At 36.4% G+C, this 72,089-nt stretch overlaps 1 long non-coding RNA gene across 1 annotated transcript; it reads left to right on the top strand.

The window, feature by feature from the left end:
* The first annotated feature begins 59,989 nt into the window (after positions 1–59,989).
* Positions 59,990–65,018, top strand: LOC113751240. Its single transcript, XR_003464803.1, has 3 exons — positions 59,990–60,070; positions 63,950–64,045; positions 64,949–65,018. It is a non-coding gene; the product is annotated as an uncharacterized LOC113751240 (long non-coding RNA).
* Positions 65,019–72,089: the final 7,071 nt, after the last annotated feature.

The raw sequence follows: 72,089 nt of genomic DNA, 5'->3' as shown, positions 1-72,089 counted from the left end.
ATTTCCTCATTCCAATCCCAAAGGTACACACACACAACAAGTTCATCCAATAGCCATTCAGCAAGCTCCACGTAGTACTAGTACAAGTCAAGCTAGGGAAAAGTCCGGAAATGAAAGTTAAGCTCAAAACCAGAAAAACTGTTTTGACGTCATTTTGCGGTAATGGTACCAAAGGCACTACGATGGTCGGATGAAGGTGCAAGACCCACCGTTTCGAAACTAAGAGATAGGGCTACAATATTACAGAAGGTCACTCAACCCAGTTTCGAGTGTAACCAGGTCAAAAATGCAAGATACTACACCAGAATCACAAAAATAGGTTCACAAAATGCATTCTAGCGGAAAACATCATAAATCAGGCTCTCCAAGTCCAAATCCAGAAATTCCAAAACCAGCTGAAAGCTAAGAAACAGGGATAAATTTCATCAGAAGGCCTTAACAACCAATTAGGAATCAATTCCAGCCAAAACAACCAATTACAGGCGCAAGTCTTACATTCGGGTAAAACCAGAACAGCAATAGTAATTTCGACTTTTCTCATTCTACACTACTCCGATTGACCTGAAATTTTGTAGGAACCTCTAAAATGTCATTCCCTACAACTTTAATGTTTTAAGCCAAGGCCAATTCGGCCTCTATCTATGAGATATAAATTCGGGCAGAATGTAATCATCATGAACCCTAACTTGTCAATTTTTCTTCCAAACAGAAATTGGTTGCAATTACTCACTTTTTCCACCTCATGGAGTCCTCAAGCATCATTTCCAATCATCATACATGACCACATAATCATACTCATATTAAAACAGAAAAATCTCCAAAAATTATAAAACTTCACCAATTCAACCAAAACCAAGAAATAATACATAAAGTTGCACATTATACCACCACTAATCATCAATTAAGCATCACTAGAGGGAGGAGAGTGGTTCTTCACAACTCACCTTAGCCATACAAGTGATAGAGCAACAAATCACCTTAGCTTTCCAAACAACTCCACAAAACACCTCAAGACCACTTAGCAAAGAGATTTTATGGAATGATTTGGAGTTTTATTGGTTGGATTTGAAGATTGAGCAAGAAATAGAAGGAAGAAATTGAGAGCTTTTCTTTCTTTCTTGAGCAAGAACATTCGGCCAAGAAGCTTGCAAAATGAAGTGATTTTTGGGCCAATTTGAATTAAATGGTAAAGTTATGAATAGTAGTCAAACTCAAGACTTAATCTTATGGTGACACTTGTCACCTTTTGGTTCAAAACTTATCTTTTTGTCTCTCCAATACAAATATCTTAACACCTTGTAAAATAATATCACTTAATACAAAATTCAAACAAGTTGTCAAAAATATAATGCATTTACCGCACTAGCGGGTCCCACGTCCAAAATACGCTTTTAATTTCTCAAAAACTAACCGATACTAGAAAAATCATTTTAAAACTATATTTACTCATAAACTTTATCTGGGGAATTTTTCTAATAAAGAAAATGTAGAAAAGGCGGGCGATTAAATAAAATAAACCCTAGAAAATTAGAAAATTTTCGGGTTCTCACACTCATACTTTTCGGGGCGTCACAAACTCCCATCCTTAAAAGAATGTCGTCCTCGACATTCCATCTTGTACCAATCAAGTCGAGATATCCCGCAAGAATCACTAATATTGCAAACCAAACCCACAGTCCGGCATCCTAAACTTCAAGCCTAGGATACACTACAGAGATCTGAAGCCTAAGCTCTGATACCAACTGTGACGACCCCACCTCCCCCTAAGGCGAACCAGAGGGTTCGGCGGGCCGCCTGCCCAGCTCTCGCCGGGACTCAGTCGTTCACTAAAGTCCTCAAATAAATTACAATATAAATCTCAAATATTACATCCAAGTCTCCAATAATTACGTGTCACAAATGCAGCGGAAACAATTCCCAAGCGGAAATAATTCCAAATCCAAACTGTACAGAATATAACAATTCCAACTAAGCCATCCAGTCACGTGAATAAGCACTACAAGCCTTCCTTCGCCACGAGCCCTGTGGAGGGGAATAAAATATTTTTGGGGTGAGTTAGAAGCTCAGCGAGTAACCAGTAAAATCAGTAATCAAATCGGTTTAACAATAGTTCATTTCAATGATGTCATAAATCAAATATGTCATAAATCAAATGATAAATCCAGAAAAAATTACGACATTTACAAAACATTAAATATGGAGTATCAAGAATTCAAGAAACATTTACAATGGAAAGCGATAGTAACATTCATTAAAAGGATACGGGTGGCTCCCAAGCCAATTCTTTTGTCGAGTTTATCACTGGTTGACCCTTAAGATCCTGAGCTACACAGCTCACTTCTCTTGCCCAAGTCACGAGCAATAAATGCTCTAAAATATTTTTCAAGCAATAAATGCTCTGGTTCAAGCAATAAATGCTCTCAAGCAATAAATGCTCTGCAAATATTCACAAGCCATGAATGCTCTATAACAAATCATAAAAATCATATTTCACAGGTATTAATAGCAACTAATGGGGTTTAGATCGAGTGCGATAAAGTACACCCTCGCCTAAGTGCCCAATCATAGTAAACTCATTTTTGTATTGAGTTACACAGAAATCCTGATCAGTCACATACAAGCACGCATGATATGTAAGAAAACGGTTCAAAAGTAACTTTGGAAACAGGTCAAAAGTAAATAAGACAAGAAAACAGTTCAAAAGTAACTTTGGAAACAGTTCAAAAGTAAATAATGCAGGAAACGGTTCATAATTAACTTTAGAAATAGTTTGAAGTCACTCACTTCCATGGCTCAGAAATCATCCATCATATATCATTGCCTTGCTCAAATCCAAGTCTTAGATCACAAACCCTATGCAAACAGGTGCCTTCAAAGTTCGGACAGCACTTCCCTTGAATTTACTAACTTTTCCAGCCATCATGGCTTCATTATTTCCTCATTCCAATCCCAAAGGTACACACACAACAACAAGTTCATCCAATATCCATTCAGCAAGCTCCACGTAGTACTAGTACAAGTCAAGCTAGGGAAAAGTCCGGAAATGAAAGTTAAGCTCAAAACCAGAAAAACTGTTTTGACGTCATTTTACGGTAATGGTACCAAAGGCACTACGATGGTCGGATGAAGGTGCAAGACCCACCGTTTCGAAACTGAGAGATAGGGGTACAATATTACAGAAGGTCACTCAACCCAGTTTCGAGTGTAACCAGGTCAAAAATGCAAGATACTACACCAGAATCACAAAAATAGGTTCACAAAACGCATTCTAGAGGAAACATCATAAATCAGGCTCTCCAAGTCCAAATCCAGAAATTCCAAAACCAGAAGAAAGATAAGAAACAGGGCTAAATTTCATCAGAAAGCCTCAACAACCAATTCGGAATCAATTCCAGCCAAAACAACCAATTACAGGCGCAAGTCTTACATTCGGGTAAAACCAGAACAGCAATAGTAATTTTGACTTTTCTCATTCTACACTACTCCGATTGACCTGAAATTTTGTAGGCACCTCTAAAATGTCATTCCCTACAACTTTAATGTTTTAAGCCAAGGCCAATTCGGCCTCTATCTATGAGATATAAATTCGGGCAGAATGTAATCATCATGAACCCTAACTTGTCAATTTTTCTTCCAAACAGAAATTGGTTGCAATTACTCACTTTTTCCACCTCATAGAGTTCTCAAGCATCATTTCCAATCATCATACATGACCACATAATCATACTCATATTAAAACAGAAAAATCTCCAAAAATTATAAAACTTCACCAATTCAACCAAAACCAAGAAATAATCCATAAAGTTGCACCTTATACCACCACTAATCATCAATTAAGCATCACTAGAGGGAGGAGAGTGGTTCTTCACAACTCACCTTAGCCATACAAGAGATAGAGCAACAAATCACCTTAGCTTTCCTAACAACTCCACAAAACACCTCAAGACCACTTAGCAAAGAGATTTTATGGAATGATTTGGAGTTTTATTGGTTGGATTTGAAGATTGAGCAAGAAATAGAAGGAAGAAATTGAGAGCTTTTCTTTCTTTCTTGAGCAAGAACATTCGGCCAAGAAGCTTGCAAAATGAAGTGATTTTTGGGCCAATTTGAATTAAATGGTAAAGTTATGAATAGTAGTCAAACTCAAGACTTAATCTTATGGTGACACTTGTCACCTTTTGGTTCAAAACTTATCTTTTTGTCTCTCCAATACAAATATCTTAACACCTTGTAAAATAATATCACTTAATACAAAATTCCAACAAGTTGTCAAAAATATAATGCGTTTACCGCACTAGCGGGTCCCACGTCCAAAATACGCTTTTAATTTCTCAAAAACTAACCGATACTAGAAAAATCATTTTTAAAACTATATTTACTCATAAACTTTATCTGGGGAATTTTTCTAATAAAGAAAATGTAGAAAAGGCGGGCGATTAAATAAAATAAACCCTAGAAAATTAGAAAATTTTCGGGTCCTCACACTCATACTTTTCGGGGCGTCACAAACTCCCATCCTTAAAAGAATGTCGTCCTCGACATTCCATCTTGTACCAATCAAGTCGAGATATCCCGCAAGAATCACTAATATTGCAAACCAAACCCACAGTCCGGCATCCTAAACTTCAAGCCTAGGATACACTACAGAGATCTGAAGCCTAAGCTCTGATACCAACTGTGACGACCCCACCTCCCCCTAAGGCGAACCAGAGGGTTCGGCGGGCCGCCTGCCCAGCTCTCGCGGGAATCAGTCGTTCACTAAAGTCCTCAAATAAATTACAATATAAATCTCAAATATTACATCCAAGTCTCCAATAATTACATGTCACAAATGCAGCGGAAACAATTCCCAAGCGAAAATAATTCCAAATCCAAACTGTACAGAATATAACAATTCCAACTAAGCCATCCAGTCACGTGAATAAGCACTACAAGCCTTCCTTCGCCACGAGCCCTGTGGAGGGGAATAAAATATTTTTGGGGTGAATTAGAAGCTCAGCGAGTAACCAGTAAAATCAGTAATCAAATCGGTTTAACAATAGTTCATTTCAATGATGTCATAAATCAAATATGTCATAAATCAAATGATAAATCCAGAAAAAATTACGACATTTACAAAACATTAAATATGGAGTATCAAGAATTCAAGAAACATTTACAATGGAAAGCGATAGTAACATTCATTAAAAGGATACGGGTGGCTCCCAAGCCAATTCTTTTGTCGAGTTTATCACTGGTTGACCCTTAAGATCCTGAGCTACACAGCTCACTTCTCTTGCCCAAGTCACGAGCAATAAATGCTCTAAAACATTTTTCAAGCAATAAATGCTCATGCAATAAATGCTCTCAAGCAATAAATGCTCTGCAAATATTCACAAGCCATGAATGCTCTATTACAAATCATAAAAATCATATTTCACAGGTATTAATAGCAACTAATGGGGTTTAGATCGAGTGCGATAAAGTACACCCTCGCCTAAGTGCCCATTCATAGTAAACTCATTTTTGTATTGAGTTACACAGAAATCCTGATCAGTCACATACAAGCACGCATGATATGCAAGAAAACGGTTCAAAAGTAACTTTGGAAACAGGTCAAAAGTAAATAAGACAAGAAAACAGTTCAAAAGTAACTTTGGAAACAGTTCAAAAGTAAATAATGCAGGAAACGGTTCATAATTAACTTTAGAAATAGTTTGAAGTCACTCACTTCCATGGCTCAGAAATCATCCATCATATATCATTGCCTTGCTCAAATCCAAGTCTTAGATCACAAACCCTATGCAAACAGGTCCCTTCAAAGTTCGGACAGCACTTCCCTTGAATTTACTAACTTTTCCAGCCATCATGGCTTCATTATTTCCTCATTCCAATCCCAAAGGTACACACACAACAACAAGTTCATCCAATAGCCATTCAGCAAGCTCCACGTAGTACTAGTACAAGTCAAGCTAGGGAAAAGTCCGGAAATGAAAGTTAAGCTCAAAACCAGAAAAACTGTTTTGACGTCATTTTGTGGTAATGGTACCAAACGCACTACGATGGTCGGATGAAGGTGAAAGACCCACCGTTTCGAAACTAAGAGATAGGGCTACAATATTACAGAAGGTCACTCAACCCAGTTTCGAGTGTAACCAGGTCAAAAATGCAAGATACTACACCAGAATCACAAAAATAGGTTCACAAAACGCATTCTAGCGGAAACATCATAAATCAGGGTCTCCAAGTCCAAATCCAGAAATTCCAAAACCAGCTGAAAGCTAAGAAACAGGGCTAAATTTCATCAGAAGGCCTCAACAACCAATTCGGAATCAATTCCAGCCAAAACAACCAATTACAGGCGCAAGTCTTACATTCGGATAAAACCAGAACAGCAATAGTAATTTCGACTTTTCTCATTCTACATTACTCCGATTGACCTGAAATTTTGTAGGCACCTCTAAAATATCATTCCCTACAACTTTAATGTTTTAAGACAAGGCCAATTCGGCCTCTATATATGAGATATAAATTCGGGCAGAATGTAATCATCATGAACCCTAACTTGTCAATTTTTCTTCCAAACAGAAATTGGTTGCAATTACTCACTTTTTCCACCTCATAGAGTCCTCAAGCATCATTTCCAATCATCATACATGACCACATAATCATACTCATATTAAAACAGAAAAATCTCCAAAAATTATAAAACTTCACCAATTCAACCAAAACCAAGAAATAATCCATAAAGTTGCACCTTATACCACCACTAATCATCAATTAAGCATCACTAGAGGGAGGAGAGTGGTTCTTCACAACTCACCTTAGCCATACAAGAGATAGAGCAACAAATCACCTTAGCTTTCCAAACAACTCCACAAAACACCTCAAGACCACTTAGCAAAGAGATTTTATGGAATGATTTGGAGTTTTATTGGTTGGATTTGAAGATTGAGCAAGAAATAGAAGGAAGAAATTGAGAGCTTTTCTTTCTTTCTTGAGCAAGAACATTCGGCCAAGAAGCTTGCAAAATGAAGTGATTTTTGGGCCAATTTGAATTAAATGGTAAAGTTATGAATAGTAGTCAAACTCAAGACTTAATCTTATGGTGACACTTGTCACCTTTTGGTTCAAAACTTATCTTTTTGTCTCTCCAATACAAATATCTTAACACCTTGTAAAATAATATCACTTAATACAAAATTCCAACAAGTTGTCAAAAATATAATGCATTTACCGCACTAGCGGGTCCCACGTCCAAAATACGCTTTTAATTTCTCAAAAACTAACCGATACTAGAAAAATCATTTTAAAACTATATTTACTCATAAACTTTATCTGGGGAATTTTTCTAATAAAGAAAATGTAGAAAAGGCGGGCGATTAAATAAAATAAACCCTAGAAAATTAGAAAATTTTCGGGTTCTCACACTCATACTTTTCGGGGCGTCACAAACTCCCATCCTTAAAAGAATGTCGTCCTCGACATTCCATCTTGTACCAATCAAGTCGAGATATCCCGCAAGAATCACTAATATTGCAAACCAAACCCACAGTCCGGCATCCTAAACTTCAAGCCTAGGATACACTACAGAGATCTGAAGCCTAAGCTCTGATACCAACTGTGTCGACCCCACCTCCCCCTAAGGCGAACCAGAGGGTTCGGCGGGCCGCCTGCCCAGCTCTCGCCGGGACTCAGTCGTTCACTAAAGTCCTCAAATAAATTACAATATAAATCTCAAATATTACATCCAAGTCTCCAATAATTACATGACACAAATGCAGCGGAAATAATTCCAAATCCAAACTGTACAGAATATAACAATTCCAACTAAGCCATCCAGTCACGTGAATAAGCACTACAAGCCTTCCTTCGCCACGAGCCCTGTGGAGGGGAATAAAATATTTTTGGGGTGAGCTAGAAGCTCAGCGAGTAACCAGTAAAATCAGTAATCAAATCGGTTTAACAATAGTTCATTTCAATGATGTCATAAATCAAATATGTCATAAATCAAATGATAAATCCAAAAAAAATTACGACATTTACAAAACATTAAATATGGAGTATCAAGAATTCAAGAAACATTTACAATGGAAAGCGATAGTAACATTCATTAAAAGGATACGGGTGGCTCCCAAGCCAATTCTTTTGTCGAGTTTGATCACTGGTTGACCCTTAAGATCCTGAGCTACACAGCTCACTTCTCTTGCCCAAGTCACGAGCAATAAATGCTCTAAAATATTTTTCAAGCAATAAATGCTCTGGTTCAAGCAATAAATGCTCTCAAGCAATAAATGCTCTGGTTCAAGCAATAAATGCTCTCAAGCACTAAATGCTCTGCAAATATTCACAAGCCATGAATGCTCTATAACAAATCATAAAAATCATATTTCACAGGTATTAATAGCAACTAATGGGGTTTAGATCCAGTGCGATAAAATACACCCTCGCCTAAGTGCCCATTCATAGTAAACTCATTTTTGTATTGAGTTACACAGAAATCCTGATCAGTCACATACAAGCACGCATGATATGCAAGAAAACGGTTCAAAAGTAACTTTGGAAACAGGTCAAAAGTAAATAAGACAAGAAAACAGTTCAAAAGTAACTTTGGAAACAGTTCAAAAGTAAATAATGCAGGAAACGGTTCATAATTAACTTTAGAAATAGTTTGAAGTCACTCACTTCCATGGCTCAGAAATCATCCATCATATATCATTGCCTTGCTCAAATCCAAGTCTTAGATCACAAACCCTATGCAAACAGGTCCCTTAAAAGTTCGGACAGCACTTCCCTTGAATTTACTAACTTTTCCAGCCATCATGGCTTCATTATTTTCTCATTCCAATCCCAAAGGTACACACACAACAACAAGTTCATCCAATAGCCATTCAGCAAGCTCCACGTAGTACTAGTACAAGTCAAGCTAGGGAAAAGTCCGGAAATGAAAGTTAAGCTCAAAACCAGAAAAACTGTTTTGACGTCATTTTGTGGTAATGGTACCAAACGCACTACGATGGTCGGATGAAGGTGAAAGACCCACCGTTTCGAAACTAAGAGATAGGGCTACAATATTACAGAAGGTCACTCAACCCAGTTTCGAGTGTAACCAGGTCAAAAATGCAAGATACTACACCAGAATCACAAAAATAGGTTCACAAAACGTATTCTAGCGGAAACATCATAAATCAGGGTCTCCAAGTCCAAATCCATAAATTCCAAAACCAGCTGAAAGCTAAGAAACAGGGCTAAATTTCATCAGAAGGTCTCAACAACCAATTCAGAATCAATTCCAGCCAAAACAACCAATTACAGGCGCAAGTCTTACATTCGGATAAAACCAGAACAGCAATAGTAATTTCGACTTTTCTCATTCTACATTACTCCGATTGACCTGAAATTTTGTAGGCACCTCTAAACTATCATTCCCTACAACTTTAATGTTTTAAGCCAAGGCCAATTCGGCCTCTATATATGAGATATAAATTCAGGCAGAATGTAATCATCATGAACCCTAACTTGTCAATTTTTCTTCCAAACAGAAATTGGTTGCAATTACTCACTTTTTCCACCTCATAGAGTTCTCAAGCATCATTTCCAATCATCATACATGACCACATAATCATACTCATATTAAAACAGAAAAATCTCCAAAAATTATAAAACTTCACCAATTCAACCAAAACCAAGAAATAATCCATAAAGTTGCACCTTATACCACCACTAATCATCAATTAAGCATCACTAGAGGGAGGAGAGTGGTTCTTCACAACTCACCTTAGCCATACAAGAGATAGAGCAACAAATCACCTTAGCTTTCCTAACAACTCCACAAAACACCTCAAGACCACTTAGCAAAGAGATTTTATGGAATGATTTGGAGTTTTATTGGTTGGATTTGAAGATTGAGCAAGAAATAGAAGGAAGAAATTGAGAGCTTTTCTTTCTTTATTGAGCAAGAACATTCGGCCAAGAAGCTTGCAAAATGAAGTGATTTTTGGGCCAATTTGAATTAAATGGTAAAGTTATGAATAGTAGTCAAACTCAAGACTTAATCTTATGGTGACACTTGTCACCTTTTGGTTCAAAACTTATCTTTTTGTCTCTCCAATACAAATATCTTAACACCTTGTAAAATAATATCACTTAATACAAAATTCAAACAAGTTGTCAAAAATATAATGCATTTACCGCACTAGCGGGTCCCACGTCCAAAATACGCTTTTAATTTCTCAAAAACTAACCGATACTAGAAAAATCATTTTAAAACTATATTTACTCATAAACTTTATCTGGGGAATTTTTCTAATAAAGAAAATGTAGAAAAGGTGGGCGATTAAATAAAATAAACCCTAGAAAATTAGAAAATTTTCGGGTTCTCACACTCATACTTTTCGGGGCGTCACAACTCATCCATATTCAAGTCTCCCCTCATGATTTGGTCTTCTAAGAGTTCATAGACATTATTTTCATCCATCGGTACAATTTAATAAGATGGGAATTTAGAACTCAATTCGGTAGTAGTAGTAGTGGATTATTGATGAATCTTGAAAAGTTAACAAGAAGGAATCAGAAATAGAAGTTAGGAAGGAAAAAAGGATCAAAGATAGAGTAGAGAGAGAAAAGAAGAAAAAATAGTGAGAAAGAGGAAGGAAAGAAAGAAACAAAGCTTGCAATTGAAATTAATGGCAGTCCAAGGAAGGGCTGCTCTGATACCAACTGTCAGGAACCCAGCTTCAAGAAGAAGATACAAGGAAGACTAGTTGAAGAAGAAGAAGAAGGAAAAAGGAGGAATCGAGGAAGAACAGAGAGAGAAACATAGAAACTAGAAATGAGAGAGAAGTTAACTTGAAAATTCTGATATTACCTAATGGGTTTCAACCATTTACAACTATATATACATGCTTATCTTTACTAATCAATCCAAAGTCCTCCACTAAACTACAATATTAACAACTAAGGATTTGGATTATCTAATACATTTGGGGTCATGACATAAACACACAATAGGTGTGAGAAGGTGTCGGTCAGAGTAATTTGTTGGAACTTGTTCCAAAGAGAGACGAATTTTGAATTTTAAACTGAGAGAGAATGTGAAGAGTTGCGTTCGAGATGAATGGTAAGAATGAACTGAATGACGTTGAGAATTTCTTTATAAGACTCAATTTTTGAGTGTCGGACGGCCGAACGAAGTGAAGCGTCCGACACACTCGTCCGAACCAAAATTTTTCTGGAAAAGGAATGAAGAAAATTGCCGAACGTCCGTTCTAACTCATTAGACCTCCGATAGAGAGAGACCAGAAAAAATACTTAGAAACTTTTTTCTAAAACGCCCAGTTTTGTTCTCAGATACACAAATTGATCCAGTGGGGGGGCTTTTGTGAGGATATCAGCAATTTGATCTTTAGAACAAACATATTGAACACAAATTGTACCCTTGTGGACAAGATCACGAATGAAATGATGCTTTATGTCTATGTGCTTAGTTCTAGAATGTTGAATGAAATTTTTTGTCAAATTGATGGCACTAGTGTTATCACAATACATAGGCATACAATCATACACCAAACCAAAGTCATTCAATGTGTTTTTCATCCACAACAGTTGAGCACAACAAGCATCAACAGCAACATATTCAGCCTCAGTTGTAGACAATGAAATAGCATTCTGTTTTTTTACTAAACCAAAACACTAAGTAATTTCCAAGAAAGTTACATATACTGGTTGTACTTTTTCTATCTACCCTACAGCCACCAAAGTCAGCATCAGAGAATCCACATAGAGGAAGTTCATGACACTTAGGATACCACAGGCCTAAATTCAAGGTTCCTTTTAGATATCTAAGAATCATTTTTACCGCATTCAAATGTGATTCCTTTGGATAAGACTGAAAGCGAGCACACAGGCACACAGCAAACATAATATCAGGTCTACTAGCAGTTAAGTAAAGCAAACTACCAATCATACCTCTATATTTCTTTTCATCAACTTTCGTACCTTCTTCATCCTTGTCAAGTTTGGTAGATGTGCACATAGGTGTTCCAACTTGTTTTGAATCCCCCATACCAAATCTTTTAGCAGCCCCTTGGTGTATTTGGTTTGATTGATGAATGTTCCATCTCGGGTTTAAACTACTTGGAGTCCAAGGAAGAAATTTAATTCTCCCATCATGCTCATTTCAAACTCTTTTTACATGATATTGAAAAAATCCTTGCATAAACTCTCATTAGTAGCACTAAATATGATATCGTCCACATATATTTGCACAATTAAAAGATCACGTGAATTTTGTTTAGTGAAAAGGGTAGTATCCACAATGCCTCTTTTAAAGCCATTTTCAATCAAGAAACCATTCAAACATTCATACCATGCTCTTGGAGTTTGTTTCAATCCATACAAAACTTTTGAAAGTTTAAAAACATGATTTGGGTAAAATTTATTTTCAAAACCAGGAGGTTGATCAACATAGACTTCTTGATCTACAAATCCATTTAAGAAAGCACTTTTAACATCCATTTGAAATAATTTAAAGTTCTCGAAGCATGCGAAGGCCAAAAACATTCTAATTGATTCTAACCTAGCTACGGGTACAAATGATTCATCAAAATCTATTCCTTCTTCTTGAGTGTATCCCTTAACTACCAGTCTGGCCTTATTTCTTATTACCTCACCTTTGTCATTCATTTTGTTTCTAAAAACCCACTTGGTGCCAATGATGGGATGATCTTGTGGTCTAACAACTAATGTCCAAACCTTATTTCTTTCAAATTGATTTAACTCCTCTTCCATAGATAAAATCCAGTTCTCATCTTTCAATGCATCAACAACATTTTTGGGCTCAAAATGTGAGACCAATGCAAAATTATCTATTAGTTGTCTGGAGGAGAAACGTGTTCTGACCTTTTCGGATGGATTACCAATGATGAGTTCCTTGGGATGGTTTTGGACAAATTTCCAAACTCTTGGAAAATCATCAGGGGTGGTAGAGTCTCTGTCGTTGTTTTCTCTAGTTGGACTGTCTTGAGTTTCATCATCCTTTGAATCATTTTCTGGTGAAGCAATGCCTTGGTCACTAATTGTTAGCCTCTTTAATTCTTCTTGAACACCTGCATCATCATCTTCACCACAACTCATGGAAATGTCACCATTAGATTCATCAAAAGTAATGTGTATAACTTCCTCTATAACCAGAGTCCTACGATTATAGACTCTAAAACCTCTTTTATTCTCACAATATCCCAAAAAGATTCCCTCATCAGATTTTTTATCAAACTTTCCAAGGTGTTTCTTGATATTTAGAATGAAGCATCTACAACCAAAGACTTTAAAATATCCAACAATAGGTTTTTTATCAAACATCAGCTCATAGGAAGTTTTGTTCAAAATTGGTTTTAAAAGAACTCTGTTCATGGTGTAGCAGGCTGTGTTAACAGCTTCAGCCCAAAAATACTTTGATAAATTATATTCACTAAGCATGGTTCTAGCAGCCTCTTAGAGAGTTCTATTTTTTCTTTCAATAACCCCATTTTGTTGGGGGACTCTTGTAATAGAAAATTCACGTGTAATACCATTGTTATCACAAAATTCTGGAAAACCACAAAAATGAAATTCTGAGCCATTGTCACTCCTTATTTTGATGATTTTCAAACCAATCAGATTCTGAACTTTTACAAATAGTGAAATAAAGTTTTTGAAATCATCATCTTTGTGTGCAGGGAACATCACCCAAGTGTATCTAGAATAATCATCAACAACAACAAGACAAAATCTTTTGCCACCTAAGCTTGTGGTTTGAGTAGGACTAAATAGATCAAGACGTAAAAGTTCTAAAGGCTTTGAAGTAGAAACACATTTCTTGGGTTTAAAAGATATCTTGACTTGTTTTCCAAATTGGCAAGCACCAGAGATACAGTCTTTTTCAAATTTGATTTTTGGAAGCCCTCTAACAAGTTTCTTTTTAAAAATTTCTTTTAGCAATTTTATATTGAAATGACAGAGCCTTCTATGCCACAGTCAGGGGTCCTCATTTGCTGCTTTGAGACAACTAAGGCTAGAGGAATCAACTTTTTCAAGGATAACTACATAGATGTCATTTACCCTTTTTCCTTTGAAAACGGTATTGAATTTTGAGTCAAGAATAAGGCATTCATACTTTTTAAATAACACAAACAGATTCCTATCACACAATTAACTAACACTTAGCAAGTTGTAGCTCAAATTTTCAACTAGAAGAACATTGTGAACAAAGGTTTGACCATTGTTACCCACATCACCAATACTAACAGTTTTAGCTTTGTTGTCATCTCCAAAAGTCACTTTTCCGCTTGCTTTTGGCTTAAACTTGATGAGCTGTGATCTATCACCAGTCATATGTCTTGAGCATCCACTATCTATGAACCACTTTGATTCCTTAACAGTGTTCACCAGGTTCACCTACACAGAGATCCATAAGATAATTTTTGGTACCTTTTACTTTTTGGATCCTTGAGAGTTAGCATTATGTCTGACCATCCACATGCATCTCATGTCATTTCTCATATTTTTCTTTACATAGCAATTGCTTTTTATATGGCCAAATTGACAACAAAAACTACATTCAGTTAAAGAGTTATTCACATGAACGGGTTTAATAAATCTGACTTGCCTTTTTCTATGGATGGCAAACTCATTTGCATTTTGATTCAGTCTTATCTGATGAGTGCCAAAATGAGGTTTTGCGTCATTCCTTTGAAACCAGTTTTGTTTCTTATGTTGAAGCATATGACTAAGATCATCTATTCTTCTTTTCAAGTTGCTTTGTTCATTTCTGAGCATGTTGCAGAGGTTTGTTTTTCTATCAAGTTCAACATGCAAATCATTTTCAATCCTTTTCAGGCTCTCATTTTCATTTCTCAGACATTTGTTTTGTCGAAAAAGACTTGCATTGTCTTGTATCAGAAAGTTAACTTTCTGTTTTAATTCCCTGTTCCTAACATAGGATTCTTTCAAACTGTTGTGCATTTTTTCCAAAAATGAATTAACATCATAATCGGATTCACTATCACTATCAGTTTGAGAGTTACATGTGGTTACCTCTTTATCACCAATGGCCATGAAAGCTACTTGGGCATATTCCTCTTCTTCTTCGACTTCACCTTCTGAATTGCAGTCATTCCAGGTGATCTGAAAATTGTTGAACTTTGGTTTTCGTTCAACCTTGCTCTTCTTCTTTTTCTTCATTGGACACTCATTTGCATAGTGTCCAGGTTGGCCGCATTCAAAGCACTTATCAGTTTGCTTTTTGTTGAACTCTGACTTTCCTTTGTTTCTTAAGTTGTTGAACTGATTCGGAAAGGAATTGCTAGGTCCACCTTTTCTGAATCTTCTCTTATTGAGTATTCTTTTGAAGCCTCGTATGATGAGTGCAATATCACTGTCATCACCTTCCATGTCATCTCCATCCAGGGAGGCTGTATCATCCTCATCTTGTGAGGCCTTCAGAGCAATACTCTTTCTCATCTTTGTGTTTTCTTCTTCCTGTACCTTGGACTTGAGTTTTAGCTAATAAGAAATCAGTGAATTAATAAGAGATTCAATAGATAATGTATTTAGATCTTTGGCCTCCTCAATGACAGTCACTTTACTCTCCCAATCCTTCGATAAGACATTCAGAATTTTTCTATTTTTCTCACCTAGGGAGTAATCCTTCTCAAGAACTTCTAAATCCTTAATAAGATCATTGAATCTGCAATACATCTTGTCAATGTTTTCATGAGGTTCCATCTTAAACGATTCATACTTAGTGACCAGAATGGACTTCTTCTGTTCTCTCACGTTCTCACTTCCTTCATGGATTTCTCTAAATTTATCCCAAATCTCTTTTGCAGATTTGCAGCCCTTGATTCTAATAGATTCATTTGAATCAAAAGCATTATATAGTACATTCATCGCCTTGGCATTTAGGGTGAGATGAGTTCTATCTTCAACAGTCAGCTCACTTCTTGTTTTTGGTCTCGGCCTGTTTGTATCTTCTTCAGTACTCCAAAACACTTCATATTTACAATTAGTCAGCTCTCAAGCTGAATACAACGCAAAAGAATATGTACTATAGCCATCTGATGTAATATAACTTAAAGTTTTCCCCAAAAGAAAATAATCTAGCACTATTCACGAGCACTTTTGGTCTCGAACCCGATTAAGGAAAACAAAAATGTGGAATGAGCTACACAGCCCAGTGAGGTTCCAAGACACTCTAACAGTTCTAATAAATCAAGTAATTTGAGCATACCCAATGTATGATTTAAGGTTGCACATTAGCATATTAACATGAGACAGTTATCATTGTGCGAGTAATTTGAGCATATCACAAGTATGGCTCGGGATCGCACGTTGGCACATTAGTATGAAACAGTTATCATTATGTAAAATAAATACATATTGAAGGATACGGTGTTCCAGTGGAACTATTTCGGTCAACTACACCTTATAACTTCAGAATCCCCTCGGTTTGCCTGGCCATCATCACCTTATCCCTCCAGTGGTAGTACTCGAGTATACCAAAACGGTATTCCAGGGTTTCAACCTACCCGACCGAGTCCAGTCCTGACTCGAGTAGGTCAGTAACCAAGGGCAGGGCCCAGTTCAGTTTAGATCTTACAACATGCACAAGTAATCAAGTAAATCGGTAAACGGTAAAAATTTATCAATTTTGTAGGTCGAGTGAGATGAAGTACACACCCACCGTAAAACTGTGAAAAAGTTCATGTGAACACGTAATTTACGGTAATCACATAATCAAGTAGTCAAGTAATCAAGTAAGCAGGTAATCATCTAAATTGGTAAATAGTGAACGGCAAACAATAAACGGTAGACGATAAATAATCTCAGTTAATGGTAAGATTTATCATTTTAGTAGGTCGAGTGAGATAAAGTACACACTCGCCTTAAAACAGTGGAAAAGTTCATAGGAGCCATTATCGGTAACACTTAACAGTTAAACACATAATGACCATGGAGTAAACATGTCGTAAAACTATTCGAGTAACGTACTCCTATATGGAACACTCACCAATTCGAAACAAGTGAGTAAGTGCTCAAACAAGTCTTTAGGCGTCCACTTCGAGTTCCCCTTGAAGGTCCCCATGAGCGCCTGAGAAAATAACAATCAACTATTACACACTATCGCTTAAAACCCTTACTTATCGAGAAAGATTGCACCCGCCCGTGTACAATCTAAGAAAATATCACAAGAATGAGCCTCAATTACTTGTAAATCGAGGTTCAAAGGTGGGGTTTAAATCTGATTTTTATTTTAAAATCATTGGATGAAAACAAGTAGGTATGAAACCAAGTAAATAAATTTCCAGACGAACGATCGAAGTCGGACGTGAAGATGCCACGTCACAATCCGGCTAAGAACTGGCCGGATATCCGGCCGGATTTCTGGCCAGATTCGAGGCAGTGAAGAAACCCAATTTTTTTTTCAAATCTCACCATCAATTCGGCCAACTATCCGGCCAAGAACTGGCTGGATATACGGCCGGATTCTATGAAATTATTCCCGCGCGGATTCTTTTCAAAATGGCCAAAATTTATCAAATTTAGGGTATTCTTTGGAAAATTATAACTCACTCTCTGAAAGTCCAAAATTGGAAAATTTGGTACCATTGGAAACTACTTCCAAAGTACTAAAAGTTCCAAGAAAACACTTTTCCATGATTCCAATTGGAAGACATTGAAATTTTGGGTCCAAGATGTTGTCTTGGAATACCAAAACAGATTTGGGTTGATTTTCGAAAAAGTTTGGAAATTTGGCAAAATTCACACAATGTGAACTAGTCTCTAAAATTTAGAACTCAATTAGAGTTACAATCAAAGTTTAAAACACAACAAGTGGAACAAGATTCGGAGTTTTGAGCACCAAGATATAGCGGCTCAAAGTTGCTGAAAAAGTGAGACTGTTAGGCTAATTTCCAGATTTAAATCACGAACTTTGGGACTTCGGTTGGGCATCGAAATGGACTCGGAATGACACCAAATTTGGTTGTATTACATTACCATATAAGGCTATTCCTCTGTCAATTTTCATAGAAAAATCTGTTCGGGAAAGGGGTTTACAAAGTCACTAAAGTTTCAATTTTCCAAGGCAAAGCTGCCTTGTACTTCCATTTCCCTTTTTTAAAACATTTGGCCAACGAATCTTTTCAAACATGGTCCATTTATGAAGACAAATGTCTAAGAAATATCCAAGATACATTTGGTAGGTGATTAACACCAAGAATTTCAAGATCACAAGTCCCAATTCAAAAAGAGTCATTCAACTAGCCAAAAAGAGGGTTTTTCATCACTGAGTCAGTTTCGAAATTCAGCCACAACTCACTCAATTTAGCTTGGAATTGAGCGTGGTTGCTGGCGTTGAAAACTACATTCATAAGCTACAATTTCTCAGAAGGAATTCTTTTAAAATTCTGTCCACAACTAGCTCATAATTGAGCATCAAGTCGCAGCTCAAAATAGGGCTTCCAGTACAGATGAGAAACAGAATAGGCAACTTTACAAGGTTGGTACCGCTCACTCAAGTGGAATCAGGGCATGTATTTTATACCATTGGAAAACTGGAAGTGTCTAGTTTCTAATGCCCCAAACAGCACTCAATTTTGAAGTCGGAGGGAAGAGTTATGGCCGAAACAAAATCACTGCCAGAGAGGCTCTGGTTACGTTTCCAGTTTTTCTACATTTTTGAAATCTCAACATTTACCCATCCAAATCACGTAATTTTTTGATGACACTTTCTACACACCCTATATTACACATATATATTACAATCAAGTCAATTAAACCACAAAAAAGTGCACTAAGGGTCACGGAAAAATAGGGGCAGAATCGTCAGTTTTGCTTATCTGACTTCCTTTTTAGTTTTCTTTCACAACATAACTCATTTTCACTAAATTAAGCACTAATCCAACATAAATAACATCACATTTCATCAAATCAGTTCATCAAGCCATTGTGGGATTTCATAGAACCCACTCACAAGATTTCCAACCATATAAAGCTACCCATATGAATCTATGAGCTCACAAGTGCAATACAACTTCCATAAACTAAGATTCAAGAGGTTGATCGTTGATTACCTTCTTAGATGACTAAAGCAGAAAATTTCGGTCACCTTAAGCCCAAGAAAACCATGAGAAACAAGCTTCTTGCCTAGCTTAAGTTGATCTCTAAGTGGTTTGCAAGGTGTGTGTAAATTTTGGAGTGATTTGGGTGAGAAATGGTGCAAGAAATGGAAGAGCTTTGGTCTTTCTTCTTCCCCTTGTTGGTCGGATGTCTTGAGGAGAGAAAGAGAGAGTGTTTGCTGATGAGAAAGCTTTTTGAGGAAGCTTAAGTGTGTGTAAGGATCAAAGACAACCTAAGAGGGGGGGTGAATTAGGTGGTTTAAAAATTAACCAAGATGTGAGTTACTTTTACTCGAACTTGCCCTCTTTTTCTAAAGGACCTCACAAAGAAACAATTATTGAATAAGCAGAAGTGATTGTGAGTAGAAGAAATAAGCAGTTTATATTGCAAGACAGTAAGTAAAGAGATGGAATAGCAAACCAAGTTTCAAACTCGACTTGAGTTTGAATATCACTTTATATAGCAAGTTTGTTCAAGTTGATCAACTTACAACCAATCTCTTGTGTACAAAGGAAGGATCACTTCCTCCTTGCCTCAAGTCTCACTTGATCAAGCAAGGAAGTTTTATAATCACTCGGATAACCCTCACAAAGCTACACTATTGAAGAAATTGAAACACTTGAAAAACTTATAGAAAATTACACAACTAAGAGTACAAATCTTCTTTTTGGAGTATTCTCACACTTGAATACTCAAGATCTGATGTAGTCTTAATGTGCAAAAGCTAATTCTGAAGTGGTTGACTTCTTCTATTTATAAGAGACCAAAAAGTACTCCAATAAATGCTGTCAACGGATAGAAGGCAGCTGAAGAGTCAACTAGCCGTTGGTGATGTCGGATGTCCGGAAGGCAGGTTTTCCGCATCCGATCGCAGGTAGTGAGTTCAAGAAGTTTTTCTTGAAATGTTTAGGACGTCCGGTGCTTCAATACTTTGCGTCCGAAGTGTCGCACCGTTTGTCGGACGTCTGGTACTCAGGTATTGTTCGTCCGAACGAAGTCAGTGAGTTTAGAGAGCTAGGTTCATTGTCTTCGGACATCCGAGAGTGAGTTCCTAATGCGTCCAAAATTGCTCGAAGGTTGTTGGACGGCCGATGCAGACTTTTTGTGCGTCCGACACATGCATCAACATTTGTTAGCCAGTTTTGCTCCAAATCTGAAAATGTCTATTTTGAGGAATATTAGTATCATCCATTTGTTTTGATATCATCAAAAGATACGGACTGAGATGAACAGTGTGTGGCCAAAAGGTGCTCCAAAAGTCAACCCTTCAATAGTGCCCGTTTCGTGTTCGATTCCTCTCGAGTTTGTTTCACTTGTGCACTAAACCTCTAATGCACTTCCATTCATACTATTATTATTCACTCTTAATAGCTCCAAAATAAAGGTCTTAATTCCTCAATTAATCGCGCGCGCGAAAACGCGTACTTCCGATTTGTGCGCGATAAAGTGGAAATTTCAAGAAATTATTATAACGATAGTATCACTAACTAATACTTGAATACTTAAACATAAAAATAACTATTTCAAGATTAATGTACAAGTATCCAATTTTCTAAGTTTATTGTATTCTCGAATCGATTATTGACTCCAAACGCGAATTCACTATTCTTACTAAACGAGCTTTCCAAAAATTAATTTTTGTAACAAGTCATTTTAAAAACACATGTAAGCCATAGTTCCATGTAAATAAGTTTAAAATGATTGAAATAAATTATTCAGAAAAAATGGGTGAGTAAATAATTAATTAACCCAGTAAAATAAAATAAAATAAGAAAAATTCGGGTCCTCACAAGTCAAGTCACAACTCCTCGTCTGACCTGTGGATATTGTGGAAGGAAGAATCATATCGAAGAAAACTGCTGGGTGAAGGGGCGAAAGTGTATGGGATATGGGAGCACCAACCATAAAGTTCACGATTGCCCAAAGAAGTATCCACGAGAAACTACTATTCAACATGGAAATAAAACTATCCCTTGACAAGTCAATGAAGGAGGAAACCGACCAATGGTACCTGCAAGAACATATGCAATGATCACACAACAAGGTCCAGAGTTATCTGAGGTTATGGAAGGTATGAATTTCGAGGACGAAATTTTTTTAATGGGGAGAGAGTGTGAGAACCCTAATATTTATTCATGCATGAATTGTCAATTATTTCATTTAAGTGGATATAATTTCCTTTAATGTATTGGAGTCATGATTTTTACATTAGTAGACTTAATATCGCTTGGTTAGATAAACTCCGGCAAGTTTTAGTTCAAGAGATTAGTAAAGTACTTTTGCATGGTTTAATATGTTAATATTGTGGAGTTGGATGATAATTATATGAGATTAACCAACTAGAAGGACTTAAGAGTGCAATATGATAGGTTTTTGGAACACTTGGACTTTGTAAAAAATTCACAACCCATGGCTGAAATTCACATTTTCCTCTTCTTCTTCAACCTTCATGGCTGAAATTAGGACAAGAAAAGAGAAGAAAAACAAGCTAACTTCAAGCTCTTGAATCCTTCTTAGCTTTGTAAGAAATTCACAACCCATCCATAAGAAGTGATATTTTGGTGATCCTCAAGCTTGTGGTGGAAGGAATTAGAAGGAAAAGCTCTTGTTCGTGCACAATCCTTCTACGGTTTTGAGGTAACTTTGGTCAAGAAACCCTCTTTCTTTTATCTTGCTATTGGGAGGATTTAAGGCATGTTTATGCAACTCACTTGGAATACTATCTATTTGTTGTGCTTGATTGTGAAAATTTCAGCTTTATAGTGTTAATTTGCAAGACTTGACTTGAGAGTTATGGCCATGATTAACCTTGATATGTTGTGTTTAAGCTGTGGTATGAAGTTGATAATGATTATTGAGGCTTTAGTAGGTGATTTCTTGTTGTTTTGCATGAAGTTGTGTAATGTGATCAAAGCTGGTACGAAACAGGATAGCTAGAGTACTGTTGGGAAATCGGTTGTATCTTGGTGTAGGAAGGTCAAAATTGAGTTCTGTTTAATGTGTTTGAAATTAGATTCATAGGGCTATAAACGGTGAAATTTTCAGACCCTCATTATGTCTGTGTGATTTATGGTGATTTTGTAAAGTTTGATAAATTTTGAGACTGTTCTGCCTTAGTTTTGTAGTTGCTGTATTGTATAATTAAAATCTGACTGGTTTGTGGTCCGAATCTTGTAAAGTGGCCTTCTATATATATATGTATCTCTTCAAATCTACTTCCTTGTGTCAAAATTTGGTGATTTTTGGACTTACAAAATCCCTGTTTTGATTTTTCCAAAGTTGGTTGCTGGAGTTGAAAACTTTCTGTTCAGAGAAGTTTTAAGAGCCAATTGAGCAGCGAATTTTTCCATCGTTTAAGCCAAAACAGCTCTTGCTCAAAACATGAAAGTTGTAGAGTATTGAGCCAGGTTTCTACCTGTAAAAATTCAAATCAATCAGATCATCGTAGCCTCTGAAATGACCAGGACACCTTGCCTGCAGTGAAAACCCTGATTTGTTGTAATCGTTTTCCTTATACTTCTGAAATTTTCATTTTTGACCCTGAAGACGTCTGATTTTGAACCCAATGTCTTCATAAGACATGTAGCCCTATGTCTTAGCTTCGAAATGATATAGAAATGATCTCAATCTGATTTGTATAGCCTCAGTTATGATCAGAATACCAACACATGACAAAGCTATCACCTATACATTTTCTCTTTAGTATTTCCTTTCTTCACTTTTCTTGATTCCATTCATTTTTCTTAGTTCAAATTAACATTTGTACTCCATATTACACTCAAACCCTTGTACTTGATGTTTCAAGTGCAACCCTTGTACTTTATGCTTAATTATTGACCCAGAACTTGATTTCTCATGGTTCCATTCTTACTTTTGAACTTTGAATCTGAAAAGGCTTGATTCAAGGCTATAACGATTCGCTTTATTCTTTAGTATACATTTCAAAATTATATACCAACCTCTTGTTTCTTCACTTCTTAAGTGCGAAAATCCTAAGGTTTTGTTTTTCACTTTTATATAAACTTGTTGGTTCTTACCTCAGGACTCGAGGGTAATCAAGGGTGTTATCCAGGAACCGAGACATATCGCACGTAACAGTGAGTGCTCCTTGCATGTGTATGTGACTTGAATAGTTTTCCCACATGTTTACTTCATATTTCTTGTGTGTTTAAGTGTTAAGTGCTCCCTATAATTGCTCCTATGAAATTTTCCACTGTTTTAAGGCGAGTGTGTACTTTATCACACTCGACCTACTAAAATAACAAATTTCTACCGTTTAACCGTGAATTTTGACCATTTACCGGTTTATTTGATTATTTGCGCATGTTGTAAGTTCTTAGCTGAACTGGGTCCTGCCCTTGGTTACTAACCTGCTCGAACTAGGACTGGGTTGGGTCGGGTAGGTTGGAACCTAGGTCACCGTTTCGGTATACTCGAGTATTACCACTGGAGGAAAAAAGTGATGGCCAGACAAACCGAGGGAATTATTGGAGTTATAAGGTGAAGTTGACCGAAATAGTTTCACGTGAACACCGTATCCTTTTAATGTGTGTTTATTTCGGTAAAATGATAAATGTATCATTTTAATGTGCCAATGTTAAATCTTGAACCATATGTGCGTTATGCTTAATTTACTTGATTTATTAGAACTGCTTGTGTGTTTTAGAACATCATTGGGCTGTTTAGCTCATTCCACTCCTTTGTTTTCCTCAACAGGGTTCAAGACCGAGAGTGCTCACGAATAGTAGTAAATCGTTTTCTTTTGGAAACTTTAAGTTGTATTATAACAAATGACTGTAGTACATATTCTTTTGGGTTGTATTTAAGCTTGAAGGTTAACTAATTTTAAGTATTAATGTTTTGGAGCACTTTAAATGTATATTGAAAATATTTGAAGTATTTCTAGCTTTTGAATTATGGATTGTAGTGAGCCCCGATGAGAGTTTGGTAGGCAGTTCGCTGACCCCTCTGGTTCGCCTTTGGGGAAAGTGAGGCTGTCACAAAGGAAGTCACCAATACACGTTAGGTTTATGATTCAAGCAAGGTTTGGCGTGAAAAGAATGTTTCTCGGATAAAAAACTAAGAACAACAATAAATACATGAAAAGGGTACAAATACTGAAAATTTTCCAGTTTTATGGCAGTGAAAAATAGCTAATTTTCGCTCCCTTTGAGTAATCGGTTTACGACGAAATCGACGCACAACTCTAGTATTATGTGTTGGAAAATAGTACAAGCGATTTCAAGTCCAAACTATTACGAATCGAAGGCGAAACAAGGCCAAAACAGCAGCCCTGTTCCATACCCAGAAATCAGGAAATTCAACTCAAAATCAAATCAAAACTCAAGTTTCTTCAAATTAAATGCGTGGTTTTTGCTGCAAATCATTCCATAAGAGTTCTATTAAGTTTATAGCACAAGATTGAGCCAAACTTTCATCAAAACAAACCAAAAAGTGAAGAGAAATAAACTCAAGAAAACCGGTCAGCATGCATACATTTGGAAACAAAATTTTCTCCAGTTTTACGCGACATTATTTGAAAAATCGTATCGCAAGCTTCTAAAGTCCAAAATTTATAAACTTTATACTGTTGGAAAATTGATTCAAAGGGCTACAATTTCTCAGAAGACACCTTTGTAAGATTCTGTCCACAAGTCAGTCAAAATTCAATCTCAAGCGGCTACTTTATCCAGTAAAAAGACAGAACAGGAATGGAAATTCAGTCAAATTTGGAAAATCACAAATATTCATAGGAATTAAGAAAAATTTTGAAATTTTCACGGTAGAATGTACTCTGAATCTAGTTTAAAACACAACAACCAAAACTCAATTTGGATTTTTTTACACCAAGATATAATAGATTTACCAAGACTACTTAGATTAACAACACTTCCTCTTATTTTTTTAGCTTTACTCCAACAAAACTATTACTTAAACACACATACATAACATCCACTTCTAGGGTAAGGTTAAACCAAGTTCCTTGAGTACAAATCTCACCAAAACAACACAAAAATTCTCACAAAATTGAAGCAAAAAATTCGGCCAACCCAAGCATAAATTCCAACTTGTGGATGTTTAATTTTTACTTCATGTGCACCAAGTTAACTAAGTTTACTTTAACCATGATTATCATGCTAACACAACCAAGAAAACCTAAAGAAATCCTCACCTAATACACCTAACCATACATCAAACACATAGAAGGCATAAACATAAACACATGATCAAAGCTTCAAAACAAGGACCCAAGCCAAGCCATCAACAACCCAAGTATCTAGGTTATCTAAGCACCTTAATTAAATGCATACCCTACTAATTTAAAGCATTAAAGTTATGATTTAAGATTTACCTCAAGCTCCTCAAGCTTTGCAAGTTGCACCAAGAACTCCAAGAATCACCTCTCAAGTAGTAAGCCAAGGTTGGTTAGAATCTAGTTCAACTTCTTCTTGAATCTTGCACTAATTTTCCAAGAACTAGACTTAGGGTTTATGTGACGACCCCACTTCTCCCAAGGGCGAACCCAAGGGTATCGGCGGGCCGCCTGCCTAACTCGCGCCAGGACTCAAAACCTAAAGTAATAAAACTAGGTAAATCGAAAGAGCACTATATACAATATATACAATCCCCAAAAGTGTTCTAATTACATTCTTCAAAAGTACCTGCTCATACTATTACATCCTTATAATTACAACCAAAACCAAAGAGTAGACCCTAAGGAGGGTCCTTATACAAACCATCACAACAAAAACAAACATCCTAATTGCCCAACTATTACAAGCAAACTTAACTATACTAGTGTATGTGCCAAAAGTCCCCGCGTCGGCCCCTGCTAAGGAAAACAAAAGGAAAGGGGTAAGCTACATGCTTAGTAAGTAAACAGGGGCAAAAGCGTAAATTTCACGTAACAACAGTTACACAGTAAGAGTAAAGCAAAAGCAGAAAAATAACATCACATAATAAGGATACGGGTGGCTCCAAAGCCAATTCATGTGCCATGTATGATCTCCTGCCGACACTCCGTCGACCACAAATAATGGTCCGTAGAACTCCACTTGTTCTCCCACCGTACACCTTATCACCCTCTCTGGCCAGACACCTCACAAACTTGCTCGAGCGAACGAAATTGAGCTTGGTTCACAAGCTCGGGTCACAAACTTGGTCCACATAATCGGTGAACCGGATTCACAAACTTGGTGACCTCAAACCAGGTTGGACTGACTTCGACCAAGCCCTAACCGGCTCGAATAGTCCATCTAGGTCATGAGATCGGGCCCCAAACTCACAAACTTCACAAAATTTACTCAAAAGTCACCCCGAGCCACAAGCTCAAGGGGTTTAGTTCCAAAATGATTCATATACATATGCCATGTACAAATATGTGCGTAAATTAGGGTTTAGGTCGAGTGCGATAAAGTACACCCTCGCCTAGGCACCCTTTTCATACATATCGAAACACATAAGCAACTAACACATAAGAGCGGCCTGAGTACTTACTCAACGAACAAAAGAGCAAAAGTTCGAAATTTGTGCCGCAAGGAGTAGCTAGTAGGCCCCACCGGCTTCACCTAGCTCACCAACGTCTGAAAGAGAAGATTGCGTCACATAATATCATAAACGGCTACTAATATGCCTAAAACAAGCAAAACGGCAAAATCGGCACATACGAGTGCGGAAACGGCATACGGAAACGGGAATGGCGGCCTAGCCATTTTGCCGTCAAAACTGTTTTGAGCCTAAGCGAAGCTACGAGTGTCGGATCAAGGTACATGTTACGAAGCTAAGAGGAAGGGTTACAGTTTTCATGAAGACACCTCAATCCGGATCTAAACGGAAATAGGTCGAAAGTACAGAAAACCGTTCCAGGAATTCGCACTCTAGAGTAACGAACAGGGTATGTTTGCTGGACCATAACTCCCAGCTCACAAATCTAAATCAGGAAATTCAAAAGGAATTAGAAAGCTGAGACATAAGGTTAAAACTTTGATGTTTTGGCCAAGACCTGAATCCACTCAGAACAGAACGAAAATTGAGTGCCAAAGTACCCGTCAGAACTGTCCAGATTCAAGGCAGTTCTGACGATCAATCTTGTTTTGATCATAACGGAAGCTACGGAACTCGGATTTCGACGAACTTTATACCGTTTCGAAGCTAAAACCAAGATCTACATTTATTATGAAGGAGTTGACACCCAGATCGTACGGGATCAAAACGGAAAAAAGCACGGTCAGAGGCTGACTTCAAAACGCAGCACAAACTAATGTCTAAGACAGGCCTGAGTGTTCTGTCTATAACTCAGGATACACTAATCCGTTTGACCTGAAATTTTACAGGAATATTCAGGACTTAAGGGGTTACAATATTGAAGAAGGCCACTCAGTCTAGTTTCGAGTGTAACTAGGTCCAAAATGCAAGATACTACACCAGAATCGTAAAAACAGGTTCACAAACCGTATTCTGGGTCAAACATCATAAGTCAGGCTACCTAAGTCCAAACCAAGTGATTCCAAAGCCATAAGAAAGCTAAGATATAGGGATACATTTCATCAGAAGACCTCAACAACCAATTCCGAAGCATTCCAAACCAAAATAACCAATTACAATCGCAGTTCTCAGGTTCTGGTAGAAACAGGACAGCAAGGGTAATTACATCTTTTCACGAGCTACGCTACTCCGATTGACCTGAAATTTTGTAGGCACCTCTAAAATGTCATTCCCTACAACTTTTATGTTTTAAACCAAGGCCAATTCGGCCTCTAACTATGAGCTATAAATTCGGGCAGAATGTATTCATCATAACCCTAACTTTCCAAAATTTCTTCCAAAACAGAAATTGGTTGCAATTAACCACTTTTCCCACCTCCTAGAGTCATTATATACCATTTCCAATCATCATAGATGGCCACACAATCATGCTCATATTAAAACGGAAAAATCCCCAAAATAATAAAACTTCATCACTTCAACCACAAATCAAGAAATAATCCATAAACTTGCATCTCATACTACCACTAATCATGATTTAAGCATCAATTAAGGGAGGAGGGTGGTTCTTCACAACTTACCTTAGAAACAAGAGAGAGGGAGCAACAAGTCCTCTTAGCTTTCCAAACAAATCCACCAAACAACTCACAAACACTAATTGAAGAGGTTTTATGGAGTAATTGCAAGATTAAATGGTTGGATTGTTGAACTTGAGCAAGATGAGAGCAAGAATCTTGGAGAGTTTTTCTTCCTTTCCTCCTTAGAGAGAGTCGGCCACTCAAGCTTGGAGATGAAGTGTTTTTGGTGAATTTTTTTGTTTATTTAGTAACATGGTAAAAGAATGACTAGTAGTCAAAAAATAAAATCAATCCTATGGTGACACTTGTCACCTCATTTAATTCATGCCTAACTTTCTTTTGTCTTTCTCACACCTAAGCACTTGGTACCTCTAAATATCTCATAACACCCGGTAAATTGAACCCAGTATCCAAAATTTAACCTAACTGGCCGAATTTTTCCGAACTTTCCGCACTAGCGGGTCCCACGTCCGATATTTATTCTTAATTTTTCAAAAACTAACTAATACTAGAAAAATCATCTAAAAACTATATTTACTCATAAAAATTATCTGCGGAAATTTCTAATAAAGAAAATGTGGAAAAGGCGGACGATTAATAAAAATAAACCCTAGAAACGTAGAAAATTCGCGGATTCTCGCACTCCTTCTTTCGGGGCGTCACAACCTCCCCCACTTAGAACAATTTCGTCCTCGAAATTGATTCTTTTTTTCAATGCGTACCTTCAAAGTCCACCGAAGGATTAGTCACCTCAGGTTGACCCATTGCATAGACCCTTGCTGGCTCTTTGGGTCGATTTTCCCCTGCATTTGACGGCTTCGTTGTGGTCCCTTCTGTTGGTGGTTTGCGTCCTTCCTTCTGCATCTTAGGGCACCAGGCAATCAAATGTTCGGTGCTGCAACATTTGAAGCATTTCCGTACCGAACTATTTTTCCAGCAATTTTCATCGGTGTGATTGCCCCCACAGAAACCACAGGTTAGCTTAGTGGCCGTGCTTGACCCTCCACGCTGGGCACTCCTTTGGGGCTCTTGTCCTACCGGACCTCGCCCAAAGTTATTCAGGGTTCTTGTAGGTCGTGGACCTTCTTCGCCTTTACTCGCCTTAGCGGGTGGCTCGTTTCGCGAGCTCTGTCCAACCGGGGAATCGTTCGAGCTGGGTTGCCTCCTTTTCCGGTCATGAAAGGCTTGAACCTGTCCCCTGGCAGTCTCAATCCGCTGTGCTTTTTCTAGCGCCTGACTAAACGTGTCCAGCTGTGCGGCCGCCAGTGCTTCCTGAATTTCCACATTTAAGCCTTGGGTAAAGCGGCGAATTCGCTTTTGCTCCGTCAGCACCAGCTCTGGGGCAAAGCGACAGAGTTTAGTGAACTGAGTTTCATACTCCGCCACACTAGATGCCCCTTGACGCAGGCGGATAAAATCATCTTCTCGTTTCTCTTGCATAATGGGCGGCAAGTATTTCTCATTAAATTCTCGAGTAAAATTGACCCATGTCCAGGGGGTCTGTTCTCGCTCCCACTTGGCTTTGATCACGTTCCACCAGGCTCGCGCGGCCCCTTCGAACTGGAAGACCGCAAAGGATATCTGCCGCTCCTCCGAATTCCTAAGCGCGGAAAATATATCTAACATACGATCCATCCAGCCCTCGGCTAGGTCAGGATTAGGTTCACCTATAAATTTGGGAGGTGTAAATTTTTGGAACCGTTCTAAAGCACGGTCATCTCCTTCGTGATTGCCTGGATTATTTCCAGGATTTCCAGCAGCATTCCCATGGCCCTGACCCTGTTGGTCAATCATGCGTTCTAACAAGTCTACTTGATCTGGCTCTTGTCCTTGTTCCCTTTCAGGGCTTCGTGCTCGCCCTCTACCTCCACCTCGAGTACCGGAGGCCATTTAAGTTCAAAAGTCTATAGATCGGAACATTACATATACTTATTATCCAGACTATAAGCAAAAGTACGAACGTAAAGCGTATGCACAGAAGACACACAAAAGATAAGTTCAAAATGCTATTCACATATATACATATTTTTACAAAGTCACACCAAAAGATTTACAGATTACCTACCTCCAGTCGGTACAAAACCCAGTATACACACTGTAGACACCAAATTTTTGGTGTAATTTCTTTTACTTTTTATTCTCATTTGTCGTGGTTGCTTTTAGTTTTTTTAGTTTCTAGTTTCTATTTTAATTTTTAAGTTTTAACGTAGAAAAATCATGGAAAAAGAGAAAAAAAGGAAAATTGTTCACAAAAATACGTTCAAATTTAATTTTTTGGCATTTTGGTTTATTTTTGTTAATTTATTTTGAAAAAAAAAAAAAAAAAAAAAAAAAAAAAAAAAAAAAAAAAAAAGAATCAAAAAATCACAATTCCATTTCTGCCGGATGATCTTCTCCTCTTAAAGACTCCACCTCTCTCAACTGCGAACCATTCCCTATCCACTATCACACCTAAAAAAAAAACAACAACAACACTTCACTTCCATTTTCCTGCCTTGGTATCATCGACGAGAGTGAGAAAGAGGGAGCCGGAGCTTCTTGATTCTTTTCTTTCGGTCCGTAAACTAGAGAGGGAAGAGAGAGACTTGCGATTTAGCCTGTCTTCCATCCGTAAGCTGGAGAAGAGCTTGAGACCAGATTTCCCTCATCCAGCCGCAAGCCAGAGCAAGGGAGAGAGGGAGAGAGCTAGCGGTCTGCATTTTTCTGGACTGCCGAGGGGAGGAAAATAATTTCTGCTGCTAATCGTGTGTGTGTACTCCAAGCTGAGGTAATTTCTGGAATTAAATTGACTAGTTAAGGGTAGGAGGTGTTGACTATGGGCTTGCATGTGGTGGTTGTGTGGTTAGATGTTAGATTAAGTCACAGAAAAATCTGATGTTGAAGGAACGGTGGTTGCCGAGAGCTTAAGCTGGAAATTTGCAACTTTATTTGACCAACTCATGATAATCTGAGTTAGTTATGTGCTTAGCTAGCTGGAAACTAAATGATTATGCTATACGCGAGGGTAATCAGTTCGGATTAAACAAGAAAAGAAAATGAAACAGAAAACTGGTTGCATGCATGTCAACCGAGAGAATTGGATGAAATTCTGGTTAGATGTTTTTTTTTTATGACATCCGAAATTGGTTTTGGATTAAATCTGATGGGTAGCTGTTTGTTTGATCATGCATGTAGCTGAATACGGGTTGCATGTTGGTTTTAAGCCGTGACTAATAATTTGTGGCTGAAGGGAATTTTGATATATAAAAAATGTGAGTTGGACCTAAAGTGAGGAACCGAGAGCTTGCATGTTGTTTTGCAGCTTGTGATTCTAGTATAACAGAAATTTATGTTGGTAAGGCATAAAAATCGTTAGCTTTATGTGTCAAGTGAAGGTTAGTTGCAGCAATTATTTCTACGTTTTGAGTTCCTTCCTATGTCTTTGCTTGTTCGATTGTCAAAATTTTGTTTGTTTAGTTCTAAGTTCGGATGTTATATCAAGAAAACTTGGTTAAGGTATGTGATTGGGTCTGAATTTGGTGTTGGAAGTTGGAACAAAATTGCAGCAACAAGATTGGAGCTGTTTGTTTTATTGCCGCAATGATCATTTGATTGGTTACTAAGGTTCCTGTTATGTGCAAGTTTCAGTTTTGTTTGTTAATTGGTGTATCCTGAGCATGTTTGCCACGGGCCTTTTCTCTTGCATCTTTGCTGCAGTTTTTCATAACTAGTTGTCCTTTTGAATGTGCTAAAAATGTTACGGTTCCTCCTTGTTTCACGGTTTGAACTTTGATGAATCTGGTTTCATCATTGTCTCATGGCCAAATAGGAGGAAAGTTGCAGGTGCATGCCTTTTGGTTTGTGTTTTAAATTCAGTATTCAACCTCATTAGAATGATTAGATTTGGCGTTTAAATTACTTGGCTTCTAACGAAGTGGATAACGCTGATTTTTCTGTGCTTGGTCAAGAAACCAAGGAAATTGCAGCAGTTTTATATCCAGTGCTGCACGCTTTCTCTACCTGAATTTTGTGCTTCAAATCCTAAAGTTTTGTGTTGCAAAGTGAGATGATTAGGTGGTTGTCTTGTTGCTTTAGTTCATATTGAATTTGAGTGTGTTTAGGAGCTGTGGAAAGCTTTGCGGATAAGAATTGCCGAAAAACTTTGCTGCACTTTCCTTTTCTCTGTCGATCAAAAATCAGATTTGTCGTCTTAATCCTGCAAACAAAATTTCATGTTTTGATTTGGGTCAATAATTTCTGGTTTGGTGAACTTGTTTGTATGATGAAATGGATGTATTTGCTGCTAAAAATTGCTGAAGTTTTGGAAACAAAAGGGCAGCAGCATGCGTTGGTTCTTGATTTGCAGAAGAGCTTCTACGTTGTTTGCATGAGTCTGCATGAATATGACTTCCAAAAATTGCCTCTAAACCCCCTCAAGTTTTACCTTATGCTTTTATGACCCACAAATTTGAGAAAACTAATCAATTGGGTCCCTGTGATTTTTGCAGCAATGCATTATGGCCCGAGTACATTCCATGTTCTTGAAATCGAGTCCTAAAGTATTTGCAACTTGAACTATTATTAGCCTTTCTCTTTGCCCTTGGACCCTTGAAGTTCTTAAAAGTGTTTGATTAAGCTTGAATGCTTGGTTAGTGTTTACAATTGAGTCTTTGGCAGCACTAATATTTCAATTCAATTGCTTGTTTGCCTTCATTGGTTATCATGTTTTGCTAAGGTGATGCTTAATGCATGGATTGTGAAACTTGGTGTCTAAATGAGCTTGTGTTCGCCTATCTTCTTGAATTTTCTGAAATAAATTGGCTTTGGCCTTTTTTCTTACTCTTGGACTTTCAAATTTTCTAAAATGTTTTAATTGGCTTTGAATGCTTGATTAATGCTTGCATTTGGGTCCTTGGTGGATTCCTTTATTGAAGACTATGTATTGTTTGATTTCATTTAAATTGCAATTAGGAGAGATTTGGTGACTTTGTGTTACTTTACTATTTGAGGTACCTTGACCTTTTTATTGTTTTGAAGCCATTTTTCTTTCATTTGGTCATCACTCGAAGGGGGCGGTATATTTTCTTTATCCCTGTTTGTGTCTCTCCTATGTGAACCAACATGCTACGTGAGAAATGCATGTCTACTTTGCTTTCTTAGCCTTTCCTTAATTTCTTTTATTTATGTCATTTACTCTTGCTTTTCATTAAGTTATTCTTTTAATGGGGTATGTGTACACCTCTTGGCTTGTAATAGATAGGGCTTGGAGGAGCATTCAATGAAGACCTATCGAAGTCATGTGCCTAGCTAGCAAATGTAATAGTTAAGGCTTTAATTGTCTTATGTGTCTTGCATGCTTAGTTACTACGCGTTAATTTGCTTTGTTAGGGCCTTGCATCTAGTCGAGCATGCTAAATGTTATGTGCTATGTGTTTATAAGTGTTTGGCATGTCTACTCGCTTTCCATAGCCTGAATGAATGTGATGAATGAATGTACGTTTCCACTAGTCCAACGCTAGTCGGAATTCATAGAATGGGCTAGTCCAACGCTAGACCCTTAGGGATTTCCCCTCGTTAGTACATGTTTGCATGTTCACTACATTTCATGCATTTTTTTAGTTTTTATGGCATTTGGCATGTCCCTCTAACCTTTTCCCTTTCATTTTAGGCCTTTGCATTTCATGCTAGTTATAGGGTCCATTTGCCTGAGAAACCCCCTTGGGTAAGGGAAACGAGCGAGTGTGGCTTCAAAATAGCCTTAGCACGCTAGTTTTTCCTTCTAATCAAAGGGAAAATTAAAATCACAAAAACTAGAGGTCATTCCCGTACCCGACCTGATGCATTCCTCTAAGTTCATGCATTTTCATATCATTTTCTCACTATTTTCCTCACTAATTATATATTTTAAATCCACATGTCATATTCACACACTTATTCACTTTCTTTACTTTTCACTTCACACATTGCACCTATTTTACTTATATATTTACTATTTTCATTCACTTGCACACGAGCATTTATATTTTTATTCATTTGCACACAAACACTTTCAAATTGCACACATGCACTTTTTTCTACACTTTGCACACTTACACTCTCATTTGAGCCCTCATTTGCATCATTCATGATTTTCTATGAGGACTTTCCTTATTGGCCGTCACGACTCGTGTGAATGGGACCAAAAGCCTCATAAGAAACATTTCTTAGATTTAGGATTGCATTTCTCATTCATTAGTCAAATCCAATTTGCAATACATACTTTGGGTAGAAAATATAGGAAAATAAGGGTTAAATCACGCAACTAGCCTTGGTTAGGTCGAAGGGGTGCCTTGGATTTTTATCCTTGCCTTCCCCTTCGTCAAATGTGACTCCCGAACCTTTTTCTTTGTTTTACGTGGACTAGGAGTCGTTTAAAAAGGGTTTTCTTACTTTTTTCTTTAAAAATTTCATTTTTTGGGTGACTTGGTACACCCTAACTCTATACCAAGTGGCGACTCCATTTTTCATATAAAAACCCTTTTTGAACTATTTTTCTTGGGTCAAATCGTCGCATTTTCAAAAGTCCCATTTAGACTCATTTTTGTTTTTATCAACAAAATTCATTTTTCCCAAATCAATAAAATTCAACAAAAAACAATTATTTTTTACAAAAAAGTGGGGCGCGACAGTTGGCGACTCCACTGGGGACTTCCTAAGTGGGTCCAAGCATTTGACTTAGCCATTCGTTTCCTTTTTCTACCCTTTTTATGCATTGCATTTGGATATTAGGCTTGCATTTTCCATTTTTAGGGCCTTTTTGCCTCGCGCGCGTATCCAACTATTCCCTCACTCACGTATGTGTGATTGGTTGATTGGATGTGTGTTTACTTGTTATCTCGCGCTTGCATTGCATTTTGGGAGGTATGGGTCACCCTAGAGCCTCGCGCTGGTTCTTGACCCTTCCCCTCCAAACGAGCACTAGCATACAAGCATACGCTTTACTTCTTTTATCCCTTTTATTTTTCTTTAGTGGCTTGTCACGCCACTCCACCCTATTAGGATTAGGTGACTCACTTGGGCATGTGATCACGACACGATGTGTGTGTAGCATGTTCCAATGGGTCACTCAATCTTCCGCTTAAAGCTATTGGTTGATAGCCTTTAGCTTTTGGTCGAAGATTGAGGTTTTGATAGATTCACTCAAACACGTAGCCGTGACACGATGTGTGCGTAGCGGTGTTTGGGGAATCGCTCGAGCCACCGACAAAGAACCTTGGGATTGGTGACCCTTGGTTTCTAAGTCTGAAGGCTCGGGGACCTGAGCTCATCGAGTCTAGATGCATTAGTGAACCCCAACCTCATGCATCCATGATAGCTTGCCTAGGGTAGAGTCGGCCTTATCCTAAGCTAGGGACACTATTCACGAGGGGAGGGGTCCAACCCTTTTTTTCCTTTTTATTGCTTTGATTGCTTTATCTTGTTGTTACAATGTGTTATGTGTACTATCAACTGCACTAACCATTTTTTTGTTTTCTTGGCCTGCATTCATGTGCCATAGCAATAAGGGGCCTCTTTGGCACTCTTTTAGTGACTCATCCACTAGATAGCTCACATGTCTAAATTTCAGTCTTTGCACTTACCTTTCAGTAAATACATTTCATGTTTAGACCTTTTCCCCCGTTGCATTATTTATATCCTTTAGGCCATATTTGTCACATATTTATATCGCTTTAATAAACTGGCATCACGCATAAACCCTAGGAAGGGAATGCCATTTAGGGGATCCCGTGTTAGGAATAAACCACCCCATGTCTCGGATATATAATCCAAATGAGACTTGCACGTTTACCTTTCTCGTACCATCCGAAGGGGTAGTACCATCCGAAGGGGTAGTGCACATGGTAAGGTAAAGATCCGATCATTTTCATGAAGCAATTTTTGGAATATGAGCATCTAATAATCACTTTTTGGCCATTTTCTCAAAATTGGTAAAATTCCCTTGCGTAAAAGGACATTAATTCGAAGAAAATTCACAAATGATTCCTCATTGTTGAGACGATAAATATAGAGGCCAAATTTTGATTTTAGAGGCTCATAGACCAAGGCATTGTAATGATTTCTTGAAACCACCCAGTGGGCGAATAATTCAATCGATTTTTGAACAAATCATCCATCTTATCCAATCCATTTTTTTCAATTCATTCAATTTTAGTACAATCTAATCATTTTTGAATAAATTCATTTCATCCAATTCATTTGACCAATTTACCCTTTTTAGGGTCTTTTGACCAATTTACCCTTTTTTAGGGTCATTCGGTCGATTTTGAATAAATCGTCAATTCATTTGACCAAATTACCCTTTTTAGGGTCTTTTGACCAATTTACCCTTTTTAGGGTCATTCGGTCGATTTTGAATAAATCGTCAATTCATTTGACCAATTTACCCTTTTTAGGGTCCTTTGACCAATTTACCCTTTTTAGGGTCATTCGGTCGCTTTTGAATAAATTATCAATTCATTTGACCAATTTACCCTTTTTAGGGTCTTTTGGCCAATTTACCCATTTTTAGGGCAACCGAGCCGATTTTTGAATAGATCAAGTTTCGTTCAATCTATTTGATCGATTTACCCTTGTTAGGGTGATTTGATTAATTTTGGATAAATTAAATTTCATTTAATTCATTTGACCTGTTTCCCTTTTAGGGTAATCCAGTCAATTTTTAATAAATTGTCAATTGACCAATTAGGGTTTCGATATCAAATTCCAAATTGGGAAATCTAGTCAATTTTTGAGAAAACCATCCATTATATCCAACTATTTAATCAGTTGGGTTTTTGACTCATGCTTCACTGAGGAAATTTGTCGACAAATTCCAATCTCTTCGATAGGAGTTCGTCAAGGTCAAACCCATGCGTTTTGCAAATCAAAGGTGATCAATCTATTCGGACTTGTCCTCATTTTGACAAATCCCTCGTCACTCCAATGGTCAAATTTTTCAAATTATTTTTCACTCAATGAATTGATCAGATCCGTCAGGTATGGTATAGTGCTTACCCTAGAGGATTGCATTTTCATGCTAGGCCTACCCTTGGCATAAAAAGGGCTCCCCAATAGGACATGCATCCGAATTTTTTGGATAGTTACTAACTCTTGCCTTTTTCTTTTCCTTTTCTTTATTTTTATTGGAATAACTAAGCAAGGGTTGAATCTAAAGACAATTCCTTTCAAAATTCTCAGGTAATATTTAAATATAGCTTCTCGTCGAAGCCCCATCATAACGCGATCCCGTAGTCAAGCCCAGAGGAGTCGTGTAAACATGAGTTCACAACCGGAACAGTCAGATAGGTCTGCTACTACCGCTCAACCCGAGACTGCAAGTTCGGGGATTCAGTTGACTGAGATGCTTACCAAGTTTGGAGAGATGGCGTATGAGATGGCCGCCCAAAGGAAGTTGAATGATGAGCTAATTAGCAGCAGAGTTCAACCCGAACCTGTACCCGCCAGACAGCCAGAGCAAGAGCCATTTGACCTGCCTTCGGCCCATGCCACTGTTACTCCATCATTTCCTATTGCACCCGAAGAAACTTTCACCTATCCCACCACAAATTTGCCATACACTTACCCTCCTCATCCTTCATTTTTTCTTACTCACATGCGAGGTCCACAACCCCAAATCACTTCAAATATACCACCTGAGCCACATACCTTTTATTACCCTGCTGCTGAGCCATTCCTGCCGGACCATACTTTTCAAACCAAGCCAGAAATGGGGGAATCTTCCGCTCCCGTTGATATGAAGTTACTTAAGCGCCTTGATCGTTTTGATGAATTTATAAGGAAGAGTCAGGGGCTGAACAAACAAGGAGTGCTGGACTATGATGAGCTTTGCCTTTTCCCGAATGTGCAATTGCCTGAGGGGTTCAAAACTCCGAAGTTTAACAAGTATGATGGGACGGGTAATCCCAAGACACATCTCCGACTGTTTGCCAACAAGTTGGGAAGGCCCGTAGATGATGAGAACCTGCCTCTAAGGTTGTTCCCGGAAAGTCTGGAGGGGGATGCCCTCGACTGGTACTCAAATTTGAAGCCCGAAGAAGTAAAAACCTGGATTGACTTGTCCAATGCTTTTGTAAAGCAATACGAGTATAACTGCGAGCTGGCTCCGACACGAACCACGTTGGAAGGAACAAAAAGAAAACCCTCCGAGGATCACAAGACTTATGCCAAGAGGTGGAGGAAAATAGCTGCAAAAGTCGAGCCACCGATGACTGAGGACGAAATCATACGCACTTTCATTAAAGCACATGATCCCCCGTATTTTGAAGAAATTTTCCGCATGACTGGATGCTCGTTCGCCGCCATTGTCAATAAACTTGAGGAGTACGATGACTTCGTGAAAGCTGGGAAGATTGTTAATGTCTCTGCCCTCAAATCCCAGTTGGATGCTTTGCAAGGACAGGGGACTAGTGAGAAGAACCCGCAATTTAAAAAGAAAGAGGGGGAAACTGCCTTCACCTGGAATCAAAACCCTGTCCCAAGACCCAGACCTCGACAATACCCTACCTACTCAAACCCTTACCCCTACTACTCAAATCCTCGTCCTGTTTACCACACCAATATCACTCATCCTCGACCTCGCCCAAATTATGCCAACCCGCCTACAACCCCTTTCCAAATATCTCAACCAAGCTTTCAACAAGCTCGTCCTCGGCCTCCTTACCACCAAAGATTTTCCCCACCAAATAGACCCACCTACAACTATCCCCGACCCACTGAAACCTACAATCAAAGCCGTACCCGAACCTTCACCAACCTAGGCAGGCCTTTGGACCAATTGTATGAGCAATTGAAGGTTGCCAACAAAATAGGCGTGATTCCCCCTCCAACTTACCTTCATGGCATGCCTGCTGGGTACAATCCACATGCTATTTGTGCCTATCATTCGGGAGTACCTGGCCACTCAACCGCCGATTGCAGGGCACTTAAGCACAAAGTCCAAGACATGATCGAGGCAGGAGAAATAGTGCTAAGGAAAAGAGGTGAACAAGGGCCGATCATAAGTACAAATCCTTTTCCTGAACACCAGGACACCTTCGAGGCATCCACCTCCAACGACGAAATTTGAAAATCCTGAAGGAGCTTTGCACAATTTGGATGGCCGAGTATCTTCCCTCTCGAAGGGAATTTCGGTAAATCTAGGGGTTGTTATTTACTAAAGTTCACAAAAACCATTTCTTGCATATGTGAATAGCTTCATGAAAACATCTTTCGCAATTAAGTTTTTGTCTTGTTTCCGCTTTGATTAGTTTTTCCATTAAATGCACAATTTGTTTATTTGATTATTGTCCTGAATTTTAATTCTTTTAAATGGCCAAAGATGAAATTATTTGACCCTTTGAATATCACTGTTCTGGATTCCGATAATACCATTCATCTAAAAATCCCTTCATTAAGAAATCCCTTCATTGAAAAATCCCTTCTTTGAGAAGGTCAGAAATCCCTTCGTTGAAAAATCCCTTCTTTGAGAAGGTCAGAAATCCCTTCGTTGAAAAATCCCTTCTTTGAGAAGGCCAGAAATCCCTTCGTTGAAAAATCCCTTCTTTGAGAAGGCCAAAAATCCCTTCATTAAAAATCCTTCATTGAAAAATCCCTTCATTAAGAAAGCTCTTCATTGAAAATCTTTTCGTTAAGAAAGCCTTTCATCAAGAAATCCCTCCTCTGCCAAGTTCTAAGCTGATTGGTTAAAGCAGCGTCACCGACGATTGATTTTGATGGATGAAAAGCAGTTGAATGTCGTATGGCCTGTGTTCATAACAAAAAGGTCCGCCACCGGTCCTTTAGAGAAGAAGGACAAAGAGTTAAAGCGAGATTTGCCAATGCAAGATGAAATCAAAGACGAATTTGGCCTAAACTGGTAAGGCCATTTGTCATTCAAAAAGGTGCTACCGAGTGGAGCACTTATCCTTGAAGAGATGGACGGACAAACAGTCTCTCAACCTATCAACTCAGACATGTGTAAGAAGTTTTATTTTTGATTATGCAAATTTCTTTTGGAAATCATGCAAGGAGCGAAACAAAAGTCAGGCCATCTTCTTTTCCAATCAAAACATTTCATCCCTAGTCATCCCTTTTGAGCTATCAGAACAATAGTTTTTTCGTTTGGCAGCCCCTGAGGATTGCAAGCCCCACACTGGGGCAAATTCATTGTGAACAGAGACGATCCGAAAGAAAAGGTAAAACCCCACACTGGGGCAAATCTATCTTTGAAAGAAAGATGGAAGACAATAAACCCCACACCGGGGCAAATTTAGCTTTGAAGAAAAATGCAAAAAGTGAGGAAAATGCAATGAAAATGCAAGGAGAGAGGATTCAATCGAACTGGGGCAAATTTCCCTCAGTTTCGTTCGAAATTGAAGATGATTTCAAATGATGCAATCTCAGGTTATTTCATCTCTCATAAGAGCAAATTGTTTTCAAGCCTTAACTTTTCTTGACATACCCCACCTGACCCCATTACAAAAGCCCAAAGTCCTGGCTTTCGTCACTTGCAGTATTTCTATTGGAAAGTTTGCTAATCAACTGACAAGTGATGTCCATGATACCTTCGCTTAATCTTACAAGGGAAGTGCATTTTACTGATGTCAGAAATCTTTAACTCATACTCCTGAGGCGATTATGGTTGAGCTCTTCCATTGCTTCCTTACGTAAAAACCCGAAAGGGCATCCTAAGCTAGGGACACTATTCACGAGGGGAGGGGTCCAACCTTTTTTTCCTTTTTATTGCTTTGATTGCTTTATCTTGTTGTTACAATGTGTTATGTGTACTATCAACTGCACTAACCATTTTTTTTGTTTTCTTGGCCTGCAATCATGTGCCATAGCAATAAGGGGCCTCTTTGGCACTCTTTTAGTGACTCATCCACTAGATAGCTCACATGTCTAAATTTCAGTCTTTGCACTTACCTTTCAGTAAATACATTTCATGTTTAGACCTTTTCCCCCGTTGCATTATTTATATCCTTTAGGCCATATTTGTCACATATTTATATCGCTTTAATAAACTGGCATCACGCATAAACCCTAGGAAGGGAATGCCATTTAGGGGATCCCGTGTTAGGAATAAACCACCCCATGTCTCGGATATATAATCCAAATGAGACTTGCACGTTTACCTTTCTCGTACCATCCGAAGGGGTAGTGCACATGGTAAGGTAAAGATCCGATCATTTTCATGAAGCAATTTTTGGAATATGAGCATCTAATAATCACTTTTTGGCCATTTTCTCAAAATTGGTAAAATTCCCTTGCGTAAAAGGACATTAATTCGAAGAAAATTCACAAATGATTCCTCATTGTTGAGACGATAAATATAGAGGCCAAATTTTGATTTTAGAGGCTCATAGACCAAGGCATTGTAATGATTTCTTGAAACCACCCAGTGGGCGAATAATTCAATCGATTTTTGAACAAATCATCCATCTTATCCAATCCATTTTTTTCAATTCATTCAATTTTAGTACAATCTAATCATTTTTGAATAAATTCATTTCATCCAATTCATTTGACCAATTTACCCTTTTTAGGGTCTTTTGACCAATTTACCCTTTTTTAGGGTCATTCGGTCGATTTTGAATAAATCGTCAATTCATTTGACCAAATTACCCTTTTTAGGGTCTTTTGACCAATTTACCCTTTTTAGGGTCATTCGGTCGATTTTGAATAAATCGTCAATTCATTTGACCAATTTACCCTTTTTAGGGTCCTTTGACCAATTTACCCTTTTTAGGGTCATTCGGTCGCTTTTGAATAAATTATCAATTCATTTGACCAATTTACCCTTTTTAGGGTCTTTTGGCCAATTTACCCATTTTTAGGGCAACCGAGCCGATTTTTGAATAGATCAAGTTTCGTTCAATCTATTTGATCGATTTACCCTTGTTAGGGTGATTTGATTAATTTTGGATAAATTAAATTTCATTTAATTCATTTGACCTGTTTCCCTTTTAGGGTAATCCAGTCAATTTTTAATAAATTGTCAATTGACCAATTAGGGTTTCGATATCAAATTCCAAATTGGGAAATCTAGTCAATTTTTGAGAAAACCATCCATTATATCCAACTATTTAATCAGTTGGGTTTTTGACTCATGCTTCACTGAGGAAATTTGTCGACAAATTCTAATCTCTTCGATAGGAGTTCGTCAAGGTCAAACCCATGCGTTTTGCAAATCAAAGGTGATCAATCTATTCGGACTTGTCCTCATTTTGACAAATCCCTCGTCACTCCAATGGTCAAATTTTTCAAATTATTTTTCACTCAATGAATTGATCAGATCCGTCAGGTATGGTATAGTGCTTACCCTAGAGGATTGCATTTTCATGCTAGGCCTACCCTTGGCATAAAAAGGGCTCCCCAATAGGACATGCATCCGAATTTTTTGGATAGTTACTAACTCTTGCCTTTTTCTTTTCCTTTTCTTTATTTTTATTGGAATAACTAAGCAAGGGTTGAATCTAAAGACAATTCCTTTCAAAATTCTCAGGTAATATTTAAATATAGCTTCTCGTCGAAGCCCCATCATAACGCGGTCCCGTAGTCAAGCCCAGAGGAGTCGTGTAAACATGAGTTCACAACCGGAATAGTCAGATAGGTCTGCTACTACCGCTCAACCCGAGACTGCAAGTTCGGGGATTCAGTTGACTGAGATGCTTACCAAGTTTGGAGAGATGGCGTCTGAGATGGCCGCCCAAAGGAAGTTGAATGATGAGCTAATTAGCAGCGGAGTTCAACCCGAACCTGTACCCGCCAGACAGCCTGAGCAAGAGCCGTTTGTCCTACCTTCGGCCCATGCCACTGTTACTCCATCATTTCCTATTGCACCCGAAGAAACTTTCACCTATCCCACCACAAATTTGCCATACACTTACCCTCCTCATCCTTCATTTTCTCTTACTCACATGCGAGGTCCACAACCCCAAATCACTTCAAATATACCACCTGAGCCACATACCTTTTATTACCCTGCTGCTGAGCCATTCCTGCCGGACCATATTGTTCAAACCAAGGCAGAAATGGGGGAATCTTCTGCTCCCGTTGATATAAAGCTGCTCAAACGCCTTGATCGTTTCGATGAGTTTATGAGGAAGAGTCAGGGGTTGAACAAGCAAGGAGTCCTGGACTACGACGAGCTTTGTCTCTTTCCCAATGTGCAATTGCCCGAGGGGTTCAAAACCCCTAAGTTTAACAAGTACGATGGGACGGGTAATCCCAAGACACACCTCCGACTATTTGTTAACAAGTTGGGAAAGCCTGTAGACGACGAGAACCTGCCTCTAAGGTTGTTCCCGGAAAGTCTGGAGGGGGATGCCCTCGACTGGTACTCAAATTTGAAGTCCGAAGAAGTAAAAACCTGGATTGACTTGTCCAATGCTTTTGTAAGGCAATATGAGTATAACTGCGAGCTGGCTCCGACACGAACCACGTTGGAAGGAACAAAAAGAAAACCCTCCGAGGATCACAAGACTTATGCCAAGAGATGGAGGAAAATAGCTGCCAAAGTCGAGCCACCAATGACTGAGGACGAAATCATACGCACTTTCATTAAGGCACATGATCCTCCATATTTCGAAGAAATTTTTCGCATGACTGGATGCTCGTTTGCTGCTATTGTCAATAAGCTTGAGGAATTTGATGATTTCGTAAAAGCTGGGAAGATTGTTAATGTCTCTACCCTCAAGTCACAGTTGGATGCTTTGCAAGGTCAGGGGACTAGTGGGAAGAACCCGCAATTCCAAAAGAAAGAGGGAAAAACTGCTTTCACATGGAATCAAAACCCTGTCCCAAGACCCAGACCTCGACAATACCCTACCTACTCAAACCCTTACCCCTACTACTCAAATCCTCGTCCTGTTTACCACACCAATATCACTCATCCTCGACCTCGCCCAAATTATGCCAACCCGCCTACAACCCCTTTCCAAATATCTCAACCAAGCTTTCAACAAGCTCGTCCTCGGCCTCCTTACCACCAAAGATTTTCCCCACCAAATAGACCCACCTACAACTATCCCCGACCCACTGAAACCTACAATCAAAGCCGTACTCGAACCTTCACCAACCTAGGCAGGCCTTTGGACCAATTGTATGAGCAATTGAAGGTTGTCAACAAAATAGGCGTGATTCCCCCTCCAACTTACCTTCATGGCATGCCTGCTGGGTACAATCCACATGCTATTTGTGCCTATCATTCGGGAGTACCTGGCCACTCAACCGCCGATTGCAGGGCACTTAAGCACAAAGTCCAAGACATGATCGAGGCAGGAGAAATAGTGCTAAGGAAAAGAGGTGAACAAGGGCCGATCATAAGTACAAATCCTTTTCCTGAACACCAGGACACCTTCGAGGCATCCACCTCCAACGACGAAATTTGAAAATCCTGAAGGAGCTTTGCACAATTTGGATGGCCGAGTATCTTCCCTCTCGAAGGGAATTTCGGTTAATCTAGGGGTTGTTATTTACAAAAGTTCACAAAAACCATTTCTTGCATATGTGAATAGCTTCATGAAAACATCTTTCGCAATTAAGCTTTTGTCTTGTTTTCGCTTTGATTAGTTTTTCCATTAAATGCACAATTTGTTTATTTGATTATTGTCCTGAATTTTAATTCTTTTAAATGGCCAAAGATGAAATTATTTGACCCTTTGAATATCACTGTTCTGGATTCCGATAATACCATTCATCTAAAAATCCCTTCATTAAGAAATCCCTTCATTGATTCGTTGAAAAATCCCTTCTTTGAGAAGGTCAGAAATCCCTTCATTGAAAAATCCCTTCTTTGAGAAGGTCAGAAATCCCTTCGTTGAAAAATCCCTTCTTTGAGAAGGCCAAAAATCCCTTCATTAAAAATCCTTCATTGAAAAATCCCTTCATTAAGAAAGCTCTTCATTGAAAATATTTTCGCTAAGAAAGCCTTTCATCAAGAAATCCCTCCTCTGCCAAGTTCTAAGCTGATTGGTTAAAGCAGCGTTACCGACGATTGATTTTGATGGATGAAAAGCAGTTGAATGTCGTATGGCCTGTGTTCATAACAAAAAGGTCCGCCACCGGTCCTTTAGAGAAGAAGGACAATGAGTTAAAGCGAGATTTGCCAATGCAAGATGAAATCAAAGACGAATTTGGCCTAAACTGGTAAGGCCATTTGTCATTCAAAAAGGTGCTACCGAGTGGAGCACTTATCCTTGAAGAGATGGACGAACAAACAGTCTCTCAACCTATCAACTCAGACATGTGTAAGAAGTTTTATTTTTGATTATGCAAATTTCTTTTGGAAATCATGCAAGGAGCGAAACAAAAGTCAGGCCATCTTCTTTTCCAATCAAAACATTTCATCCCTAGTCATCCCTTTTGAGCTATCAGAACAATAGTTTTTTCGTTTGGCAGCCCCTGAGGATTGCAAGCCCCACACTGGGGCAAATTCATTGTGAACAGAGACGATCCGAAAGAAAAGGTAAAACCCCACACTGGGGCAAATCTATCTTTGAAAGAAAGATGGAAGACAATAAACCCCACACCGGGGCAAATTTAGCTTTGAAGAAAAATGCAAAAAGTGAGGAAAATGCAATGAAAATGCAAGGAGAGAGGATTCAATCGAACTGGGGCAAATTTCCCTCAGTTTCGTTCGAAATTGAAGATGATTTCAAATGATGCAATCTCAGGTTATTTCACCTCTCATAAGAGCAAATTGTTTTCAAGCCTTAACTTTTCTTGACATACCCCACCTGACCCCATTACAAAAGCCCAAAGTCCTGGCTTTCGTCACTTGCAGTATTTCTATTGGAAAGTTTGCTAATCAACTGACAAGTGATGTCCATAATGCCTTCGCCTAAACTTCTAAGGGAAGTGCATTTTACTGATGCCAGAAATCTTCAACTCATACTCCTGAGTCGATCATGGTTGAGCTCTTTCATTTGCGTCTTTAGGTGAAAACCCGAAAGGGCACCTCAAAAGAAAAGGAGGAAAAGAAAAGGAAAAGAGAAAAACAAAAACAAAAACAAAACAAAAGAAAAGGAGTAGGGGCAACCTTGGTAAAAACCCGAAAGGGCGCCAAGGTAGGATTTCCGCATGAGCAAGCACAAGGAGGAACAACTGGTGGTTTGATCCATTTGGATTTCGATTTCTCCTCATTTTGTCATACTTCTGTCAATTTTGAATTCCAGAACAAAGATATCCAGAGAATTGAATATGACATTTGTTGGCCAAAACTGTGTCATTTTGTAAAACATTCTTTTGCAAATACATTCTTAGGAAGCTCATTTTTCCAAATTACTTGCATTCATGGCATTTTTTGTAGAATTTAAGCACAAGTGGTTATGTGTGCATTCTTGTGCATATTTATTCTTTCATGACATGTGAATTTTCTTGCATACTTCATTCTTTATCTTTGAATTTTGGTGAATAACAATCCCCGTGGTTTATTCGAAGCATACTTGGGTTCAGTCATCTCTTGAAAAGGGTTAAGGTTCAACAAAGTCAGTTACGCAGACTTCACAATATGGCAAAGCACATACCTGATCAGTTTGTAAATCAGAAAAGCCTTAGGGTGAAAAATCCAACTCAATCGACTGCCGCAGCAAAAGTTGATAAAGGCGTTGAAAGACTCATGTTTACACGATTCTCAAAGGAAAACGGATCAAATGATGGTGGCAATTTCTTTGTTTTTTTTCTCTTTTGCAGAAAAATTGCATACACAGATGAAAGTAAGCACACCTCGCACTGGAATAGGTGTCGGAAAGAGTCCTCCGGTGAACAAAGGCAGATTGAAAATGTCGCAAGCAAATTTCATCAAAAAATGCAACAGCATGGCGATACAGAATCAACTCTGGACTCACATTGCAAAAATTCATCATACTGAGGCAAATTAATTTTTTGGAAAGATTTTCAAAAGTCAAAAAAAAAAAAAAAAAAAAAAAAATCATCAATCAAAAATCAACACAGATTTTATCACGGCAGGCTCGGGTTTAATCCCACTGACCGATTATCAAAAGGATTTTCGGGTCAGTCCCATGACCAAAAGCATTTTCGGGTCAGTCCCGCGATCAAAAGCATTTTCGGGTCAGTCCCATGATCAAGAGCTTATTCGGGTCAGTCCCATGATCAAAAGGATTTTCGGGTCAGTCCCATGACCAAAAGCATTTTCGGGTCAGTCCCGCGATCAAAAGCATTTTCGGGTCAGTCCATGATCAAGAGCTTATTCGGGTCAGTCCCATGATCAAAGGATTCTCGGGTCAGTCCCACGATCAAAGCATTTTCGGGTCAGTCCCACGATCCATCAGTCAAAGCATTTTCGGGTCAGTCCCACGATCAAAAGCATTTTCGGGTCAGTCCCACGATCAAAAGCATTTTCGGGTCAGATATTTTCGGGTCAGTCCCATGATCAAAAATTCGGGTCAGTCCCACGATCAAAAGCTTATTCGGGTCAGTCCCACGATCAAAAGCTTATTCGGGTCAGTCCCATGATCAAAAGCATTTTCGGGTCAGTCCCGCGATTAAAGCTTATTCGGGTCAGTCCCATGATCAAAAGCATTTTCGGGTCAGTCCCGCGATTAAAGCTTGTTCGGGCCAGTCCCATGATTTGAATTTCCTTCTCTAGTCAGTCCCAATTTTAATTTTTCTGTTCGGATCAGTCCCGTTTTAAATTTCTGTCTGGGTCTATCCCATTTAAATTTCTGTTTGGGTCTATCCCATTTAAATTTCTGTTCAGGTCTATTCCGTGGGTCTACCCCATTTACATTCCTGTCCGGGTCAGTCCCGTTTTCAATCCATGTTCGGGTCAGTCCCGTTCTTAAATTCCTGTTCGAGTCAGTCCCGCTTTAAGTTCCTGTTTGGGCCAGTCCCGTCTTTAAATTTCGTTCGGGTCAATCCCACTTTAAATCTCCTGTCTAAGTCAATTCCATTTTAAAAGTTTTGCCAAAAGGGGTCAGTCCTTATTTCTAAAACGTCCACCGTTCGTGACGTTTGCCACCGAATAAAGCAGGTAAGTATTTGGTGTCTACTTCTTTGTCTCAAGTTTTTCCAAAACTCAGACAAAGAGGGGCAAACTGTAGACACCAAATTTTTGGTGTAATTTCTTTTACTTTTTATTCTCATTTGTCGTGGTTGCTTTTAGTTTTTTTAGTTTCTAGTTTCTATTTTAATTTTTAAGTTTTAACGTAGAAAAATCATGGAAAAAGAGAAAAAAAGGAAAATTGTTCACAAAAATACGTTCAAATTTAATTTTTTGGCATTTTGGTTTATTTTTGTTAATTTATTTTGAAAAAAAAAAAAAAAAAAAAAAATGATGAGAAATGATGAAAAATGAAAGAAAAGATCGAAAATGGTAATTTTGTTATTTTTAGTTTGTTTATTTCGATGTGTTTGTAATTAAAATTGTTGTTTTTATTATTATTTAGTTTTACTATTATTTTTGTTAAATAATTAAAAAAAAAAAACAATTAAAAAAAAAAATCAAAAAATCACAATTCCATTTCTGCCGGATGATCTTCTCCTCTTAAAGACTCCACCTCTCTCAACTGCGAACCATTCCCTATCCACTATCACACCTAAAAAAAACAACAACAACACTTCACTTCCATTTTCCGGCCTTGGTATCATCGACGAGAGTGAGAAAGAGGGAGCCGAGCTTCTTGATTCTTTTTTTTCGGTCCGTAAACTAGAGAGGGAAGAGAGAGACTTGCGATTTAGCCTGTCTTCCATCCGTGAGCTGGAGAAGAGCTTGAGACCAGATTTCCCTCATCCAGCCGCAAGCCAGAGCAAGGGAGAGAGGGAGAGAGCTAGCGGTCTGCATTTTTCTGGACTGCCGAGGGGAGGAAAATAATTTCTGCTGCTAATCGTGTGTGTGTACTCCAAGCTGAGGTAATTTCTGGAATTAAATTGACTAGTTAAGGGTAGGAGGTGTTGACTATGGGCTTGCATGTGGTGGTTGTGTGGTTAGATGTTAGATTAAGTCACAGAAAAATCTGATGTTGAAGGAACTGTGGTTGCCGAGAGCTTAAGCTGGAAATTTGCAACTTTATTTGACCAACTCATGATAATCTGAGTTAGTTATGTGCTTAGCTAGCTGGAAACTAAATGATTATGCTATACGCGAGGGTAATCAGTTCGGATTAAACAAGAAAAGAAAATGAAACAGAAAACTGGTTGCATGCATGTCAACCGAGAGAATTGGATGAAATTCTGGTTAGATGTTTTTTTTTTATGACATCCGAAATTGGTTTTGGATTAAATCTGATGGGTAGCTGTTTGTTTGATCATGCATGTAGCTGAATACGGGTTGCATGTTGGTTTTAAGCCGTGACTAATAATTTGTGGCTGAAGGGAATTTTGATATATAAAAAATGTGAGTTGGACCTAAAGTGAGGAACCGAGAGCTTGCATGTTGTTTTGCAGCTTGTGATTCTAGTATAACAGAAATTTATGTTGGTAAGGCATAAAAATCGTTAGCTTTATGTGTCAAGTGAAGGTTAGTTGCAGCAATTATTTCTACGTTTTGAGTTCCTTCCTATGTCTTTGCTTGTTCGATTGTCAAAATTTTGTTTGTTTAGTTCTAAGTTCGGATGTTATATCAAGAAAACTTGGTTAAGGTATGTGATTGGGTCTGAATTTGGTGTTGGAAGTTGGAACAAAATTGCAGCAACAAGATTGGAGCTGTTTGTTTTATTGCCGCAATGATCATTTGATTGGTTACTAAGGTTCCTGTTATGTGCAAGTTTCAGTTTTGTTTGTTAATTGGTGTATCCTGAGCATGTTTGCCACGGGCCTTTTCTCTTGCATCTTTGCTGCAGTTTTTCATAACTAGTTGTCCTTTTGAATGTGCTAAAAATGTTACGGTTCCTCCTTGTTTCACGGTTTGAACTTTGATGAATCTGGTTTCATCATTGTCTCATGGCCAAATAGGAGGAAAGTTGCAGGTGCATGCCTTTTGGTTTGTGTTTTAAATTCAGTATTCAACCTCATTAGAATGATTAGATTTGGCGTTTAAATTACTTGGCTTCTAACGAAGTGGATAACGCTGATTTTTCTGTGCTTGGTCAAGAAACCAAGGAAATTGCAGCAGTTTTATATCCAGTGCTGCACGCTTTCTCTACCTGAATTTTGTGCTTCAAATCCTAAAGTTTTGTGTTGCAAAGTGAGATGATTAGGTGGTTGTCTTGTTGCTTTAGTTCATATTGAATTTGAGTGTGTTTAGGAGCTGTGGAAAGCTTTGCGGATAAGAATTGCCGAAAAACTTTGCTGCACTTTCCTTTTCTCTGTCGATCAAAAATCAGATTTGTCGTCTTAATCCTGCAAACAAAATTTCATGTTTTGATTTGGGTCAATAATTTCTGGTTTGGTGAACTTGTTTGTATGATGAAATGGATGTATTTGCTGCTAAAAATTGCTGAAGTTTTGGAAACAAAAGGGCAGCAGCATGCGTTGGTTCTTGATTTGCAGAAGAGCTTCTACGTTGTTTGCATGAGTCTGCATGAATATGACTTCCAAAAATTGCCTCTAAACCCCCTCAAGTTTTACCTTATGCTTTTATGACCCACAAATTTGAGAAAACTAATCAATTGGGTCCCTGTGATTTTTGCAGCAATGCATTATGGCCCGAGTACATTCCATGTTCTTGAAATCGAGTCCTAAAGTATTTGCAACTTGAACTATTATTAGCCTTTCTCTTTGCCCTTGGACCCTTGAAGTTCTTAAAAGTGTTTGATTAAGCTTGAATGCTTGGTTAGTGTTTACAATTGAGTCTTTGGCAGCACTAATATTTCAATTCAATTGCTTGTTTGCCTTCATTGGTTATCATGTTTTGCTAAGGTGATGCTTAATGCATGGATTGTGAAACTTGGTGTCTAAATGAGCTTGTGTTCGCCTATCTTCTTGAATTTTCTGAAATAAATTGGCTTTGGCCTTTTTTCTTACTCTTGGACTTTCAAATTTTCTAAAATGTTTTAATTGGCTTTGAATGCTTGATTAATGCTTGCATTTGGGTCCTTGGTGGATTCCTTTATTGAAGACTATGTATTGTTTGATTTCATTTAAATTGCAATTAGGAGAGATTTGGTGACTTTGTGTTACTTTACTATTTGAGGTACCTTGACCTTTTTATTGTTTTGAAGCCATTTTTCTTTCATTTGGTCATCACTCGAAGGGGGCGGTATATTTTCTTTATCCCTGTTTGTGTCTCTCCTATGTGAACCAACATGCTACGTGAGAAATGCATGTCTACTTTGCTTTCTTAGCCTTTCCTTAATTTCTTTTATTTATGTCATTTACTCTTGCTTTTCATTAAGTTATTCTTTTAATGGGGTATGTGTACACCTCTTGGCTTGTAATAGATAGGGCTTGGAGGAGCATTCAATGAAGACCTATCGAAGTCATGTGCCTAGCTAGCAAATGTAATAGTTAAGGCTTTAATTGTCTTATGTGTCTTGCATGCTTAGTTACTACGCGTTAATTTGCTTTGTTAGGGCCTTGCATCTAGTCGAGCATGCTAAATGTTATGTGCTATGTGTTTATAAGTGTTTGGCATGTCTACTCGCTTTCCATAGCCTGAATGAATGTGATGAATGAATGTACGTTTCCACTAGTCCAACGCTAGTCGGAATTCATAGAATGGGCTAGTCCAACTCTAGACCCTTAGGGATTTCCCCTCGTTAGTACATGTTTGCATGTTCACTACATTTCATACATTTTTTTAGTTTTTATGGCATTTGGCATGTCCCTCTAACCTTTTCCCTTTCATTTTAGGCCTTTGCATTTCATGCTAGTTATAGGGTCCATTTGCCTGAGAAACCCCCTTGGGTAAGGGAAACGAGCGAGTGTGGCTTCAAAATAGCCTTAGCACGCTAGTTTTTCCTTCTAATCAAAGGGAAAATTAAAATCACAAAAACTAGAGGTCATTCCCGTACCCGACCTGATGCATTCCTCTAAGTTCATGCATTTTCATATCATTTTCTCACTATTTTCCTCACTAATTATATATTTTAAATCCACATGTCATATTCACACACTTATTCACTTTCTTTACTTTTCACTTCACACATTGCACCTATTTTACTTATATATTTACTATTTTCATTCACTTGCACACGAGCATTTATATTTTTATTCATTTGCACACAAACACTTTCAAATTGCACACATGCACTTTTTTCTACACTTTGCACACTTACACTCTCATTTGAGTCCTCATTTGCATCATTCATGATTTTCTATGAGGACTTTCCTTATTGGCCGTCACGACTCGTGTGAATGGGACCAAAAGCCTCATAAGAAACATTTCTTAGATTTAGGATTGCATTTCTCATTCATTAGTCAAATCCAATTTGCAATACATACTTTGGGTAGAAAATATAGGAAAATAAGGGTTAAATCACGCAACTAGCCTTGGTTAGGTCGAAGGGGTGCCTTGGATTTTTATCCTTGCCTTCCCCTTCGTCAAATGTGACTCCCGAACCTTTTTCTTTGTTTTACGTGGACTAGGAGTCGTTTAAAAAGGGTTTTCTTACTTTTTTCTTTAAAAATTTCATTTTTTGGGTGACTTGGTACACCCTAACTCTATACCAAGTGGCGACTCCATTTTTCATATAAAAACCCTTTTTGAACTATTTTTCTTGGGTCAAATCGTCGCATTTTCAAAAGTCCCATTTAGACCCATTTTTGTTTTTATCAACAAAATTCATTTTTTCCAAATCAATAAAATTCAACAAAAAACAATTATTTTTTACAAAAAAGTGGGGCGCGACAACTGTCTCACTTAATAAAATGACGTCGTTTTGGGCCAAACTGAAGCCTTTTGACGTGGTTTATTTCTGGCCTTACCTTTCTTTCTGTGAGACAACAGCTCGGGAACGGTCAATCTGATGACCGTTCCCGCCCCTAATCCGTTGAAAGGAGAATCCTAATGATTTTTACTGAGCAGTAATGGGGAGATGTGATGGTCCTGCTTTACTGTAATACTACATTTTGATTTTGGATGGACAAAATTTATGACTATGGACCGTCATATTTAACATGTGCGCTACATATCTGTGAATGAAAACTTTGAGCTAAATATTCCCGCTTCTTTCCTCCCAAACAATCCCGAACTTTGACTTGTGAGCTTTGGATCCACGGTTTGGCATCTGAAGTTCTGAACCCTTGTGAGTGCTGGTTAAAGTGGCATTGGAGTGAGCTACTTATAAGAGGCACAAACGAAATGATATAGGGTGTGTTTGGATCCCTTGTTTTTTGGGCTGTTTTTGAAAAACTGTTTTTCACATTCCAAATGCTACAGTAAATGTGTATTTCCAAAACAACTCCAAAAACACCATATCCAAACATTATATCAAAAACAACTACATATGTATATTTCAATTATGTATATTATATATATATATTATATTAATATAAATTGAAATATACAAATTGAAAATTATATATATTATATATTATATAAATATTTATATACATTAATATTATACATAATATATTATAATATACATAATATAATATAAATAATATGTAATATTGTATACATAAATGTGTAAATATTTATACATAATATATTATGTACATTATATTATAATATATACATTATTAATGTATAATATTATTATGTACATTATTGTGTATAATAATGTCTAATAATGTTAGGTATAATATATAATATACATAATATGTAATAATGTAATAATGTATATTATGTATAATATATTATATTATATATATACAATATTATGTATATTATACAAATTGAAAATTATATATTATATATTTATATATTATATATTATATGAATATTTATATAATGAAATATACAATAAATATTACAAATTGAAATATTATATAAACACCATATTTATAATATTATAATATTTATAATTAATATTAATGTATATTATATATATTAAATATTTATATATTTATTTTTACATATTATAAATATTTTATTTTGCTTAAAAAATATTTTTACATATTTATAATATATTTATATGAATATTATATATTATATAAATTATATATAATATAATATATATTATACATTTATATAAATGTACATTTATACATAATATATATATTAATGTATATTTATAATATACATTTATATTATGTATTATACATAATATAATACATTTATATTAATATACATAATATTAATTTTACATTTATACCTAATATTAATATATTTATACATTTATATTAATTATATTAATACATTTGTACATAATATTAATATATATTAATAAAATTATAATTTATACATTTATATAATATTCATTTGAAATTTATACATTTATAATAATATACACTTTTACATTTATACATATATTTATAATATGTGTTATATGTAATATAATGCATTTATATATTTTTATATAAATACATAAATATATTTATTTATAAATATTTATAAATGTATATTTATATAAAAATATATAATTTATAATTTATAATTTATACATTTATACATTTATGTAATATTCATTTATAATTTATAAATTTACAATAATATACACTTATACATTTATAAATATATTTATATTATGTATTATATATAATATAATATATTTATAATATATTTTTATATTTTTATATAAATTGTGAGGACTCGCAAATTTCTTGTATTTTTCTCAAAAATACCCTTTTATTTGGAAATTATTATTTATTAAAGCCCTACCACCCAATCTTTTCACACTAAGTGTAAATAAACCTAGAAAGTAGGGTTTCACGCTTCGGTTTCAAGTTTGGAGCAAAATTAGGGTTTTCGCGATTTTTCGCCGGATGAATTTTCGGTACCGAGTAAGGATTAAATTTGGAGATTTAAAAGTGACTTTTAAGTGAGAAATAATATGTGACTAGTAGCAATGATATAAGGTTAGTGAATGGAAAGTAAAAACCCTACTACGTGAGTTTTTAAGAAAAACGGCGCGAACCGGCGGGTCCCGCGCACTACCGATTGAACGCACCACTTGACCACCACTTTCTTACCATACAAGTTTATTGAAACTTGAGCAAAATATCCTCTCATGTTCAGCAAGGTTGACCGAAATTTGAGGCTAGAAAATGCAAGAAAGAAAGAGAAAAAAATGAAAGGAGGTGGTGGCGACACTTGTCGCCACCTAAAGGCTTCTTGACCAAGACAAGGACTTTCTATTTAACTCCAAAATTTAGCACTTTTCTCTTCATTTCTGCACCCTTTGGCCGAGAGAGAGGAAAGAAGAACACCAAGGGAAAATCTCTCCATTTCTTCTTGAATCAAACCACTAAGTGAGAAAACAAAAGAAATAAACCGATTAAACTTACCTTTGAGTGATTAGTTAGTGATTGTTGGTGAGATTTTGGAAAGGGAAAGCTAGGGATACACTTGGTGAACTCTAATCAAGGTAAGGAAGATGATCTCTCTAATTTTTTTACTTTCAATCTTGTTTAAATTAAGCTTAGCAACTTAATTTTGTGGTGGAATCATGGATGTTATCATGTTTTGGAGGTTTTCCCCTTTTTGATATGATGAACTAGGGTTTGAGGACTTGCTGCCAATTTGATGTATGTTGCATATATGTTGTAATTAAGGTTGTATAAGGGGTTTTGGTAGTGATTGAAGTAAGAAATTGAGGAAGGTTGCATTAAAAACTGAAAATTCCAGATTTCTGGAAAATCTTTCTTCCATTCTGTCCGGTTTTGTAACCTCATGTTAGAGGCCGAATTGGCCTTAGGTCAAAACACAAAAGTTGTATAGAATGGTATTTTATAGGTGTCTACAAAATTTCAGCTCAATCGGAGCAATATAGGTCATGAAAAGACCAAAATACCCTTACTGTTTTAAGTTTTTCCCCAGTACTCCGTTTGGTCAGTTTATCCAGTTTATCGCGTTTTTTCACTAGGATCCGTACTGATTTAGCTTTTTTCCAAAACATGAAAGTTTTAGTATTCTGTCTTAGCTTTTAAACGCCTCCAAGAACACCTTAAATCGGACCTTTGTAACCTGAGATATGACCATTCCAGTGCAGTGTGGTTAAATAGCCGACGAGTTGGATTTTGGTTCTGTAATTTGAGGATTTGACTAAGTTGCATTAGAAACTGGACTAAGTGATCTTCATGAACATTGTAGCCCTGTGTCTTAGCTTCGAAACGGCATAAGTTGCGCCTCAATCCGATAAGCGTAGCCTCGGATGTGTTATTTCCGCATCCACGCGTCAAATCTGTCTTTTACTAGATTGTATTTCTGCACTTATTATTATTGTGATTCTTATTCTTATGATGTTGTGAGCCTATGGAACGGCTTTTGACTTGAATTTCTGATATGTGTGACTTTGGGTTTTGGCTGAGGAAAAATAATGAAGCCTAAATGGCTGGAAGCATGCTGCCCGAATTCACGCTCGAGGACTAGAAAACTATATTTGCAACTTGAGTAAAGGTTAAGTGATTATCACTTGAACTAGCGAGAACCTTTGCTACTTTGTTTATCGAGAGTTATACGTTAGGATTTGGCCGACCTTGTACCCTTGAGGAAAAGACATAATTGCCAATATAAACTTGTATTTCCTTGTACTTTCAACTCAAGTGTTATTTCCAAGTATCTATGCTACAAAAACCTTACGATTTGAAAAGCGAGCAAGTGTTTCACGAGTGTCTTTCAAATGAATTTCAATTGGTCGATTCTTAATGAACGGGACGTTTAAGTTTCGAATCCTACTCGTGTTTCCAAGTTCTTAAACTGAATTTTTATCGCAGATCTGGGCTCCAAGCCTGGAGAATAATTGAACGTGAATACGTGAAGCACTATATTTTGGTGAGTGCTTCCAAATATCCGATTATACTTGATACATGTGTTCCTTATTTGACTTGTGTGATTACATGAAAATGAATGATGGGGCAAGGGTGTACTTTACCGCAATTGCCCTAATATGACTTGTTCTTGCTAGTAATTGTACTTGACTTGCTCTACATGTACTTGAGATATGTCTTGCCTGGAATTCCAGAAACCCTGTGGCTAGTTAATCGAGTCGAGCCGCAAGGGCCTGGTCGATTAGATAACAAGCCCTGGGTCACTAGTAAGGTCGAGTGGAGTGTTATCTCCTTGGCAAACCGGTATACTCGAGTATTACCACCCGTGTTTCGTGTGGCGTACGGGCCCGGAAAAGAGGGTTGACCGGTGGACGGGGATTGGCCTGTAGTGGAGTTTTATTTTGGACTTGTTATGACTTGAAAGTTGACGGAGTGTCAACTACCCATTGATCAAGCTGGAATGGAGTCGAGATATGATTACCGTATCCTTATATATGACTGCAAACCTGATATTACTTGGCTAGTTGAAGTACTATTTCCCTGATTTGACTTGTTTGCTCGCTATTTCACTATTACTATGTTATTCCTTGCTTTGTTGGCCAATTTGATATTTGGAACTTCACTGAGTTTCGGCTCACCCTATTAGTTTTGTTTTCCTTACAGGGGTACGAGCGAAGCGTGAGAAGTATAAAGGCTAGCGTAGTCTAGTTACTTTAGACTTTGTTTTTGAATTTTGACTTGTACTCGCGCTATTCCTCGAATGGAACCTTTTGTACTTGGACTGTATACGTTTTGAACTAGTTTAAGTATATCGAGACCTTGTACCCTGTTTTCTATCAATGTATATGATAAGCTTGAATTGGGAATGTTATTTATGGTTCATGGTGGATGTGTATGTTCGTGATTCGCGTGATTCGAGTGAGTGAGTCCTGGCGAGAGCTGGGCAGGCGGTCCGCCGAACCCTCTGGTACGCCTTAGGGGGAGGTGGGGTCGTCACATAAATATATTTATTTATAAATATTTATAAATGTATTATAAATCCATAAATGTATATTTATATAAAAATATAAAAATATAAAATTTATAATTTATAATTTATAATTTATAATTTATACATTTATACATTTATATAATATTCATTTATAATTTATACATTTATAGTAATATACACTTAGACATTTATAAATATATTTATATTATGTATTATATATAATATAATACATTTATAATACATTTATATATTTTTTAGTGAATATATAAATATATTTATTTATAAATATTTATAAATGTATTATAAATGCATAAATGTATGTAAAAATAAAATTATAAAAATACCCAAAAATATGTTTTAAAAATACCTCTAAAAATAATCCAAAAAACATCTACAGTAAAAGTTTTTCATATAGTTTTTGAAAAACAACCTAAAAAACAACTAATCCAAACGGACATGCATTTCAAAAACGAAATGCTACAGTGCTGTTTTTGAAAAACAACCCCAAAAACAGCTAATCCAAACGGAGCCATAGTTTTAGCATTATTTCCGGTTCCCATCATTCAAACAGGTTCTGAGAAAAGGGCTCCCAAGTAGGTGTTTTACTATTTTGAAAGGGCCAATCATGGTTTACTCTAGTAGCAATAAGGAATTTTACAGGGTTGAGAATATGAATCTTTAGACAATATGATCAAGGTGGTTTTATGCGCCCCAGTACTTTCGCATCATTTGAGCACTAAAATTGTTAAGTTTTCATATCACATAACTAACCGCTGGAGAAAAATCCTGAGAAAAACTCTTTATGGATCCTGTCCATAAGCAAATATTGAGGAAAGAAAGACAGATGAGGCTTGAATAACCATTTCCATCACACGTTTTATGTGGGAGAGAGATACTAGTATTTTCTTCTCTTCTGAGGTCCATTTCTGCTTGCTTAAATTCTCTGTTGCACTTTCTCTTTTACTGTGGTCCTGACCAAATTCAAAGGAGTGATCGAATTTTGAGCACGCCAGCTTGCAGGCGTACTAATGCAACTATTTTACGAACACGCACTACAATAATCTGGTGTTATGAGAATAGAGTCTACCAGCCTCCAGCTTTCAGGTTCCAATTCCTCATGGCAATCCCTTCATTAAACTCGTCTTCCTGCATTGCAGGTGGTGATGTACCAAAATTGTTTATTGAAGAAAAAGAAGATGACAGTGACACTACAACAAAAATGACCTTTCCTGACATGTCTATAAGGACACTTGCTGGTTTATGTCATTATAGCACTCCTATTATGGCACTTATTAGCAATTCAATAATATATACTCTAATTTTTTTTATTTTATCAGATATAAAAATAATAATGTACCTTTAGACTACCTAACATGACACTTGAAAAAATGTGAGATGTACCAAAAAAAAAAAAAGAAAGACACAAAACATCATCTTTTGATTTTGGCGGAAGATGCATTTGCTCTAAAACACTCAAAATTTTCATTCTACCGGCCAAAACACTTGGTCAAAGCACTTGCTCAAAATTTTCATTTTCCAGCTCCACCATTTCCAGCCCCCCCTCCCCCTCTCTCTGTGGAGGTGTTGGGTGTACTGCTCAGGCCAAGAATAGGCATTCAAATGGACAAGGTCGCTGGCCTGTTAAATCTGCTAGCTTCATTTTGGATTTGCTCAAGAATGCTGAAAGCAATGCAGAGGTTTGTCTATGTAGGTGAAAGGCTTGGATCTGGATTCACTTTTCATTTCTCACATTCAAGTGAATCAAGCACATAAACAAAGACGCCGCTACAAGATGAGATTCGTCTCACTACTTTTTTGTTAAACAGGGTTCTGTGTTGGCAAGAACTCTTTGGGGTTTTTAGGAATCTCTCTGCTGATCCCTCAGAGGATTTTTCTCCCCAACCCTTATGTTCGGAGCCCCTCATGCCTCTAGCCTCATTGTCAAAACCTAGGCTTTGTTGCTCTCTTTTGGCATTTGGGCTTTGGGGTTGGAGATGGAGGTCTTGTGGTCTAGTAGTGTTGGAAGGAAAGCCTTCTGAGCTCTGCAATGGTGGCTTTGTTGGCTGAGATTTCAACTTCGGTTGTAAAGTCTCTGTCTTGCCTACTTTTAGTGGTAAATTCCAACAACTCTCTCTCTCTCTCTCTCTATTTTATTGCAGATTTTTTTCCTTTTTTTTATGTATAAACATATTTTCTTTATGGGTTCTGTTTGTGGTCAATTTTCATTGACTTTGTGCAAAGATTGAATTTTTTTATGTAAATTTGTTAAACAGGGTTCTGTGTTGATCTTTGTGTTGAGTAATGTTTTAATTTTTGATAGTGGTATGATGTTTTTATTCTACTTTTTGTTTCTTACAAGATCTTAAATGTTTTTATGCGGTTTTGGATAATGTCAGGGTGTTTCAAGCTTCTGATCAGAAGATTTTGAATGAAAAAATTTGGCCCTTTTTAGAAAGTAAACTTTTGTAGTATAGATATTTATACTGGGTATTGAGATGTGTATTCTGCTGTCGGTGATAATTTTGTTTTCCTTTTGACTACAAAGTGGAAACATATGTATTCTGGGTTTGGGTTTGGGAACTTGGGTGAAGCGGCACAAATTTTCATCTGTTTGTTCTCTTCTGGGGCTTTTGCATTGCTGGTATTGGTCAACTGATACCTTAGTTAAATACTCCTGGAGGGCTTTGCTAATGCAAAATTCTTATTGATATCCAGTTAATCTTCGTTGTCTTCAAGTTGAAAATAAAATAGTCATTTTGATATAGGATATATGCACCATCTGTCGTATCAGTACAAGGTAGATGGCACTGGGATTTAATTGGTGCAATTTTGCTGATGTTTCTCTATGCATCTTGATTACGAGCCAGTATACTTTTCTTTCGTGACTTTATTCATCAAGGATTTGTATAACCATAGGCCAGTAGTTTACTTAGAGTGATTGGGGGAAACTTTTCATCTATAGGACATTAGCCTTCTATGGTCCCAACTCCCAAGCATCAAGACACTTGCGTAATGATTGCTACTTAGCATTGAATGACTGTTAATCTCGTAAATTGTATTGATTTGCTTTGGCCCTTGATTAACTTTACATGTTTCAGATATCTAAATCCTTTCTTATTATCATTCTGTGACTGGCTTTGAAGCCCTCAGGGTAGGAAGAAAGCTTCAACAATTGAGGTAGTTATTTGGCCATGTTAAGTAGTAGGTCCGGTGACTTTTACAAACATAAATTTATTAGGTGATTGTTGGGTTATGGCTAGCTCATGTTTGAGGAGCTAAACATGTCAAAGTGCTTGTGCCTAATAACAGGTTATATAATCTTTATGTAACACACATCATTGTAAAAAAAGTTTGTTCAGAGGTTATATAAAAGGGTTAATTCCACTTTGTCCCCCCAAACTTTGGACGATTATCCACTTAAGTCCCTAAACTTCAAAATGGGACACTTAAATCTATAAACTTATAAATACCTCCCACTTAAATCCCTGAACTTATAAAATGGGACACTTTAATCCCTAAACCCTCATAAAATGGGACACTTCGACCACCAACGGCATTCAGGATTTGTTAACAATTTTCCTTAAGTGGGAGGTATTTATAAGTTTAAGGATTTAAGTGTCCCATTTTGAAGTTTAGGAACTTTAAGTGGGTAATCGTCCAAAATTTGGGGGGACAAAGTGGAATTAACCCTATATAAAATTTTGGGGAACTTCCTACCCCCTCACTACTTGAGGTGAACTACTGTAGCAAATCTGCAGAGGATTCTGCTAAAGAACTTGGAGAGAAAATTGAAGGTCTGAAGGTTGTCACGAGAAGTGATATTTAGGTGAAAATATCATCAAAGATTCTGGATTTCTAATTTCTATGTGCACCAATGAGTTGGAAGTTAGAAATAAGTCTTGTTACTGATTTTCTACTGTTAGTGGTATACTATTCTTTGTACTTTAGAATTTTATCAGTCTTTCCCCTTTCACCTTTTCTTTAGCATTACATGCTATGTCGTAATTTTTGGTTGTATAACAGGCTCCTGGACTCTGCACAATGAAAGCTTGCAGTTCCTTTTGCATTGTGGATATTGTCCTTGCATTTTGTGATGATGGTAATCCCATGCAATGTGCATGATGTCATTAATTCCATTCTAGAGTGTATTGACGGGTATTTTACATATGTACAAGTTAAAAAACCGAATTACACCCATTCATTGCAAGTATACAGGTCAACTAGTAGTTTAGGGTATATATCGGGTCGATCCCACAGGGAAGAGTGAACAATTACCGGTATTACTAAAGCTTCTCTATTATTTAGACTATCAATGAATTATAACAAATTTAACCCACTGAAATATATAACAAAATAATCTACTACATCTAGGTTAGTTATGGTGTAATTTCCTTATGCATTTGAATCCTACTTTCGTAGTGAATCAATTATACTTATAACTAATCCATACCTATTCTCATGGTTATGAAATTAGCTACAAGTTCATTTTTCAGTGAAATTACATGAAATGATGAAACACCTCTACACTTCCTATGTTTAACACTTCTTGAACTAGTGTTAAATCTCAATTTTCATTGCATAAATAACACCTTGGATAATCACAATTAATGGTACCAGATTAATCATGATTTAAAGAGCCAAAGTGCTAAATAACTTGCTCAAATCATAGCAATCAAATAACCAAATAATAAACACTAACAATTATAGAAAGTTTAACCAAACCTAAGGCATAAACTTTAGAAACACATAATAAACACAAAATCCAGAACTTATATATTAACTAAACTTGGAATCAAATACAAAAGATAAAGATTTGCAAGGAATACAACCCTTGTCACATGAGCTTTCTTCCTTGCCTTCTTCATCCTTTATCTTCTTCTTCATCTAGCTAATAACAAGAATGGATGAACTATCTTACTCTATACTAAGCTAAACTAACACTAGGAAGATGAAAAGAGCTACATTTCTGCAACTTCAAGCTTCTCCCGTATGTCTTCTCTCTTCCATTTTGCAATGAATTTGGCTATTTGAAGATGAAAGTTGGTCAAGAAATGAGGCCTCCACCTTCCTTTTACAGCTGGGAATGTTTCTCACATGTCTAGCATCACTTGTGAGTTGGTGGAGGTGAAATTGAGTTTTACGCGTATATAGCAGCCTTTTCTGACCACAATCCGGCCAGGAATCCCGCCACAAATCCGGCCAAATTTCGGCTGGATTGCTACAGTGACCATTTGGTCACTTCTGGTTCAATTTTCAGCTCTGCTCTGATTTTGCATCAACTTCCACTGAACTTTTCTTGATGATAAAAGCTGATTTAGCTCCTGACCAAAACATGAAACGTTTAGCCCTTTGAATTAGCTTTCCAATGCATCAAGAATCACCTCATTTGGATCTGTGTGGGCTGAGAAATGACCGAAATACCCTTGCCTGCTCATTGCCCTATGTCAGCTTCGACCAGATAAAATTGGCTACTATACTTTGGCTTTTTGACTAGGAAAACCTTCAAACTGGATTCAGATGTCTTCACCAAAGTTGTAGATCTATCTCTTATCTTTAAATTGGTTCAAAAATCATCTTAATCCGATCACTGTACCTCAAGTTATAGCCAAAATACGAAAATGTGTCAAAACTGTAAAAATGCACAAAATCCCACTAAAAAGTGATAAAAACCTCATTTAATCACTTAAAAGCATTTTTCACCAATTATAGCCAAAATGATTCATTTTCTTCCAATAATATAACTAAAGTGACTAAAAATAATATAAAATATCATACATTTATTACGTAAATTAGTCACTTATCATGTATTACTACTTCTGGTCCTGTTTGAGCACTGAGGGTGTTTAATTTCTTGACAAAAGGAAGCAGACCAACCGTATACGAGGACTAAATTTCTGGATATGACTTTCAGTTTATATAATAGATTATTATTTCAACTTACACGTAGGTTGAACTTTCTGCTGATTTTTTCTTAACTGTATATGTGAAGCAGAAATTGAAGACGCGTGTGGTGAGGAAAAATGTAAATCCTGAGTGGAATGAAGACCGTACACTGTCAATTGCAGATCCAAGCATCCCAATCAAGCTAGTAAGTATCATACTTTTTTTTAAGCTTATTATAGTGGTGCTTTTTGAATAAGGTGCAGTTATGAACTGTAAAGTTTTTTGCCTTTTTGGAAATTGAGAAACATTAGGTTCATTCTCAATACAAAATGAATTGTATGACGAGAGTTGTTGCACCACTGATGCTCAAGTAGGAACAAAGTCTTCTGTTTGAAATAACTTATGTTGGATTAGTGTTTGCAATCCTTGAAAAGTTTAGTTTCTTGTTGCGAAGGCTGAAAAATAAAATCTACATTATGTTCTGCGAAGGATTAAGGCATATTGATCATTGATTGACTCTATCCCCAGATGCATAGCTCCAGTTAGATAATTGGGTTCCTGTCATCTGTGTGGTCAAGGTCCAAATTTTTGTTGATGCATTATTTACTTAATTTTCTTACCATGTTAAAGCTAATTCAATCAGCATAGATACTTAGCCTCGCTCTTAATGGTGTGCAATGCAACAAGTTTTTGACAAGGATACGTTCAGTCTTGATGACAAAATGGGAGATGACAAAAGGATTAGGCATTCATTTTCTATCTATCTAAATTTGCTTCATACTCGTGTACAGAATTTTGCTTCTTGGCTTTTACTTTATTAGATGTTTACTTTCATTCCCAATAAAGCTGTCTGATAATTAAAAAAAAAAGGAAGTGGAGCCCGGACATTAGATTATTCTCATCAAGTGGAATCTAGGAATGTCTGTCACAAATAATTATTTGGCTCTCCAGCTATAACTTTAGAGTTGCTTGCAACTTTAGCATGACTTTGATTCTTGTACTTGTTGGATCTTTGATTCCTATTTTTGAAGCTTCGTTTCTGCTTGTAGCTCAAACTAAAATATTTATGGTTAGGTCTATTTCTTATACCAAAGTACTTTGTGCACAGGTGGTACCAACTAAAGATTGATGGTGTCTTTGTGGTTATGACTGAAGGCTCTCATTTGGTTGGAAAGTTTGAAAGCTATTACAAGTTCTTTCAACTTTTTATATTAGAAGAGTCTTTTACTTTAATTTTAGCTAGTGGCATTGTTTAACATTGCTATTCTACTTTAAACAACTTTTTCGATTAGTATGTTAGTACTTGTTGTTGACTTTTAGTTCAATAAATGATATTTGAGCATTGATTTTTGCTTTTAAATTACTACATGCATTCTGTTCTTTGGGATAATTTTATAAGTCCTTTGTGTATCTGATTGACGGACTGTATAGCAGGGAGCACAACCAAATTGCTTCTTTATTTAAAAAAAAAAAGAAAAAACTCTTGGCAGTTAAAAGTGTCCGCATAGCTCAACAACTTCGACAATATCCTGACACTTTTGATTGTCAGGAAAAGAAATTTTTGTTGGCAGATGGAATGTTATAACAGGATAATTTTCCTGATACTTTGAATAGTACGAGCCTATCCCCACATTGGAAGGGACAACACTCGTCCGAGGTGTGAGGAAAGGTAAAGTGTCAGTTTAGATAATCTATACTGACATCTTTAAATGCCGTTAAAGGTCATTTTTGTTGTAGTGTGACCAAATCCTCCAAAGGTATTTGCATATGGTCTCTGTGCTTCCTAGGGAAAGAGGTTGGTTAAGTGAGCACATTCACTTGTACCAAGGTTTTTGGTAGTCCACGGGAGTTCTCAAGGGACTCCTAATTCTCCAGAAACATTTTCGGGCACAACCAAGTGACATTCTCCTGGCCACATATCCCAAATCGGTAACAACCTGGTTAAAGGCACTTCTTTTCACCATAACAAATCGTACATGTATCAATCATCCCGATCAAAATCCTTTGCTAACGGCAAACCCCCATGAATTGGTTCCCATGCTGGAATCATATGCCGCAGCGAATCCTGTCAACCCAAAGCCACCCAATTCTCTCATTGAAGGAAATTAAACCAAACTATTTTAGTATTAGTTTCCTAATACGTTTTATTTGTTTAGTTTCCATATTAGATTAGGGAATCTTGAGTCAGTTTCCAAATAATTTTTTGTTTATAATTGTATTTGTTTCAGGAAAATTTAGAATCTATAAATACTACCAGTCTAATAGGTTATTAATTGAAGTAGAGAGTTGAGTCGAGTCTAGAGATTAGACTTGAGAGAAAATCTCATAATTGAGATTTGTGAATTGTCATGAGTGAAAGGCTACGACTTACTATTTGTCACTATTAAGTTTTGAGTAAAATAAATTATTGAGTATTTGTTCTCCTCCTCTTCCCACATATTTTTATATGTGTTAGAATTGCTTCCGCTATGTGCGCGGGAATTTTTCATGCCAGCAAGTGGTAGAGCTCTAGGCTTTGATCTTGAGGCTTGTTCTTGAAATTAAAGTATGGATCCGCATTATTTACAACATTGTCCTGTTTTTATCTTTGATGGTAAAAATAATTTTGAGACTTGGAGATCAATGATGAAGGATTTTTTCAAGGACATTGGAGTTTGGAATATTATCCAAAAGGGATTCACGAAACCTATAGCAGGTATAGAGTTATCAAACGATGCAGTTCAACAATTAAAGAGGAATAGACAGTTGAATTACAAGGCACTCTACTATCTCAGTATCGAAGTTCAGTTACATGTAGTGAAAAAATTCGTACATGTAAAGATAGCAAAGGAGGCTTGGAACTTTTTAATAAATTCCTGTGATCATGGTGGAGAAGAAATTTGCGACGAGGAAGAAGAAAAAGAAATTTTTGATGAGGTAAAGAAAGAACAAATTGTAGCAATTGTGGATACACATGAAGATGAAGAAATTGTGATTGAAGAAGAATTTTTGCAAGTGGTTGAGAAAGAAAGTGAAATCATTGATCAAATTAATGATGTGATTGAAGATCATGCTAATAGAGAAATTGTTAACTTTATCGAGGTTGATGAATTTTTTGAAGAGAAAAATCAAGTGATGGACTTGGTTGAAATCAATTGTGAAGTGGACAAATTAATTGAAAATTGTGATACTGCTAAAGTTGATGCAATTGTTAGTGTGAAAAAAATAAAGGAAAAACATGGTGATGTTAAAAACATTGATAGCATCAACTATGATTTTCTAGTTTTGGGAGATTTTATTGGTGATATGAATGAATTAAATTATGAAGTATCAAATGGAGTATGGGTGAATATGTTTGAATTTTTTGACAAGAGTGATCAAGTCAAGAAGTTGTTTGAGAAGTACAAGTTATGTCCACTACCATGTGTGAAGATGAAATTGAACGTCAATTGTAAGTTAGAACTCCACGTCATTTATACCATGACTGAATTTTTCATGGACATTCAAGCCCATGATGGCATTGGAGATGACAACATTAAGAGCTTGGTTTAAGGGAGGCAATGAAGGAAATTAAACCAAACTATTTTAGTATTAGTTTCCTAATACATTTTATTTGTTTAGTTTCCATATTAGATTAGGAAATCTCGAGTCAGTTTCCATTGGTTTACAACTGTATTTGTTTTAGGAAGATTTAGAGTCTATAAATACTACTAGTCTAGTAGATTATTAATCGAAGAGAAGTGGAGAGTTGAGTTGAATCTAGAGATTAAACTTGAGAGAAAATCTCATAATTGAGATTTGTGAATTGTCGTGAGCGAAAGGCAACGACTTAATATTTGTTACTATTAAGTTTTGAGTTAAATAAATTATTGAGTATTTGTTCTCCTCTTCCCGCATATTTTTATATGTGTCAAAATTGCTTCCGCCCTGTGCACAGGGATTTTTCGTGCTAACACTCATGCACACTCACATTCCTTACTCCTCTTTACCAGAATCTACAAAATCTTCAGGCTGCCATAGTGTTTATGTTTATCGACACCCAAAGGATGTGTTAGTGTTCATGTTGGCACTTTGTAAACAAGCTGAAACCTGAAGCAGTGCCACGAATTTCATTAGCAGAGGCATTTGAAAACTTCTCTAAGGGTGTTTCACCATATGGACCATACGGGAATCATGTGTTGGGGTATTGGAAAGCAAGTATAGAATCGCCTGAAAGAATATTCTTTATTAGATATGAAGACTTGAAGAAAGAGCCTTGTTTCCATACAAAGAGATTAGCAGAATTGTTGGGGCTGCCTTTCTCAACAGACAAAGAAGGTGAAAGCCTGGTAAGTAAATGGGTAGATCTCTGTAGTTTTAAGAATCTGAGCAACCTGGATGTGAATAAAACAGGATCACACTCAGGGTTCGGTTTCCGGTCATAGAAAACAAGATCTTTTTCATGGAAGGTCAGGTTGATGATTCCCAAAACTATCTTGAAATCATTTGGATCAAGTTACTGAAGAAAGGTTTAAGAAATTTCATTTGACGGTGTTTTCCTCTAAGGATGATGAGAAGTCAGAGGGGTCTATAGCCATGCGATTTTAGACGGAAAATTGTGCATGTACGTAATTGTCCAATACTGCTGTCTCCTGTTGCAGCTACTGATGTCTTAGATAAGGGAACAAAAGCCAAAAGCCAAAAAAAAAATTGGAAAAATGTTGAACGTGAGAATGTCATTTTAAATTAGGATGAGAGCAAAGCTACAAGAAGAGTCAAAATGTTGCTCGTGATGTTCAAGGTGTTAGGTGTTTGAGTTTATTTCTACGGGTATCATGGATTTTGGTCAATGATTTGAATGACATTAATGAAAGTATATTTTAAACGAACATACGTCAAATGGTATTATTCTGTTATCTCATATCCCCTTCTCCACCATTATCTCTAATCAAAATAACAGATTGAAATACTACCATTTTCAACAGACAAATGTTAATTTAATACTTTGAGTTGCATATTAACTGAAATAAACAGTAGCTAGTAGGGTTAATTGCAACATTCACCCAAATTTGTACCACCTAAACAATGAGTTTTAGCGCCTTGAACAAGAAGGGGGGATAAAGGCATTTCAGAATCACAATTTATAGGAGTAACTTGAACTAGCCCTTCTGCCCTTGATGATGTTTCTCACATGGTTTCGTAGTACTAATGTCACCTTGTCACCGTCCCTTCTAGGAAACAAGGTTTTTTGAGGTAGGTATTTTGAGATAGGATGATGGCTCAAGATGTTCAGGATTTACCTTTATTTGTGTTTCATTGATGAGGGAAAACAAACTGTTCTGAAAATAACATGGCTGTCCACAGAATTAAAGACAACATTCGGTACAAATTTAATCTATAGAAAAGAGAGTCGAAATCTACTTCTTGGTTTCATTATCAGCAAATGGTTGGATGTTACCAATTGTTTGGAAGATAGTGCACTTGTTCACAAGTTGATTGGGGCAAAATAACGTTCAAGCACAGCAATACCAACATCACATTTGATCATTGTTCTACAGGAAAATGGCCATTTTATCCCTTCAACTTTCTTACTTATGTCGATTTCATTCCATAACTTTGTTTTAGCATAATTTAGTTGTAAAATTTAGTCCTACAACTTAAATCCTTTTATGACAGCACCGCCAATTAAAATATTCCCAATCCAAATGTCAAGGGTAATGTAGGAAGTAAAAGTGACGCCCAATATTAAAATGAAGAAAAATAGTTTTTCAATAACTTCTTGGAAAAAAGTGGTTCGCATGTTGGCATCGGATTCGGATTCGGATTCGGAATCATTCATCCTGGATTTGGAATGGAATCAATCATTACAATACATTTGTTTGGTTCAGTGCCAGGAATGTATATCATTACTATAATTGATGTTTGATTCGTAGGCTCTTTGTAAATGGGATATTAGAAATTTTCACTAATTAAATATATTAGTATAAATGTATTAGTAAATTTAGTATAGCTAATTAATAATTTCTATTAGTAAACATGTATAATTATTAGTATAATTGATAATATCAATTATATTACATAGATTAATATACATTATATAATACATATAACTAATAATATCATTATTATAAGTTTGTAACTAATTAAATTAAATATTATATATATAATTAAATATAATTATACAAATGTTATAATATAAATATATAATTATAATTATATAATATATATATAAATATTAATTATACTAATATTTTATATAAATATAATGTATATTACATATTAAATATAGTTATTATTATATATCATTATGTATAAAATAATAATTATTATTATTATATAATTTATTAATATTATATACATGTATATATAATAATTATATGCACATATAATATACATTTATCAATATACAAAAATATTATAAAAATATTATTATATAATATTAATAAATTTATAATATAATTATATTTAACTAAATAATTATAATATAGATTTATATAATATACCAATATCATTATTATAAGTTTGTAACTAATTAAATTAAATATTATATATAATTACACAAATGTTATAATATAAATATATAATTATAATTATATAATATATAAATATTAATTATACTAATATTTTATATAAATATAATGTATATTACATATTAAATATAGTTATAATTATACATTATTATATTTAAAATAATAAATATAATTATATAATTATATAATTTATTAATATTATATACATGTACATATTATAATTATATGCACATATAATATACATTTATAAATATACATATATATTATACATATATTATTATATAATATTAATAAATTTATAATATATATTATATAAATATAATTATATTTAACTAAATAATTATAATATATATTTATATAATATACTAATATTATAATAAAATATTATAATTATAATATATTATGCATATGTATATATTAAAATATAAATATAAATATAAATATAACTGTATAATTATATAATTATATAATATATATAAATATTAATTATACTAATATTATATAATTATAATATTTGGGAATCAGACTTGGGTTTTGGACAAAACCCACCAACTTACTAAGGAATGGAGGAATGCTAAATTTTTAGGCATCATTCCAAAATTTCAATTCCGATAGTAGTGAACCAAACATGATTTATGGGATTTATTCCATAACTTCATTCCGAAACCCTTTTACCAAAAGCCCCCTAAATTTATTATTAAACTAGAATTTTTCCCGTACCTTAGCACGGTCTTTTTTATTTATTGTGAATTTATACAAATATGAGTAATTTAAAAACAAAAATTAATAACAATCCTATATGTTCATTCATATTAACTTTAAAAAATTAATGTATTCTAAATGTTCAATTATTTACTAATTTCTAAAAATTTGTTTGCATATTCTCACTATAATATACCCTATATTAAAAACTTAGTAGATATTCTTTTTTATAAGCATTATTTTAGATAATTTAAATTTTTATAATGGCCATAAATCTATAACTATATATTCATATTTAATTAAGTAGAAAAGATCTAGCAATCCATTTTTTTTATCAATAAATATTCAATTTCCAACAATATTGGTAAATTTGTCAATGTAACAATTAATTCTCTTTTTTACACTAAGTTATTTCAAAATTAATGGAAGAGATGATGAACAATTTGAATACTAATAAATAATATGGTGGTTAAGGGAAGTAATTTATGGGATATATAAAATTTCAATAATTGTGATTTGAAAAGTTTTACTATAGTTTTATATAATAATTGGATAGAAAATGGATATCATTAATATAAGATTAGTTAATTTTAAACTAATTTTAAAATTAGAGAGAATTTTTATGCATATAATGTAATCCACATAGGATTAAATATTAATAAAATCTAAGTGACCCATAACCCATTAACTCTCTTCAATTAGGCATGTCACCACATAGAAGTGAGAAACAACTTTGATTAAAATAGCTACTTTCATATATATATATATATATATTAAGGAGAAAGGTAGAAAGTTCTTGCAAAAACAAAACCATCAATAATTGGGTTGTCTTATTCATGAACTCACAAAAAACTCTCAGAAAGGAACTCAGAAACACCACCCATTTACACTCTTTATCAACTCCCATTACACATTCTCTTTCTGTCTTCTAAATCTAATGGAGTATCATACTCTCGTCACCTGCAAGTTCTATAACATTTTCATTAAAGTAACTTGACTAAAATAGAAATGTAATAGTATCAGTTGGATAAAGGAAAAATAGGTGGGGAGAAAAATGTA

This window comes from Coffea eugenioides, chromosome 11 (assembly GCF_003713205.1).
Source record: "Coffea eugenioides isolate CCC68of chromosome 11, Ceug_1.0, whole genome shotgun sequence".
Lineage (NCBI taxonomy): Eukaryota > Viridiplantae > Streptophyta > Magnoliopsida > Gentianales > Rubiaceae > Coffea > Coffea eugenioides.
The sequence above is the reverse complement of the archived record's forward strand: the minus strand, read 5'-3'. Positions and strand labels throughout refer to the sequence as shown.